This window comes from Caloenas nicobarica, chromosome 3 (assembly GCF_036013445.1).
Source record: "Caloenas nicobarica isolate bCalNic1 chromosome 3, bCalNic1.hap1, whole genome shotgun sequence".
Lineage (NCBI taxonomy): Eukaryota > Metazoa > Chordata > Aves > Columbiformes > Columbidae > Caloenas > Caloenas nicobarica.
The window spans coordinates 76,378,409-76,449,198 of NC_088247.1; the positions used below are offsets into that span (position 1 = coordinate 76,378,409).

The 70,790-nt window shown below is 39.8% G+C and overlaps 4 protein-coding genes across 12 annotated transcripts; 2 read left to right on the forward strand and 2 right to left on the reverse strand.

Moving 5' to 3' along the window:
• Positions 1-1,426: 1,426 nt before the first annotated feature.
• Positions 1,427-6,821, forward strand: C3H6orf120 (chromosome 3 C6orf120 homolog). 2 transcript variants are annotated; one of them, XM_065632083.1, is made up of 2 exons: positions 1,427-1,473; positions 3,575-6,821. In XM_065632083.1, exon 2 carries the CDS (start codon positions 3,620-3,622, stop codon positions 4,175-4,177), a length of 558 nt encoding a protein of 185 aa, XP_065488155.1. In that variant the 5' UTR covers positions 1,427-1,473; positions 3,575-3,619; the 3' UTR covers positions 4,178-6,821. The 2 variants fall into 2 exon arrangements, with proteins under 2 accessions (XP_065488155.1, XP_065488154.1); XM_065632082.1 differs by lacking the exon at positions 1,427-1,473 and adding an exon at positions 1,765-1,852.
• Positions 5,356-24,478, reverse strand: PHF10 (PHD finger protein 10). Of its 4 annotated transcripts, none has more exons than XM_065632081.1 (12): positions 23,858-24,006; positions 21,192-21,298; positions 20,496-20,626; positions 19,602-19,679; positions 18,075-18,208; positions 17,808-17,957; positions 16,507-16,616; positions 14,810-14,963; positions 12,256-12,411; positions 7,464-7,572; positions 6,991-7,179; positions 5,360-5,560 (listed from the first exon to the last, which is right to left on the reverse strand). In XM_065632081.1, exons 1-12 carry the CDS (start codon positions 23,924-23,926, stop codon positions 5,475-5,477), a joined length of 1,473 nt encoding a protein of 490 aa, XP_065488153.1. In that variant the 5' UTR covers positions 23,927-24,006; the 3' UTR covers positions 5,360-5,474. The 4 variants fall into 4 exon arrangements, with proteins under 4 accessions (XP_065488149.1, XP_065488151.1, XP_065488153.1 ...); XM_065632080.1 differs by having other exon boundaries at positions 5,361-5,560; positions 19,602-19,685; XM_065632077.1 differs by lacking the exon at positions 12,256-12,411 and having other exon boundaries at positions 5,356-5,560; positions 19,602-19,685; positions 23,858-24,478.
• Positions 24,479-25,818: 1,340 nt separating this feature from the next.
• DYNLT2 (dynein light chain Tctex-type 2) lies at positions 25,819-31,275 on the reverse strand. Its single transcript, XM_065632756.1, has 4 exons — positions 31,189-31,275; positions 28,067-28,276; positions 27,049-27,207; positions 25,819-25,929 (listed from the first exon to the last, which is right to left on the reverse strand). Exons 1-4 carry the CDS (start codon positions 31,273-31,275, stop codon positions 25,819-25,821), a joined length of 567 nt encoding a protein of 188 aa, XP_065488828.1.
• Positions 31,276-31,307: 32 nt separating this feature from the next.
• ERMARD (ER membrane associated RNA degradation) lies at positions 31,308-49,656 on the forward strand. 5 transcript variants are annotated; one of them, XM_065632484.1, is made up of 18 exons: positions 31,308-31,521; positions 32,806-32,971; positions 34,248-34,387; positions 34,912-35,013; positions 36,778-36,867; positions 37,569-37,666; positions 38,188-38,324; positions 39,815-39,929; positions 40,454-40,595; positions 41,040-41,069; positions 41,583-41,651; positions 42,571-42,741; positions 43,662-43,745; positions 44,545-44,624; positions 45,393-45,521; positions 46,946-47,155; positions 48,036-48,149; positions 48,802-49,655. In XM_065632484.1, exons 2-18 carry the CDS (start codon positions 32,806-32,808, stop codon positions 48,959-48,961), a joined length of 2,037 nt encoding a protein of 678 aa, XP_065488556.1. In that variant the 5' UTR covers positions 31,308-31,521; the 3' UTR covers positions 48,962-49,655. The 5 variants fall into 5 exon arrangements, with proteins under 5 accessions (XP_065488556.1, XP_065488557.1, XP_065488559.1 ...); XM_065632485.1 differs by having other exon boundaries at positions 40,493-40,595; positions 48,802-49,654; XM_065632487.1 differs by having other exon boundaries at positions 48,056-48,149; positions 48,802-48,890.
• Positions 49,657-70,790: the final 21,134 nt, after the last annotated feature.

A 70,790-nucleotide genomic window follows, 5' to 3' on the forward strand; every position in this document is an offset into this window, starting at 1 on the left:
AGCCACCACTGCACCCTTGCAGCAGAGACAGACAGCTGCATCCTGGGCTATATTAGTAAGAGAGCCCAGGAGTGATCCTTCCCCTCCATTTGGCCACATGTAAGACCACATCTGCAGTACCGTGTCCAGCTTTGGGGTTGTTGGTACAAGGATATTGACATGATGGAGTGAGTCCAGTAGAGGGCAACCAAGATGGTCAGGGGGCTGGAGAAGGTGATGCACAGGGAGAAGCTGAGAGAAAAGGGCCTCTTCAGGCTCGAGAAGAGGCAGCTGAGTCTTCATCGCTGTCTATAAGTACATAACCAGAGAACACAGGGAAGATGGAGCTAGACTCTTGTCAGAGGTGCACAGACAACCTGGAATCTGGGAAAATCCAGTTAGATATCAAGATTTTAATATATTTTTTTAAACATCATGAGTGTGGTTGAATACCAAAATAAGTTTCTGAAGAGAGGTTGTGGATCTCTATCTTTGGAGTTGTTGAAGACCCTGAGCCAGTAAAGTCAATCTGATTGAGAACAATTCAGACAGGTGTGGATGAAATTAGATTTCTCTAATTTTAGGATTTCATTGTGAAAAATGCTTAGTGTGTTGTAGAAAAATCTACATATTCCGTCACTCAATGTCTCACCATCCTCCTCAAATGTGTCATCCATAATTCAGAATTTACAACTAAGCAAATCTTTCTTTACTGGACTTACAAGTGTGTGGTGCTTTGAAGTCATTCTCTCCCCCACTGCCCCCCAACACAGCCCCTCTGACAACCCAGCAAAGCTTTAACCTTCCCCGGCCATAGTCCAGGTAGTTCCCGAAGGCCAGGCTGACCACTGCCCCGACAGGACACAGACACGGCCACAGGCCTGGCCTGCTCCCAGGCAAAGCTTCCACCCACGCCGGCAGAACCCAGCCTACAACACTCTCGCTCTTCCCGTGGGGACCCCCACCCCAGCCGTGCCCTGAATCCAGGGAACGACCCCCGGCACTCCCAACTACCTATACAGGCCCCGCCACCGCATGAAACGGCCGCAATCGCTGCCCTCCCGGTACGCCCAGACCGAGCAGAGGCGCCTGCTGACACAGCGCAAGGTCCCCCTGCTTTTGGCCGTTAATAATATACCCCCGAACTGCGCCACAGCCTCCCGGCCCGAGGGGGCACAGCCGCAGCCACCGGAGCGGGGCCCCTTCGACAGCACGGCAAACGACGCCAGCCGGCGGACGCGCAGGCCCGAGGCGCTGTCGGGTGCTGCCGCGGGCAGTCGGAGCCCAGGCAGGGAGGCGCAGCCCGCCCGCGGGCAGTCGGAGCCCAGGCAGGGAGGCGCAGGGCGGCCTGTGCGAGGTGTTCCCCGTTGCCATGACGGCGACCCCGCCCCCGCCGCCCGCTCTCGCGATAGCAGCGGGGAGCGGGGCCGCCACCCGCTGGGAGGGGGACGGGCAAAGGCCGGGCGGCGACAGGAGGGCTCGGCGGCAGCGGCGGTGAGTGGCGTGCGCCGCGCTCGGCTGCGAGGGGCGGCGCGGAGGCGGCGCGGAGGCCTCCCCTCCTCTACCCAGCCCCGCCGCTGGCAGCCGCCTGGCGCCAGCTGCTGGGCCAGTCGCCGCCAGTGCGGCTCCCGGGACGAGCGGGGGAGCGGCGAGGCGGGAGGGACGGCGCTCTGCCCTGCCTACTGGCTTCTCAGGGGCGGCCTCCGCGCCCGCCCGCCTCCTGTCGGCCGCCGGGCCACCCTGGGGCCCGCCTCAGCCCGCCCTGGGGAGGGCTTTGCCCGCGGCACCCCGGCCGCGCCGCGCTGCCGCACGTCCGCGAAGCCTGCTGCTGCGCCTCGCCGTGGCCTCGCCGTCGCCCCGGGGCGGCTCGGAGGTGAGCCGCGCTCTGGCCCTCGCTCGGCGGGGGGACGCCGGAACCGTCCGTGTCCGTCGATGCCGGTCGTCGCGCCGCTTGCTGTGCCGCTGGCGGGGTCCGGGGTTGGCGGGGGCGGGCGGCAGGGTCGGTCCGCGTCCGTCCGAGCCGGCGGCTGCTTCCAGCCGCTGTCCCGCCCGCGGGGAGGGAGGGAGCGGGGGTGGGCAGAGGCGCTCGTGGCTCTGTCCAAGGTCTCCCGAAATCGCCTCTGCTTCCCAGTGCTGTTAGAGCCCCAGGACGCTTCCTGTGTCCCCAGGTAACTTCATTATTTTCTGCTCAGTTGGGGAGCTCTTCCTGTTCTTCCGCTCGGATATTTCATCACCACTTCGATTTAGAAGTGGCAGAGAGTCAGTCCCCTGATACAGGGAGACAAAAGGCAGAAGAGTTTTTTCCTGTTATTATTTGAGGGGGTTTTGTCAGCTTGGCAGGTTCTGCAAATGCTGTGCTTCTTTTATGCTGTCTTTGCAGAATCGTGGCCTTGCAGTATAGAGGCCTCTGGGGCAGAAAACTTGGAACTACAAAAATATTTGTACATTTTTTTCTCCAGATTTGTTTAACTGTAAAACTTCTAAGGTTTAAGTGACATCTCAGTGGAAGTAATGCAGTTTGTTTTGATGCTAGCAGGGTACAAAACAACTTACTGGTAGCCTCTATGTTTAAGATAATTGTAGTGTCGTTATAGAAGGAATGAGAGGATGAAAATCTTCATCTGAAACATGAAAGCATTTATACTTGTGGCTCCTATACTTACCCATGATTTGCATATCAAATTCAGCCAGCTGTATGCTTTGGAAGACTTCAGCAAGGTTGGGAGCTTGCTTCTTTGTACGTGCACACTTAGTGCATCTGTTAAAGGACTGGAGTGCTGCCGGCACGCTCAGGCTGCCTGACAGGGAGTGGGCAACAAGGTGGGAAACGGTACAAGGGTGTTAATCTTGAAGCAGTCCTTTCCATCTCCCCTTTGCTCCTGTAACTTCGTCCTTCTGTTTTGTAAGCAAGTGCTGTAAAGAGCTGAGCATTGGCATGGTAAGAAAATCTTCAGGAAAGTAAATGCATTTTTTCAGGGAAAATATGCCAAGTTTAGTCCTAGAAACAATCCACACAGAAGAATTAATGTGTTATCTCACTAGATAACTTTTTAAGTCTAACTCCATTCCCACTGCAAGTCGGAATGCATATTGCTTCATGCATACATGTGGATTTGCACCTTTACTGTCTTCTGAAGTTGAGGGGATGGGAGAAAAAATAGGATGCTCTAAATACCTGATACAAAGCTAAGCTTCTTCAGGCATGCAAAAGCCTTATTTTTTAACTGTTTTTTTTAAAACTGAGGCTAAAATCATTATTGGGTTTCAGCTCTTCTGCGTATCTGTCAAATTTGGCATGCATGCAAGTAGAATGCAGCTGAAGTCTCTGTGTCAGTTCCAGATGAAAGAACACCTGCTTGATTAATTTCTGTTTAACTTCTTTAAGAAATTCAAGCTATTTTAATCCTATAGAGTTCTGAATCTTAGCAACAGTTGTTACTACTAAAAAAGAAGAAAATGTAATGAAAATTCTTAATTGAATTTGCTTAACTTTGTAGGGACTAGAGGGGATTTCTACAATGTATCAAATTTTGAAAAATCAGTTCATTCCAGGAATGGAATATGCTAAAATCTTAATTATGTTTTGTGTTCACAGGGTAGTGCACAGAACACAAGAAGAATCTGAATATAACTTAAGATCATGGCAGCATGCTGGAGAAGAATCCTGATAATATTCGTGGCAGCTCAAGTACTATTTGTGGTAAATACCTTTGAGGAAGAGGATGTACCTGAAGAATGGATTCTTCTTCACGTTGTTCAAGGTCAGATCGGAGCAGGAAATTACAGCTATTTGAGACTAAATCATGAGGGAAAGATAGTACTTCAGATGCGGAGTTTAAAAGGTGATGCAGATTTGTATGTATCTGACATGACACTTCACCCCAGCTTTGACGAATATGAGTTACAGTCTGTAACTTGCGGCCAAGATGTTGTCCACGTCCCCGCACACTTCCGCCGCCCCGTGGGAATAGGGATTTACGGTCACCCCTCTCACCTGGAGAGCGAGTTTGAAATGAAAGTGTATTATGATCGAACAGTTGTACAGTATCCATTTGGTGAGGCTTCCTACAACCCTGAGGAGATGGAGGCAAACCAGAAGTACTCACAGTCTACAGAAGATGAATCTCAGGATGAGGAGTCTGTTTTCTGGACTATACTTATTGGAATCTTGAAATTAATACTTGAAATTCTTTTTTAAATCGATACACACTGGACTAAATCACACTTCAGCCTGTGAAATTGAACACGAATGACTTGCTGTAATATTTGTTGTTTCCTGAAGAGGTATTCAGGTTACTTTTCCTACACCATAAAGGAAGTGGGGGGAAAAAGCCATATTTAATTTTATATTGTAAATCTCTCCCCTATATGTACAATGAGTATTTGCAGTGTTCTTTGGAGATCAAAGGCTTAAAATGAATGTACAGTTGGGATCTCGTTAAATTAACTTTGAACAGGTGCTTAGGAAAATCACCTCCAGTTCAGTATTTTCTAGCCTTTTTTTATAAAGAAAATAACAAACTGCTGCACTTCAGTGTTGCCTCTCAACTTAGAGCATATTTAAAAAGAAAACCTATTCCTTTTCTGAACAAGTATCTCCAGTAAAACTAATTAGCAATGGCTTTTGTATATATTCAAGTTGAGGAGCCTAATGTAAAGAAAGGAAAAACCAATCAATCACCTAAGGGGATAGATGATCTATATTTTGACTGCTCATGTTCTACATCAAGTCAGCCATCTGTCAAGCAGAGGTCTGTCCAGTCACTCATCACCTCTTCAAATCCATGACCTGAAATCAAGTGCATATTACTTCTTCACTGTACTGCAGGGAGAGTGAGCCTTCAGCTGTTGTTACTTGTCAATATGACATTTTCATTCTTCGTTAAAAGCAACACAGCATATAGTATCTCGAACTTGAGAGGTGCTTTCTTATACCTCCCTTTATAGCTTTTTGTGATTTATTTTTTTTAGTACATCTTTATGAATGTCATTGGCTTGCAAAGAAAATTTTTGCTGAAAGATATTCACAGTACATTGTAAGAAGATCAGGTCATGTCCACTCTTCCTTGAAAGTTAGTTATTCCAGGAGTATTTTTTGCTTTGGTTGAGTCTTTCAAAAGAACCAGTTGCTATGCAAATAGTGTGTATTTAAATTGCTCTGTAATTGTCTTTTCACAGAGCTTACTGATGAGTGCACTGAAATAAGTACGTTACTATAATTTTATAGAGAGGGTGTGTGTACAATTTAGATTTCATTACTGAAAGCCTTCTCTTTTTAAGTGAGAATTTGGCTTGTCTATCTCTACCTAGACAATTTACAGGACATGATTAGTCACTTGTATCACAAAAAAAAAAATCATATAGCCAAAATTAAAAGTTTATTTGGTAAAAAGAAAAGTGGTATTGTTCCTCTTAAGAGTGGTTGGTTAAATAGCACCAAAGTATCACTTTGATTTGTGCAGTTAAGTTTTGAACAGCAAATTGTTTGGGATTTTTTAGCCCTCCTTGCTGTTTTTCCCCCTTCTTCCTCCTCTTCTGGGTACAGGAGGGTCTTTCTGACAACAATCACAAATCCAGCGACCTAAGAAAAGAAAGTTATCAATTATTGGGAAACTACCTTTGTTACTTATCCAGTTATGCACCTTTCACCATTCTAATAGGTGCTTATCTATTTGCAGTACTTCCTTTAATGTAAACAACCAGTGCTTTTCTTTCAAATGTAAGCATATTTTCTAAAAGGTATAGAAAGCAGCCTGTAAAATTCATCCTCCATTACAGACTCACTACATGTTAACAACTGCCTACACTGATCTTTATGGACCTCAAGAAGTGCCAGCACTGCTAAGGAGGTGGTTATTAGGAAAGAACTTGACAACTATTGAGTTTGCAAGTTGTATTTTCATGTGAATGACCAGGGTTTGAGGTTATGGGCAGTTAGACCAGAAGCAAACAGCAGTTGGGGAATGTTTGCTTCTCTGCCACAGGTACAGGGTTCCATTCCCCAAACCAGGGTCAGTTATTTCAGGGCAGCCAGGCAGTATGGATTAAACTGCTAGCAGGGGTTCATCACCAAGCTTGGGCTGAACTTATTTATCAAGGGAACAAATAAAGGGTTGAACAAAGAACAGAAGCATTTAACTGTTTATATTACAACAGCTGGAATCATAAAGGCCACTTTGGTAATTTTATAGTTTTGTAGGCTTATAATCTATTTTGTTTAGACTCTGTCCTTAGGTCAGCCTGAAAGTTAAGCCAGCCACAGAACCACCAGTGCTTCCCAAAATGGGAATGGACAGTGCATTTGAAGTGCTGTAGTTACAGGCAATACTGTCACTGCAGAACTTGCAGCCACTGAATGCTTATTCATGAACTAACTTACCACGGGTTTAGTATTACATGACAAACAACAGTACTACCAGTTTTTTTCTTGACACTGCCTTGAGTTGGCCAGCTGATAAGAGTGGCCAGGTAATTTAAAGGTACAGGCTGCCTGACATCTATGTACTTCACTTCCCGCTTTGATGTTTAAGAAAAAATTAGCAAGGAAGGGATTTAAATAGGTGTTTACAAATATTGAGCATACTTTTAAATTTAGAAACTGAAATAACAGCACAAACACTTTATTAATGTGAAAGCTATATCCAGCAATATGCAGCAATACAGCCTCTTTACAGGTTTCTTTTAAGGGAACAGGTAATTATTATCAGTATTCTGTGGATATGGGAAAAAAAAAACCAACCACCTAGTTCTGAGAGAGTCTGTTCAGATTCTGTTGTAAAAGCCAATTATATTTCCTATACAGGAATTGCCAGGTTAAACTGTGCACAACCAAATATACAGAAATAAAGCTTATGAAAAAGATTGGGTCCTACAGTGTGAATGTTGTTTACTCCTACCCTTCTCACTTGTTTTAAACTATACTTTCAAAAGCAATGCATATATTAATTCTTATAAAGAAAGCCCAGTACTCAGAGAACATAGGAAGGGAACAATTAACTCTTACTGTATTACCTGAAGGGAGAGCATCAAGCCCCACACAAAAAGTGTGATAACCACGGTCACATACATCACAGAACATCATTTCTTCTTCGTGGTGAGGCTGCCCGCATATAATGCATGTTTTACACTCCATACATTGCCAAGGATAAGTCTTAATCATAGCAACAAGCTCCGGGGTCATATCAAGGCAAGAAGGGTGGCCTAGATTAAAACCAATATTATTACTTTTGTGTCTGAAACGAAATGTAAAATTAGTCAGACTGTTTGCTTTTACAGATGCTGAAGTTCAGCTCACCTCCTGGTGAGATCCCACAGTGCACGGCCCGTGTGAGTACATGTAACGTTAGATAGAGGTGGAGTCATAACCAAGGAGAGAAAAGGCAACTGAACTGTTGGCAGACAACTGTAGTACACTACGTATTTCCACAAAAAGATCTGTCAAACAAACTCCCTTCGGAATCCACTTAGTGTATGCAGATACTTACCACTGTTGTCACACTGGGAGCAATGTATAAGAGCTTCAGGTTTTCCTTTCTTGTTGGACTCCTTACCCTTCAGACAAATTCCACATATAGCATTTGGAATGACCTTTGGCTGGAAGGGTAGAAGAGGGCTATAAATTCATTCCAGAAGAATTCACAGATCTAACAGGAAATGTCATATATCTCCTTAACTCTTAAAATTAATGAACTGTTATGATGTGTGAACCTTAAAACATATGACAATAATTGATGAGCAGCAGCATTGAAATACATCATAGATTACCTACATAAAATTCTGCATTTGGCACACATAGCAAATTATATGTAAATCAAATTGAAGAAAAAACATGTACTCGCTTTTTCTTATGAATTCATCAGCTAACATACCCCTCAATGTAAATTAAATGTGACATAGCATTAAAAAAATTCAGTATTTCTTTTTCAATATAGAATACTTCTTCATGAATCTCCATGCAGATTCCCATTTATGGAAGAAATTAAATACTGCTTTCCATTTGCATTACATTTGTCCCCAAACATAGAGAATTAATTACAAAAGCAACAAACTTGGATTTTTGTCTGTTTTCTTTCAAAATACCCAGTTAGCTATGCTGTACACGGCTATATCTGTTTTGCCCTTTTTGTATCCAGTCATAATTGCTGTAAGAAATACACACCCTGGCATTTAACTACAGTTTTACATTAATAATCTTTCTTAAGTGATCATCCGGAGTGTATTTGGGGCCATGAGATCGATTTAAAAGGTAAGAGAGAAATAGCAGGCTGTTACAATGAGTAACATTTATATATGTTTTGTGTGTCCCAACCCAAGAGATGCACCAATGGAGTTGTATCCTGATGAGGACCAAGGAAGAAGTAAGGCATTATGGATTTCAGAAACGTTTCAGTAGTTATAATGTTGAACTTTGACCCCTGCATCATGAAATTAGTGAGAAATGTGGTTTGAAATTAACATAGCACTCACTGATGTTAAATCCACTAGTGCCAGAGTTTTTTAAAAAAATGTTGCTGCAAAGATGCAGCTACTAGAGGTTTTCTAAAGAATTGAATGGCTCGTCAGTAGGAGAGTCCCAGTCAACTACCAACCACATGTGGGGAGAACGAAGTTTCATTGTAAAATATTTTTTTTTAAAGTGAAAACTATATATGAAAAAAAAAATACTGAAAACTTTTGCAATACAACGTATCTTTAAGTGTGTCTATTTCCCCAGCCATTTTTTGGTAGCACCTAGCCAGGTAATTAATATCTTGACTCATGTTTTCTGAAGTTTTCAATCCGCTTTTTAAGTTAAAACATGGCTACAGTCTGCTTCAAATTGTCTGGTCTAAAGAGTTTTATTTAAGAAAGCAAAACACCATACCAGATGTTTATAGGTAACTTCCTTCAAAAGATGACAGAGGCATTCATACATTTTTTTGGCTTATTTATTTTAAAAAAGCAGAGTCAACCTGTTTTATACATAAATATAATAAAACAATAAAAGTAGTCTAACATTCACAAACATCTCTACAAAATAATAAATATAATGGAAGCAAAACCACACAAACTCTTTTACTGTTAACTATTCTATGTGTCCTACATTTATACTTTTATACCCTGCTCCTCCCAACAAAAGTGGCACACGCTTAAACCTTGTCAGTGTGGCAGCATCTACCCTTCTGTTGTTTAGGCTACATTCTAATTTTTTTTTATTGTGTTTTTATCTACTTCTAAGTAAACCAAACCTTTCTAGAATAGCAAGTGCACTTTTCTAATCAGACTTCTAGTTTGTTAAGGATTTGTATTTTACTGCCTTTCATGTACAGCAGCATACCCCTTGTGCTCCAGCAAAACTAAAGTGAGCTACTTTTCAGTCACTGTACCTGCGTTAGAGTATGTGCAGTTAACACACAATTCTAAAGTTAGACACTGATACAGATGCATTTATTAAGAATGCTTCCATATATTCTTACTTCATTCAATTGTGTTCATTAGAAATCGTGCATGTTGGGGGGTGAGAATCACAGCCTATTAATAATAAAGTTCCAACAGTATGGAAGTATTTTTACAAAAATGAAAAGAAAAAAAAGGCAAGACTATTCACATTTCAAACCAGTTCAAGTTCTATCACCATAAATGGCTTTTAGAAATGCTATGAAAAAAGTCTATCAAATCCAAATGGGATGTCATAATACCCCATCTGATTAGAGTAAATTTTGCTTTCTACGTCCTCATCTTACTGGGATGAGGAAGGAAGAGAAAATTAATGGAGGGTCAAAATGATGCCTGCCTGCTCTATAAGTTTTCACTTCCATGCTGCTGTGGTGCAGGTCTCAAAGTAAGCATTCCAACTACACCATTTTTATAAGGTCCTATTCTGAATGCAAAGCGTTCCGTTTTCATATACAGTGACCTGAAAAAGAAGTGTTGCAAAATATAGTTTCTCAATACATTTCAGTTTTATGTGCAAAAAATATCCTGTACTTTTAACAGTACCCTGTGTGTGCAATTGTAATAGCCAGTCCTGCAACAACAAAGACTTGCTACTTGTAACATGACAAAATGTAAAACACATGCTCATTGTTCTTTGTTAAAGAACTGACAATAAAAATGACTCCATATAAAATACATTATTTCTTTTACTCAAAAATAAGTCAGTGGAAATGTGTGAATCCTGTAATACTCATAATGTGTCTATAACTATACATTTGCATGTTGATGCCATAGCAATTATCCTTCAATTTTAACTACATATAACCAAAAGATTACTGTCCTACAAAAATAGTCAAATATTAGAGAACAATACAGATCAAAAGTATTACAAAGATTGAGAATTCACAGGGACAACATTTAAAATCAGTTAAGCCTTCAGCCCTAAGTGCCTTAACATTTAGGCACATATGGTATATCATTATCTGGTGGTTTTATAGACTAACAAACAATGATCTTTCTGTTTTACCAGTTAAAAAGAGCTCATGTAATTGGGTTTACTGAAAGTGTTTAAATGTTCCCACAAACAAGAAAGCAAATCCTCTCACCCTCCCAACACAACATCACCACCTTTTACTTATCAACAGCCTGATGGCCAATATAGGCAGGGCAGGCTGACATTGCAAAGATGTGGCACTGTAAGTTTACAGTAATATGTTGTTACTAACATGATCAGTGATTTTGAACCAAGAAGTAATTGCTATGGGGATCCATTTTCAAAATGCAATGCTGCACACTACCATTATTCTTCAACAATTATAAGTTCAGAACTTTACAAAAAAATTCTGCTCCACCAGTCCTCTCTCTATGCATTTGTAAGGCCATTAAATAGATTGGACTAACCAAACACTCAGGCATCTCACAACTAAGTGAAACTTCCGTAAACCAGTGGCACACAACCTCTAATGTCAAGTTAAACAAAGCTAAAAAAATTTCAAGCTCCATTTTTGGATTTCATGTTCATGAGAATATCGGCATGCATTCTATGTCTACAATAATTTGCAAACTTACATATAAAAAATATATATATGGTACCACAGTCTAAATCTCCATAGTTTGCATATTTCTTAATAAATTCCTGAAAAGAGAAAATGCAACTAGAGCTCACTGTTATGAACTTGTACAGATACTGTATGCAGAGAAAATTTATCAAAGCTGTCCAATTCTTGCTGGAAATTAGCTTCTTAAGGTAAGTTAGTGTTTGTTTACTGTTAAATTGGTAAATACAGATAGTAAATATTTATGAATATAAAATACAAGCCATCAACACCTCACTTTTGCTGAGACAGTTTCTCAGTATGTACGATCTTGTCACTGACAAAGATTTTCCTTTTTCCATGTCTCCTAACATGCATTCCTGATTGCTAAATACTAAAGCCTATCTTAATGTAGTGTCTTCCCTCTTTATGGGTCTATTCAATGGAAAATTCTCATTCCTTTCAGCGGAACAGGACTAGGCAATAATGTGCTTTGAAAGTGTTATATTCAGATCCTCTCTTAGTATGCGGAATAATTACAAATAATGTATGTCAATTCCCATTTCTTCTGAAAAGTATTTTTATCTTAATATTATTTTTTATCTTAACTTCTGAAATTATTATGCAGTAACACTGATGATTTGGGTCTTAGGTTTGGCAACCACTGCTTGACAGCTGAAATGCCTTAATATCCTCCCTCATCGAGTTTTTAGCTTGGATAAAAGCATATTGTCCACAAATGTTTCTACATAGTATGAACTACATAAAAAGCTATTCTCCATATATTGTTGAAGTGGTTACATAGTGTTGCCTATACAGCTGTAGTAAGCTTCTTGCCTTCCATCGTGTACATTGTTACATCTCAGGATGAAAGGCTGTATTTAAGATGAATATCGTAACAATATGTTCAGCCACACAGCTGCACTTTACAGCACTGATCTCTTGGTATGCTGCCATACTGAACAATAGAAAAAAAATAATGGATACTGAATGCTAGTTTTGAACTGGTAAGTAATTCTCACTGCTACGTTAAGGCAAACAGAAAGCTGCAGAGTTCCAATGATAAACCCACAATGGACTTTCTGGTGTTACTGCCTGGGAATCTGTAAGTTAACAGAAACAGAGGCCACTGTATTGCTAGAGTAAAGGAAAGCCCCACATGAAATAAAAGCAAAAAGGAAGTAAAGAAGCAAACAGATGGAGCGCACAACAGGAGAGCAGCTAGTGAAGTACAGCAAGCAGAAGTTCCATATTATTGAAAAAAACCAAATATTTCAGGGAGAGGCTCATCAGGAAAGAAGTTCAGTCAGGGGCTCTTTTCTTCTACCTTGTACCCAGGAACTGATTTGGATAATACAGAACGTTTGGAACCATCTTTTCTCGGAGTAGCACTTTTGTCTCTTGGTTTTTGTCTTCCCTGAAAAGAATCCTCCTGGTTGTCTGTGGCGCAATCACCTTCAGATACATTGCCAGACGAATTGTCCTATAATAAAAATACCATAGCTATTTTTTTTATTTTTTGGGTAGACAGACAAGTCTTTCCTATGCCTTAGAGGCAGCTAAGAAGGATATGTCTTTCCTTCTGCAAAAGCATGGGGTACAACACAATCTAGAATACCTTTGCTCATAACCTTCATTATTTATTTTTTCTCATGCTAAGACACTGGCATCAGCAGGAGCACTCATGTTTTGCAGTTGGTTTTGATACCAGAATGGGGAGCATAACAGTGTAATTCTTTGAACCATTTTCCTTCAAAAGTCAACAAGAAATCCACTATATGCAAGATGTTGTTTACAAAATAAAGGGCTAGCAAAAAGTTTAAAGTGCCCTTGTCATGCTTTTAAAATGTATTACAAGATAGCACTGCCTTGAATTAAACATGTGAAGGGTTTTTTTTCTGCCACCTTCATCTACTATTTTCACCAGGAACAATCTAAATATTTCATTTGGATTGCAGCACAAGAATGCCAAAGGCAAAACACACTTTGGTATTTAATACAGTACTAAACAACATAATTTACGCTGCAGTTAAATCCCCCATTTTGAGGAATGGAGAGACTAGAAAGCAGGGAAGAGGTTCAAAGAGGGTGAGAGATTGATACAAGCATAATTAAGAGCAGCAGCACAAGATTTTTCCCAGAAAAGTGTTAATTAGGGCCTTCAAAAAGCTCCAGAATAAAGCAGTATGATTAAACATATTTATTACAATAAAACCAAAAAGGTCAAATAACAATGCACACTCTGTACAAACATAGTAGCAATCATACTATGCCCCAGAGCCCAAAATCAAGAGAGACAAAACAGACACAGGGCAAAGGAGGAGTATAACACAAAAGTAATGCAAACCATGACAAAAAGAAACTGTGTCTTTCACTGTTATTTTAGGGCCAGGGTTATTTAGGACAAGTCCATTAAAACACTGGAACAGGAAAATTGCTACCTGACTCCAACAATGGGGAGGTCATAAAGGAAAAAACATAAAGCATATTGTAGGACTCACCAGGGAGATCTGACTAATGGTAGGTAGCCCAAAACTGCAGAAAAAAAGGCCTGACAACTCTCCACCTTTGTGCTCAACAGGTATTTTTCCTGAACAATATGCCCCAACGACTAGCAAAGAACCTCTACTCCCATAGTCAAATCCACTTCACAGGAGTCTCATTTTTAATTTTCCCTACACTTTTCCAACACAAGGACAATGTTTTCCATTTTGCATTCTGCCACCAAAAAGACTTCCAAACTTCTGTGGAAAATTAAAGGATAGTCTGCTCGGTCTACTTATTTTACCATTAACGAGAATTGAAGTCAGTGAAAAGTGAACTGGGAAGAAATGGTTAAAGATCAACTGTAAAAAAATGGACCATGATTACACCAAAGACCTGAGTTCACATTTAGTATGCTAAGTTTATACGTTGGCTTTCCGCCCCGCCCCTCAAAAAATGCAAGCAGAAAGGGTGTACAAATAGCTATCTCTCCCTTGTTAGACTACAAGCTGACACCTTCCTTTATTCTTCAGTTATGAGTGTCTTATGACTATCCAAACAAAATCAATGTTTATCTGGCAAAATTTAGCATTATATATACCCAAATTCTAACATGTTTGTCAATTGAACTAGAAACTGTTAAATGCACCTGTGATTTTACATTCCATTTCCCTTAAACTTCTGGAAAGTGGTTGTCACCAACATACTAACTACACCAGTATGCCACTGGTTCACTTTTACTCAGCTCATCTGAAGCTCAAGTGCTCTTGCGCACTTAAAACACTATCAAGGTAGGTATGTGAAAGTTTCCCTTAACTTCCAGTAACACGTAATTTTCCATTTGCATAAACAGACTATAAACATATTTTTAAAGATGTATTGTAAAGCAAAAAAACAGCGGTTTTTACTTTAAATTGTAATAAAGTAACTATTTCTGTATTGAGTACTTTCTGCTTCTTCATCATAAGAAGAGAAAGTTATCAGACTACCTACATCTTTGCTTCAGTGATAAGATTCTGCAGGACTTAAATAGCAAAATATGCTGCGATCTGAGCTACAGTGTTAATTCCCCTCAGAAACGCTAGCAGCTTCGCCTCGGGGAAAAGGGCATAACGAAGAGCTGCAAGGTAACAAAGATTCTTGAAATTTCTTTAAAAAGAAGGAAGGAAGGGCCTGAGGTTTCAAGTATTGGTTTAAATTACTTTAAAAATGGAGCAAAATGGAAAGTCAGACAGCAATGTTATAAAATAAGGAGAAGTACTAAAAAAGGGAATATTTTTAGTTTATGATTCTCCTTCATTTTGCAAATGCTAAAGATTCTACAAAGAAATTACTGAAACTAACAAAAGTGAAGGCAAAGGATTTTTTTGTTGAAGAATACTTTCAGTTTGTCTCACCGAATTGCCTTTGGTTTTCCGTTTTTCATCACCTCGCCCTTCCTCTGCATCATCTGAATCTCCATCACTGTCTAACGCAGGTAGCTCTGGATCCAAAGGAGGTTCATAAAGAGCTGTGTTTAAAGGCAAGTAACGAAGTTCATCTGGAGAGTATCTTAAGTTAAAAAGAAAAAAATTAATCCATGTGTACTTTATGCATAAATATTAAGTAACACAGCATACACGGACTTCAATGACAAAAAGTAAGAAAAGCTCCTTTTTTCCATGAAGCCGCATAAAAACATGCGGCTCTGAAAACATAGGAAACATACTAATTTCTCCTCAAAAATGTAGTACCATCTAGGACTTGTCTTCTTTGTATAGCAGATATTTGTGGAACACAGGAAGAGTATATTTGCAATGTTCCAAACCTACATAATCATAAAAAGCCACTTGAATGCCTCAAGTTTTTAGTCAATCCAGGTTACTATGTCCAGCAGACTATACACTTTGTTTATAGATGTACAGTATCCACCTAGCATGTGCACAATTCTAATCCAGAGCACACAAAAAGCAAGGGTACAAAGCAAAGTAAGTAAAGATTACAGCTGTATGTCTGAGTCACTTGGTCACTGAAGAACAAAAAATGCAAGTAAAAATGTAATTTCAGAAGAACATGAAGATCTAATCACATTGCTTATAGCCAGATACATCTTAACATGTGTAATCCATCTTTTTTTACCTGAAATACTAAGAAAAAAAGTGAAAGTCCTCTACTATCAAGGACAAGAATTTTAAGAGGTAGGATATAATTTTGATGCCTGTTTTGAAAGGTCATGTCCTCCATTAAGAAGGACAAGCAGCTTCCCTTGCAGCCAAGTGTAAAATAAAGAAGATATCTAGTATTTCAATTTATTTAGAAGACATCTAATAATTCAATTAATTTAATAAAATTCAAGTCCTTCAAGAATGCCCTGTAACATGCAAATTTGGGATGGGCTGTACACATACATGCTGGAATGAGCAAGGCATATGCAGATGAAGAGCTTCTTTAAAGAAAACCGCATTTATAGGATGAGCATATCTCTGTTGTATGGATGGTAAGACTTAGGCAAAAAATTTCAAATCAGTATGTATTTGTCAAATGGGAGCATGCCACCAGTAGAGTCCTAAATTTGTGTAGACAGTCAAGTACACATTTGTCATAAAATATAAAGATCCAACTACCGATACCTTTCTCTCTGACTTACAACTGCAACATTAAACTTAACCCACAAGACCAATCCTTTTAAGTTAAAAACTTTCTAAAAATTTTTAAAAGGACAGTAAGAGTGTCACACAGGAAACACCTGATCACAAGCCAGCATAATGACATTCCGATACAGCAACTTTAATCTCAGCAAACAGGCAGAGGTGAGTGATAAGTAAACACGTGCGAGGGGCAGGAGTGAAATCAGTGTCTCCTTCTACCACAGCAAATATCTGAGCAGGTCACATCTCAGGCATTGTAATAAGTCAGTAGAGACAATACTCTTGCAGCCAGTACTGTTTTGTTGACAAAAGCTGTCACGCTATGCATCTATTAGACTAGCAAGTGTCTCAAGCAAAAAATTAACTCAAAACCTTATAGTCAATACACTGAAATATTTTCCATCTGCTAGATGTAGAGAAAAAAGATCAGTGCAACAGGATCTGCAGTTAGGATGCTTATAAAATACCTTTTGTAGTACTCCTGAAACTGGCCGGGTATGAGCGCGACTGGATAAGGACTGACCTTTGTTCTCTCTGTAGGCAAGATTTTGTATTTTCCTTGAGGCACCTGGATAATCTGTATTGTTTAATACAAAACAATGAAGTTTTCATTTCAAACACAAACTTTTGAATCTTCCTTACCCTCTAGCCTGTCCCCCTCCCCCCCAATTTATTTTAACTAGCCAGACCCTGCCTTTTATTGAGTTCTAACAGCTACCTGAGTTCTCCCATGGGGAATCCAGTTCACTAAAATGGTAAGAAATACCACCCACAAAATAGTGTTACAGATTAAGTCCAATCACTAGGTGTCTAGTGAACAAATATTACTTCTAACAGTGTATTATGCAAAATCATTTAAAAATTCACATCTAACAAGTGAAACAGTAAACATTAACTTCTGTGACTAGCATCTTTAGCATGACTTATCATTGCTATGCCATATTGGTAGTGGGTAGCAAGAACATGTCCATCTAATTCTGAAACCACATTGTAGTCTCAAAAAATACCATTAAAATGCACATACATGGAAAGGAGAAGCTTACACAAAAGTCTTCTTTCCCTTAGAAAACAAAAACAACAAAACCCCAACCCTACCCATTATCTTATCTCTAACATGGGGCAAAATCAGAAAAATGTAAACTTTCCTTAATAGACTGTCACATAGTAATCTGCATAGAGAAAATTTTTGCTTTACTGTCTCCACACAAGCAGAATAGTCCTGCTCCAAAATGCCAGCTAATTTTTTTTTTTTAAGTCAGGCAGAGAAGCATGAAATATATCTAATACAAAAACAGTGTTATACCTAACAAACACAAGGGTATAAAATTGACAAGCAGCGCTTTTTTAGAGAATAGCTTACTTTTTAACTTCAGGTATTGTTCAGGCAAAATTTTGGAAGTATTCCAAAACAGACTTAGCCATTTATATGATTAGATACAATAGCAACAGAAGCTTTTTAGTAAGCTAAACATCCTTCTTAGTTTTAATCAGTAGACTAAAGGCAAGACAACAAAATAACACTGAAATTTTTAAAGCTTCCTGGGACAAGTATTTTCAAGTTAAAAGTGTTCACGTTAAATATACTTGAGATTATTATTTTAGCAGTATTATTCATTTAATAGCAAAATTGTTTAAGACCCTACATGACTGAAACAAAAGAAATCAAAAGCCTAGATAATAAAATAGTTAAAATGGTACCAAGACCAACTTTACTAAAACAAGCAAGTAGCTATTTATTGACATTGATAAGAAATTGAAATGTGCCTACATGTGTTTGTAAATCAAAGTAGGCTCTTCTTTCTTCCATCCGCTCTCGGTTTAAATTACTGTTGAATTCTGCAGCTTTCTTGGCAGCTTTTTTAATATACTCTGGAACTTTACTGGCTTCTACTTTCTGCGTGTTCTGCTGCTGCATTTGCTGGAATAAAAATGATTTTACTAGTTCACATAGATTTCACTATGAATTTGAGAACAGCCTTTTCTTATACTCCACATGTTACAGATCTGGTTCACTTAACATATGCCAGTGACTTACAGAGTACTCTTTATAATGATCTGTTATTCGCTGACGTTCTTTCTCTTGCAGTATAACAGAATACTCCGCATGTTTGGCAGGGTATTCTTTAATCATAAGATCAATTACTTCATCGCTACGCAAAGCTGTTAGACCTAAAATAGATAAAAGTAATAATGATGTTACCTGGCAAAACTAACTATAGGTTATTTATATCCCACAACTCCAGATTTTGGGTAGCTAAAGACAATAACCTGCTGTGCACAATGCTCTTCTCTCTCTCAAGTAGGAGTGAACTTGTGCCATGTAGCTTTCAAGGCTGACCAGGAATTTGTTTCTACCCAAGGAGGCAAGGCTCATTTCTTTTCTTGTTACACCTACAGACCCCTCCACAATGACACAGCCACCTACTAAACTCCCCTACGAGACAGAACCTCTGTTCTAAGTGGGACCTGGTGAGCTGTTAGTTTCAGTTTCCAATATTGGTGAAGTGCTAGTTTCATTAACTTGCAGAACCATAACTGAAATTATGAGGATTATACAACCTCTCTATACAAACCAAGGAAGAATCACTATGAGGGCAATTCAGAGCAGCAAACTGCACAGACTCCTGACTCCTAACTGAAGCACTGGAAGTTCAGAAGCTGGAATGCCTCAGTTTGCAGCTAAAAAGCAGAACTCCTTCTTTAAAGGTTCCAACACAACTAATCTCTGACCACTGACAATAGAATGGAGGTTGACTTATGTTGCTAGCATTGATTATAAATACAACCTTAAAAAATTAGGATAGTTAACTCAGCACATATCTCTACCGGATAAATAAGGAAGAATATAGCATTTTGCTCCTATTTATAAAAAGAAGATACTGTTCTCTCCTGCATATTTAAATAAAAAAACCAAACAAGCAAACAAAAAATTAAAGAGAGCTGGAAGGTGGGAAATAAAGGTGGTATATCAAACACTCTCAGTATACAAAATGAAATTATGTTTGTACAGCCCCAAGATATACAGAAAAACACGCAAGAGGCATCATTTAGTCGCTAATATGCTTCAAGTCACATGTATTACCAGAGGAAGAGAAAAATATTTCCAGCTCTCTCAATATAAGTTGCAATGACATCATTCAATTTCAAGTACATTGAAGCACTTTAATACACACTCTTCTAACTTCCAACATATAAGCGGAACCATATGATACGCTACCATTTGCTGAACTCCAATTAACTCAATAGAACAAGAGTGATGTACTTTTTAATTTTAAAAATTATGGTGTTCTCTTTTCTAGAGGGAGAAAACGGTTCTAAAAGTTAATTTACAACATAGAAGGGATTTTGCTAAGTAATTAGAATAGATTCAACTTTTTTAATATAATAAATCTTGAATGATACCTCATGGCAAATTTACACAAATTAATATTAAACCAGTTTTCACTTTGGAATTTACTTTTTAAGTTGAGTGATACAATTCTTCTCTACCAAACTGAATCATATTTTCAGTGTGTCATATTTCTAATATTGTAACAAAGACTTCAACAATTTGTTTTCTTACCTAGTGTGCACTGAGTCTCTGTGATAACATTTAGCTCTCTGAGGTAGAGTTTCTCCTTATGAGACAGATCTCGTCTTTCTAAATCTCCAAAGAAAACAAAAAACAGCAATAAAAATGTGCGCGGTTATTCAAACTCCCCCATAAACAGTGCCAAAGTATTCTGACAATTTTATTTCCAGGCAGTGACAATCTGTACTATACTACTATTCCTACAAACAAAATAATTTTAAACATTAATTTTAAATTTAATAGACACTGTAGGGACATGGTCAACTTTTCTGAGTACTCTGCCTGTAGTTACGATTTACAGAAATACTGCAGAAACCTGACATACGAGCATGGATGCAGAAAACACTATCAAGCACTGAAGGTACATTCCTTTTCTTTTTTCCTTTTAAAATGCCTTTAAAAAATAAATTCCATGACAGAAGAATCAGATTTGACAAGTCTGAATAATGAAGGCTCAAATCCTAGAACATCTCCAATTAATTTTTTAAAAATTCTTCCACAGCGTAGAAATGTTGCCACAGCTCAGGAAAAAGAACCTAGACATATCGCTATATAGTAGGAAGTCACAAACAAAATACTTAAAAATAAAACTGAGGTCAGTTTTCCAAAGTTACTTGCTGATCTAACCCCCATATCAGACTTGTTCACAGATTTTCAGTGGCAATACCAAAAAGTCTTAAACTACTTCAAAAACCACAGGATACATTTTCCATATGCCAGTAACAAAAACACAAAGTACAACATGCATCATTCAGACCTGCTTTTGCCATAGTCTTTTTTTTTTAATCAGTTGGCTCACGCTATAGTCAGAGACACAGATTGCATCCAATATATAAAGACCAAGATTTTTAGAAAAAAAAACCAACCACCTTTAAAAATAAATACCTGGATATTTTCTTTTAAATGATGTCACACCCAAATATTCACTGACTTGCTCCTGAAGCATATAGTACTCTCCTGTTTCATCGGGTGGCCACTTGTATTCTATCAAGTTTTCAGCAGGAAAATAGCTGTATCTAAGACCAATGTTAGAACAAATCAAAGAACCTTTAAAAGGGGTACTTACATTTTGAGAAATTCAATAATTTAATTAATCTATTTAGATCAATGAACATCTATGAAGTTGGACCAGTACTTTAGAATGCATCCTGTTAACCCATTTCAAAGTCACTCTGTTACACCACATTTCACATATATTTCTCGTTCATCAATATGCTGAGGGACAAAACATGAAGAAAGGGATATCCATGATAGCAGACAGGACACGAGGAAAAGCAGGTACTACAGTGCTAAAGTTCATTCAAAAAATCTGTAATGTTATAAAACCACATAAGCTGTGCTTCACATAAGCTGTGCTTCTGACTGTAAATTAGATGCAGCACCTTTTGTGTCGTTATAAAATAAAATGTCTTAAAATACGCTGCAAAAAAGAGACAGCTAGCTACTCATAGGTCATGGCCTCAATTTAGAAAGATATATGAAGAATATACAACCAAAGGAAGAAGAGCTAATATTGAAGCATATTGAACAATACAATTAGACTAGCAATAAAAAAGTGGAAATTGTAAGAAATGGTATTACCCGAGGTCCTGACTAGAAGTTTCACAGCTCCGAGAACTGTCCCCTGAGCCCATACGTCGTCTTTTGGATGGCTGGCTGCCATCATTAGAATTTTCTTCTGTGTCATCCTGAAACAGAAACGCAGAGAAATATTTAAAAAATTAAGAGTATTCAGCAGATAACATAAAGCACTAAAAAATATTGCAAGGCAATCCACAGTTTAAGAATACTTGAACTACTGAGCTATCTAATAACACTCTTTACAAACAACTCAAAGAACAGTTTCCATAGCAAATTATTATTTGCTGTAAACTAGCTGCATGACACATAGTGGCACAGATGGAGAATTCAGTAGTTTCTCACCTGTTGTGTAGGTGGAGCACTGAAAAGACAGAGCTATGGCTCTGACCACCAATTTAATCGTTCTTGATGTAAACTACCTATGGTATCAGCATGGCCAGACAGCTGTAAGGACCCAGCAAACTACCCTCACCAGTGGCAGTCAGGGACAAGACTAATGCACTTACTCAGGCTAGCTCTCAAAAGCAACAGCAACGGCAGTGCAAAAACCACCAAGCCCTTGCTAAAAGCTGATGCTTATAAAATCAAGGGAAATACTTCCTACTACCAAATGCAACATAGGAGTTTCCAGACATACAGTGAAAATAAAAGGAATGGTATACAGCTTACAAAAGATATGATTGCAGCAAGTGGCAAAGACTTTTGTGGGAGGGAAAAAAAAAAAAGAGAAAACTGAAGCTGTATAGCAACAGATACAGAGACAAATTTCACCTTCAGAACAAAGCTATTACAAGGAAACATTAAGAAGTTAACTTACAGGTGTCACTATTCAGATTTCATGAGATCTATATAAAGAAAGGGAATGAAGGGTGGAGAAAAAAATTTTAAAATAGAGTTCTGTAAATTCTAGGAGACCAATGATTCCATTTGCCTTCTTGGGCTTTTCACTGCTTTGTTGTCTAATAATGCTATACAACTTCTACCTAGTGCTCAGTTTCAACAACTCTTAATGTGTTCAGTGATCACTCTTGCACGATTATAACTGAGAAACAGAAGGCAGACGTGTTCAAGTGAATCACCTATTGCGACCATTAGTAAAAGCAAGAACAAGATAATTCTTTAAGTAACCAAGACTCTGAAGCGGAGTAGTATGAAAGAATCATGTTTTATAACTTTTGTGAAAAGTTTAAGAATTAAACTTGTCAGAAATAAATGGGTCAAGCCCACAACTATACTCATGTAGTAAATAACGGTAAGAACAACTATTAAGGTAATGTGGCATTAGCTAATGTTTTTCATTCCAGTATGTTTTATGTGTCACATAACTTTAAATATCCTTTAAAAAGATTCCAGCAAATGAGAACACATTACTTTTGTTATGCGACATTTCACAGTACTATAAACAAGACAGGCCACAGTGAAAAAACATTAGTCTCCTGTATTTTTTATTTCATGTTTTTCATAATTCTTTACATTTTTTCTTTCTTGTGCAGTAGTACCTTTCATACCATGGAACAAAAACTTAAAAGCAAAACTCAATGAAACCATGCTTTCTTAACGTAGCTATACTTAAAGAAGCAGGTAAGTAGCTAGTCTCTACTAGTATTACTAATACTACTATTTCCTAGTATTTCTGAGAATACCCTGTATAAACTTTATTAGACAAACCAAGTAGCAGTCCCAAATAAAACCAGTATTGCACTAGAGTATTTTGTGACGGCTATGTCATAGCTATGTAGTTCATTCCTACTTCCCACATAGAACAATAATGCACTCCAAACCTGTTTAACTACTAGACAAAAACATGAACAGGGCCAAGTCCATCCTTTGCTATACCACAGCTACGAGACTTCAAAACATTTTTAAAAGATAGATCTCAATCTGACAGTTAAGAGAAAGTGCCTTGCATCAGTTTCTCCTTTTGCTTTGAAATTTTTTAATTAAATTCGATATCATTAAAAATATGAGCACCCATACCACAGGAGAGATAAATGTCCTCTTTGCTTTCCTATTTGCTGAAAACTTCAGCAAATTCAACCGCAGGCTTACAGACTAAAACACTCCGGGATAAGGTCATATTACGAATTCCTGGTATGTCTATCAACTAGAAGATCTATGTAACAATCCTTTATTATGCAATCGGAAAGCCTGAATTACCAAGATGTCTTTCAAAAAGTAACTCCCGATCTGCAGCCGAGTGTGGCTGCAGAAAAAACAGCCAAGTACTTGGTGCCACAAGCCCAAGGAGTTCCTGGGAAAAGCGGGTACAATTTAGCAGGCCTACGCAGAACAGCCTGCGACTATACCCAAACTTTGCCGGGTGCAACGTTGAGGCGCTGCCAGCGGTGCCGAACGAGCCCGCGCGCCGCACCCGGGAAGGCGCGTAAGAACTTTTCGGGAGGAGGACGGCCCGGGCACCCCGCGGAGCCTCCTTCCCCCAGCCCCGGACACGCACTCGAACTTCGGCCCAGGGCGGCGGCAGGCGCCCAAGCTCAACAAGAGGCCGCCCGGCCCCCCTGGGAGGTGTGAAGGGAGCCTTGGGGAAGGGGGGGTCACAGCGCCCACGACGGGGGGCCGGGCGAGGCCTCCCGCCGCTGCGGCTGTTGCGTCGCAGCCCCAGGCCGCCGCGCTGGGCCCGCAGTTCCGCGGCCGCCGCCCGCTCTCACCTTCAAGGACTGGGCGCCGGGCGTGGCCGGGTCGCTGTCGCAGAGGCGCGGGGACAGGACGGCCGCCATGACCGCCGCGGGGGCCGCCGCCGGCTGGGCGAGGAGAAGCGCCGCCGCCGCGCGACCCGGCCTCGCGCCGCGCCCGGCTCCGCCCCCCCTTCCCCTGCGGGGGGTGGCAACGGCCCCTACCGGCCAGCTCGCGCACGAGCGCGGCGGCTCGCGCAGCTCCTGCTCCGCCCCCCTCCGGGCAGCCCGCGGCGACCCCGGCCCGCGCCGCCGGACCGGCACCCGGCCCGCCCCGCCGCTGCCAACTGCGCCGCCGCGGGGGCCCAACGCCGGGGTCCCGCCGCCGCTGCCGCCGCCGCGCCCTCCTTCTCCTCCTGCCGCCGCTGCCGCTCGGGCGGCCGCGCGGCCCGGCCGCGAGCGCGGAGCCGAGCCGCCGCGGTAGCGCTTGGGCAGCAGCGCGGGGCGGAGGGGCAGCATCCCCCCGCGGTGGATAGCGCCGAGCGCCGCCGCCGCTGACCAGCGCGGGAGCTGGCACCCAGCAGGGCTGAGCTGCTCCGCCGCCAGGCTCCCGTCTCCGGGAACGTCAGCCGGGGACGAGCTACGTTTGTGAACCATCAGCCCCCGCAGGAGGGGTGTACGGGGGGCGGGGGGCGCACTCGGAGGAGCCGGCACGAGCGCGCTCGCCCCTGCGAGGGGGGCGCTTGAAGCCGGCCCCGCCGCTGCGCGGAAGCGCCGGGACAGCTGCGCGCCGGAGGCGCCGCGCACCGCGTCCCGCTCCCGCCGCTACGGCCGGGCTAAGGCGGAGCGTGGCCCTCCCCGGCACGAGAGACCCTCGTCCCGCCGGCGCCGGGGCGGCGCGCACGCCCGCTCGCACGCGCGCAGCCCGGCTCCATGGCCGCGCACGGCCCCCGCTCCGGCGAACAAAGCGCTGAGCCGCTCCCCGGCGGGAGTCCCGGCCGCCGCCCCTAGGGGCTCGTCTCGCCGCGGGGGTCCGCCCACCCACCCTCGGGACCTCAGGCTGCTCCCCGGCCCTCGCGCTTTGCCCGTACGCGGCTCCAAAGGCGCTCAGACCCGAGCAGGCCAAGGGGCGTGCAGAAGCACCACCGCCCTGTGCCGGCACGCGTTTACTGTCAGCTATTAACAGTACAACTGACGTGGAAAAGGCATCAGCACTCGACTTCCACACACGGCTGTTCCAAAAGCAGATGTGTGTGCACTTCACATATCTGCCAGGGTCTTATTTTTCAAAATATAACAATTTCTATCCTTGCCAATTCTATGGACTAGCCACCAAGAGCCTCATTACCGACCATTTTGTCCTCCCGCCTTTGCTGTCAGCAGCCACTCAAATGAAATGATCAACTCACCCAGTTCGGTACTTAAACACCAGCTTGGACACAGTTGATATTTAATGCGAATTTAAGGCCCAGGGAAGCTAAAGACTGAACTCACACTTCATTTGAGGCAAATGATTGGAAATCCACACAAATTTCTAAGCATGCAAGAGACAGCTTCCCTCCCAGACAGGTTCCTACGTGGACTGGCATTTTATCAAAGATACAACTAGGAAAAACAAAGAAACCCACGGCCTTTTCTTTCAAAGAGTGTGCTTTTAAGAATACCGATACCTAAAATTTATTGTAAACATTAACAACTCTAGGCATGCAACAGACAAGCAACATTAAAAATTTTGCAGTTTGTCCTTAACACCAGCTGCTTCAACTTCCACAGCAGAGCGTTACAACAGATGACGCCCATATGTACTCAACCATACACATTTCAAAAGTGGTGTGGGGTTTTTTTTAGGCAGGAAAAAAATAGCAAAATTATCTCACCTATATGTCAATTTCAATGTACCAACAGCATTAGAACAAAAATTAGTACTAAAGTGTTCGGAAAATTTTCAAATACACCAGGTACCGTGACACACAAAACCAGCTGTGGCTTTTAGAATATTACTCGTAATAACAAGCCATGACCAAAGCCAGTGCAATAAATGTTTCAGTCTCACACTTAGCTGAAACCCAATTGTCTCTCTGAGCATCCCAGACCCATTTGCTGGCAACCTAAAGGAAAGAAAAAAAAAGCTATTTGTGAATCTATATAGAGCACCATTTTTATATTTTTAAAATAACACAAAGCATTATACAAATGCTGATATACTTGCATTATGAGAGTTACGAGTAGTAAAAACAACTTCAAAATTACAGTGAAAATTAACAAGTCCTGTTTGATATTAAAAAACATGTTCTTGCTTCACAGTAAAGCTCTCACCCTGACAGATCCCAAAAAATCTCTGCACAAAAATCTCAGTTCTCTCTCATGTTTGCTTGTTAAGTACATTAGCATACTATAACAGCACCCATTCAAAAGCAACACGAACAGACACTAGTTTTAGGAACATATACAACTGAGAAGTCATACCCTATACCCCCAACTCCTAAACTTCCAAACAGTCTACTTGTGACCATTTACTGGACTCTCAGCTTTTTTGTTTGTTTCACATAAACCCACTAAAACCAGGTATGGTTCATCAGGCTGCAAGAGCTGACAATGAATACTCCGAACTAGAAGTGCTCTCTAACACCAGGCAAGACACCAAAAAGTGTGCCGAATGCCAATGGGAGCTTGCAATACACCTAAGTTCACATACAACACAGGAAAGCCTAGAATACTTTTCGTTTTGGGTGTGCCAAGTTCAGATCACTAATGTTAATTCGTAGTCCCAGGAGCATGTTTCAGGGGCAGCTGAACAGTTGAAACAGTTTCCATCTCCTTCTCACCTGTTCCTTTCCATGTCATCCCATACTACAACTGCACAGGATTTTGCATTTAATGCCACAACCTAACTGGAGATCAAAGTACATTGGAAAAAGAAAATTCACTGCAGTCATGCAATTGTACTGGCACAGCATACAGCAGAAATAACTGGCTGGCAGGGAAGAGCAGCATGGGATCCTTACCACTGTTCCTGAACTCAAAAAGGTAACTTTCACAGGTAGAGAATCACAGCAGTACCTTAAATTATCACCTGGCATACTACTCCCCATAAAGAACCTAAAGGCTTCAAGACCACCTCACACTAGTTAAGCTGCTGAATGCAGATGAACACCTGAGATATAACATACAGTTCTAAGAAATATTTTAAATTTGCAAAAGATATGATGAGTAATTTGTTGGCTCACTTTCATTGCCTGACCTGCCTTTTCCACAATTAGGACTGATACCACATACTTATAACGGTCAAAGTCAAATTCCTTCACAGCCCTTAATATTTCTTCTGAGATTGACGCACACAAGGAGGGGCTAGAAACTCCATCGTATTTGGCTTCTTCAAGTTTATTCTATGAAAAACAATTTTGAAAGATCTTAGTTTTCATCCTGGTAGTCTTTTGCAAAAAAAAAAAAAAAAAAAAAAAAAATATATAGTCATTTCCACATTAGTATCAATGAGTAGAGTAGCCGATATAGATGATGCTCTCAAACAGCAAAAGCCACACTATTTTTACTCTAAAATGTTTTATCTATTTTTTTGAAAGTGACAGAGATGTCGAGCCAATCTCCATTTAACAAACAGAGTGTATTTCTTCTCCATCATTTGGGCTCAGTTCCCTGGAAAACAGTGCTTCAAATATCTGTTTGAAATACCCAAGGGATGTTTTCCAGATAGAAGGATTGATAGAGTTGGTTGTAAGCATCCAAGTTATCACTAAGAGCTACATATTATCTCAACAGATCGTTCTCCTTCATTTTTGCTTAATTTTTTATGTGGCAGTCAGACTGTCAAGTACACCAAGTATATTTTATGCAGATCATGTGATAATTAGTGGAACTTATTGAAGGAACAGAATTCTACAAATTCAAGGTGTAGAATTCCACAAATTCAAAGTCAGGATCTTTGGATAACTGGATATTGTGCAGATTAGGGTACTCTGAACTGTGTCATAGCTCAATTTGATTTAGATACGGATAAGAGTTTAAGAAACTTTAGCTTCATCTTAACAGCACATGCTCAGTGGTGACCCTGCAGAGGACCTTCCACACTTTGTGAACAGCATATTCACATTGTATTTGTTTGCCAAAACTTGAAGTTTGTGAAGATTTATGCATATGTTTAAGTTTATGCAACTTATACTGTTTCATTGACATTGCAAGACAAGCTACTTTTGCAATTAGACAACTAATTTAAAAAAAATACTATACCGTTAATATTGCTTGAGCTTTGCCTCTTACTAAACAATCCCGAAATTCGTTATGTGGCTCCAGCTGGTACGTATTAGCATATCTTATCTTTAAAGCCCTACTAGGTCTCGATGCAATCAGCTTAGTTTTCGTTGAATCACTGTAATGCTCTTCTTCCACTGGAGCCATACCAAAAGGTGGGTATTGGGATTGTCTCCTTTTTGCTTTCATCTGTGCAAAATAATTTAAAAAGTCCACATCACATGTCAATATTTTAGCATTTATCAGTCTCTATATAATACTTTATGGTGTACAATTAAGAGGGGAAAAACACAATTAGTCTAGGAATATGTTACCCATTTTCTAGCTTTTCTTTTTTTGTATCTTCTGGCTATTTTGACACTACCACTTTGACTGAAAAAAAGGAACAGTGGTTAACTTCTGCTCAATTTTCATTTGGATTTCAGCGGAAAATAAATTAATCATAAAATTATTTATGAAAAGTTAGAAAGTACCTTCAAAGGTCACCTAACCCAACCCTCCTGCAAAGATCTTCAACTAGATAAGGTTGCTCAGAGCCCTGTCCAGCCTGGCCTTGAATGTCTCCAGGGATGGGGCATCTGCCACCTCTCTGGGCAACATGTTCCAGTGTTTCACCACCCTCACTGTAAAAAATTTCTTCCCCATGCATGTCTAGCCTAAAGTTTACCCTCTTTTAGTTTAAAACCACTACCCCTTAACCTATTGCAACAGACCCTGAAGTTCACATTTAAACTCAGTCGTGCAGACACACCATATGAGCACTCACTGTCCAAGTAAAAAACCATGTGTCCAAGACTGTTAACCACAACTTCAAGCTTTTCATTCAAACAGCCTACACAAAACCCAAATTATAAGCTTGCTTCACTTACTATGTAATTTGACTTGTTCTCACTCTTTGTGAAGCTACCAAACAAGTGTCTTACATATTAATGACTTAATTTCCACATTAGAAAAAAAGGAATAGACATGCTCCAATTTGCAAGCTTTGTACTTTTGCTTGAAACTTAAGAACAGAGTAGTACTTCTTTTTATTTGTCATCAGAACTCTGAAGATCGAAGTTTTCTCCCCATCCAGCTTGTATAATATCATTCTCTTCAAGACACATAACAAAATTTGGCCCTCTATGAATGCAAGCAGCAAGTCTGATGACGCACACAGATGATGTCCTCCATGGCTGCCTTAGAACTGGAAAATGATAACAAAACAAGACAGAGACAGAAAAGCAAATGGAACGAATGAGATTATAACAAATGCTACGGATAGTGGTCTTCCATACCAGCTACTTCCTAACTAACCACTTTCAAGTTCTGCTGACTCTTCAGTCCCTTGTTCTACTTTCTGACTACATCTAGGACCTAGGTAAGAGAAAATCATCAGTTCCTTCTCAGAAAACCAGAAAAGCGCACAAAGGTGATGTAACACTACTGTGCAAGGCTTACACTAAGAAGCACAGGAAAAAAAATATGCATAATATTAAAGCCTAGTAAGAATTATTTGAAAAGATACAGTATTCAAGGGCTCACAAATCTTTCAGTCAGGGGAATTTGAGAATAAGGGAAGCAACGGAGTTTCTTCTCTATGAAATCACTTAACACATTAGCCCTCTCAATGAGTATTACCTAAATCTCTCCTTTGCTTCCTTACTGTTAGATAATTCTGTTAAAAAATGGTGATGTTGGCAGCCTTAGTGCAAACTGGCTGCAGGTGTTTATTGATACCATGACAACAATGCAAACTCTGAATAGTACTTACACTACACTAAAAACGCAAGGACCAAACACATTTGCACTTAGGCTGTGGAGAATCATTATCTTCCAACTTAAACTCAGATCTGTAACAATGATAGGCCCTAAATGCCTATCATAGGTCCCCTAACAGAATAAAAACCACCTCCAGTCTGCCATCTGAGTTGCTCAAATGACCATGCCAATCCACGTCAGTGGAAATGAAGCTGTGAAAAAGGTCACAATCCAAACAGTAATTCTTTGCTAACATAGTTTGACATGAGTCACAAAACCTTCAGCCTATACCATTACAGATGGAAGAAAATTCACGTCCATAGCACTCAGCTTCTAACAATGCTGTTACCCACAAGTTTAACCGCTAATCATTACCTCATGTGCAAGAAGCCATTTAATATTGAGGTAATCAGAAATCTTATTGATATCTCTACACAAACAGCTAATAAATAAACCCACTTCTGTATTTCACAATACAAATACTGAGATTCCAAGTTTCAGCACAATATTGCAATTGCATTTCTATATAGGATTTGCATCCCTCCTGAAAGAATCTCTCAAAAATTCAAGAACCAACTTTGCATTTGACTATACAAAAACCTATTCTTATGTTACTGGACTCTGTTACGTTGGTTTAAACTTGGACATATGCAAGTAAATAGGCAGAGAGAAAAAAGCTTTTGCTGTTTGAAAGAAATGCTGTTCATTAATAAGCTTGTTTTAACAACCAATAGTTGCTCTAAAGAAACAGTTCTTGTTTATTTCTTAAGAAGAGATCACACCTTCTCCTAACTTAGAGAACTTAAAATAGCACCCCAAGTTGGAAAGATCAAAGGGAGGCCCACCTTAGCCTTCTTTTTACCTTCACACGGCTTTAACAACTTTGCCTCCCAATGCCGAAGGCAGCACACCAGCTGCAAGATGGATGTGAAAACGACATCCAGCCAAGCAGAAAAGGGATGAGCTGTCCCCATCCGGATGTAAAACAGATGGGAACAGTAGAAAAGCATTTCTCATACAGGTTTTCACAAGATTACACTCACCTTTTAAGCACTCACCGAGCCCTGTGTTCTTCCACACACTGCACCGTCCTTTCTAAGGACTCAAGCCCCATCCCTCTCTCCTTCCCTCACCAGCTGAAGCCCTGCGGCCCCGGGGAGGGCCATGTTGTGGCGGGAGGGGCGGCCGGTACCCCCGCCCCACCGGGCCACGTGACGCGCGCGGCACGGCCGTTGTGGCCGTTTCCTCTGCCCTCACACCCATTCCCTTCCCACACAGCGGTGCCGCGGGCACCGGCTTCCAGCAGCTAAACCCCCCTGGGGCTGCCGTGCCGTCCCGTTCCCGCCTAGGCGGCCGCTCACGCTGTCTTTCTCCGACAGGGTCTCACGCTGCTTTCCTCCCTCCAGGGCAGCATTGGAGAACTTCGGCGTCTTAGAGCTCTTCTCCATGGCTGACGGCACGCAGCGGCGCTTTCCCCAGGGCGGGGCAGACGGACGCGGCCCCCTCTCCTCCCACTCGCGGCCCCCTCTCCTCCCACTCGCGGCCCCAGGGGCCGCGGGGACAAGCCGCCTTCGCGCTCCGCGGCGTGGAGCGGCCCCGTGCCAGGGCGAGGCTCTTCCCGCGCGAGCCAGGCGTGACGCCGCGCGCTAGCACAGCGTCATGACGTAGAGCGAGCGGGCCCAGCGGTAGCGGAGGTAAGGGCAGCGGGGCGCCATGGTGGGGTGGGCCGGCCGCCTCCGTGAGCGAGAGCGGGGATCTGGGACTCTGGGCTGGGGGTTGCGGTCGCCCCTGCCTCCGCTGGGCTGCGCGGTTCTCGACGGCCCCTGCCGGCCCTGGGGAAGTGCTGGTGCCGCGGCCGGAGAGCGGCGGCGGGGGGGCAGCCGTTTCCTCTGCGGCGCTGTCACCAGCGGAACCCCGGGACTTGGTCACGTAGTCTCCCTGAAAAAGTCAGCTACCTGCGCCTGGTCTGGTCTGTTTGAGACAACAAAGGGTGGCTGTGGTAGTTCAAATTTTGCTTTGGCCTCCTGTCTCTTGACAGTGAACGGGGAGTGGGGAGTTCTCAAAATAAAGTGAAGGACTGAATTATGTGTTATGAACATTTTAGATTATTTTTTTAGTAGCAGGTAGGATACTCCTGATGGCAGCTAACAGCAGTTCCTTATAACAACTGTCATATTTGTTCTGTGCTGTTTCCCATATAAATACATAATCTCTCCTTGAAGCCATTAATTCAGAAATTATGTACTGTGAGAGTCAATTCTACCACCTAATTAAAGAGGGAAAAAATGGTTTTAATTTATCTTTAGTGCAATCTTTTTCTATTTCTTATACTTCATGTTCAAACAATTTCTTGGCTATCTTTTCTGTTTGATTAGTGAGGAAGTGTAACTTTGTTACTAAATCAGAAGAATTTTCTTCCTTGTTAGCATGAGCAGCTCTATCTTTCAAATTCTTTCATTTAAATATGTGCTTCTGAATCAGTCTGTCTTTCTGTTTAGACTACTGTGCAAATAACATTTATGCTCACAGTGTTCTACCATTACTACCAGTTCACACAGAATTCACGTGTTCCTCCTCTGCACCCAGCGATTTTGCTGGTCATAAGGACTGAAGCTCTTGGCTTTTCTTGAAGCAGCATCAGTTTCCCTGAAAGCTCAGAGATTAGGCAGAACAGTTATATAAACTGGGATCTTTTGCTTCCATCTATCTTGGCATCAGTTCAGTAGATATAACCGTTTGGAAATAGACCATCCTGGCACTATGCAGAGCAATTCGCCCCCTCAGTTTTCCACAGGGTGGTTCTGCTTGGAGAGCTCATTTAATCATATGCGTGTATGAAAGCTGCATTGCAAAACTTACAGCTTGTTTAGAGATGGTGTGTTGCTGTCTGGATCGCTGTGCTTATGGGTATGCTTTAATAATAATTTTCCTTGTTCTTGTGTACTTTCTTAATGTGAGGACTTTTTTGTGTGTCTTAGATGGCGTCAGACTCGGTCACTACTTGTCTTTCTCCACCTGTGCATTATGTGATTTGCAAACTTGGATTTGAGAGGAAGGACATCTATGATATTAATAATATTTTATCTGAAAATGGTGAAGTATTTTGGCAAGCTGTTTCAGAGCATGTGTTTTACCTTGAATCAGGTTGGTGTTTACCTGCTGTTTTAGTGATACATTTAAGACTGATGCAGTATCTCAGTACAGTTCATAGCAATTCTAGCTTAGTTATAATATTTTGTTACAATGCAGCATTAACTTTCCTGCAGATTAGAGTACATACATTTCATATCTGCAAGGAGCTTTACATTTTTCATCTATGCTTGGTATTTGGTTGTTGCTAGCTCCTAATATTCATGTAATCTGTGCTACATCAGTAGCTCCTCCTTTGCTTCCTCATTCATCTTGGTTTCCAGCTTCATGCACCTGTATATAAGGGGTTCAGTTCTGCTTCTCCCCTCATGCAGAATTAATTGCTTGCTTTTGTGTTTTTTATATCTTTTTTGCACTAAATTTAAAACACTCTGGGGCCATCAGTATTCCTGCTCTTGCTTCTGGTTTTGTGTCCCCAAATTTAGCCTGTACAGAAGTACTGTTTGGTTTCCCTCCTATGTGTAGAACAGGATAATTGTTTTTTAACCAAAACAAAGTATTCGTACCCTGATGAACTCAGTGAATTTTAATTTTCCAAATTGCATCATTAAAGCTCTGTTATAAATTTCCAGAAATGGTAAAAATTATACATGTTTCTGTCTCAAGCAATATCTCTAAGTAAATCAGAAGAATTTATTTTCCTATTAAAGTGTCCCGCTGAAGAGGAGCAGTGATACCACTCTGTACCACATCCATCTGTGTTCTTTAAAGGGTGTAAGTAACTTGACTGGTCCCTCTGAGCCTGCACTAGCTTACAGCTTGATTATGTGGATTTAATAATATGTTCTCTAGTAGGTTTTTCTAATTTCAACAAAACCAGAAAATAACAATTTATCTTTAGTGCACATCCATCTGTGTTCTTTAAAGGGTGTAAGTAACTTGGCTGGTCCCTCTGAGCCTGCACTAGCTTACAGCTTGATTATGTGGATTTAATAATATGTTCTCTAGTAGGTTTTTCTAATTTCAACAAAACCAGAAAATAACAATACTCTTTTCTTTCGTATTTTCTTGCATTATTTTTTTTAAATTATTATTTGGGGAAGGTTCTTAGTCTTATCTGGTTTCACACTGCACTTTTACTTTTCTATATCTTATCTGTATGGTCTTTTGGACAGTAAATTGTGTGTGAGTTGTGCTAAAATAGTCTGGATAAAATTCTCTGTGCCAAAAATGTACACAAGATGTAGTGGGATTTACTCCTAGTGAGTTTTAAAATACTGGACCTTCAGGAAGCTGGGTACTCTAATTACCTTCTGTTTTTCAATTTAAGATCAAAGTGTGGATTATATCAAAAGCATACGATCATTAGGACCTGTATGTGAATCTGTTAATTTGCACTTCAAATCTCTGACCAAGGAGCAATTTGTAGTTCAGTACGCATTATGGTTCAACTGGACAAACTGCACAGAGGTATGGAAATGTCTGTTGACAACTTGTATTTTGGCATATGAACCTTTTGTGGAAGTTTAATGTAAGGCCACATGAGAGATATCAATGAACCAAAATGCTTAGAATTTGTAACTACTTGTCCTTCTTGATATGTAGTTGCTTCAGATTTTCCTGACTTTGTACTTAGATTTTGTATAAGTTATCACAAAGAGAACATGAGGTGCTTTGGGCTTATTCTAGCCTAAGATGGTAGGACTTTGTTTTTCTAATAATCTATACTTGATATCAAGTTTTACTGTTTAAAGTTACTGTTGATAATTTTCACAGATGTAAGGCACTAGATACATTGCAACTAAAAATACAAGATCTACTCTAGGGTAGTTTATTTCCTGGCATCTACAGTTTTATCTCCTTGGCATGATTTTATTTCTATGTTTGCATAGTGACTGTCACGGAGGAGTATGTAGGTTTTTCTGTGATTTTGACAATTTGGTTTTTCCTTCTGAAGATTTAACACAGTGTTCTCCCTCTCCCCCATCATACAGTTATTTCTTGAAGTATTTGATGTTCTACAAGATACACAAACTACAGGAATTGCTCTTGGCTTAATGAAACTAACATCATGCTTGGAGCGAGCCTTGGGTGATGTAAGTGCCAGCATGAGGAGTCTATTGCAGATTTGGTTTTATAAGATGGGAATGAGCTCTTGGATTTAATTGCACGTTGAAAAAGTGAGAATACCCTGTACTGTAGTAGTATACTGATAGCCCAGCTATATTTCAAGTTGGACAGATGTTCTTTTCTGGATCCAGTTGTGGTAATGGAAGCATCTTCTGGGGCTCCTTCAGCTATGTATGTAGAGTTGCTTGTGTGAGTGCTGTTACAAAACAACTTCATTAAAAAAGAACAAAGTTTGCTTAATCAGTGTACATACAGTAGGTCTTTGTTACTCTGATTTATTTAACCGAAACAGGAAGCAGCATACCTTCCACAGAAGATCTGATGATGTAGTAACTTCTGTGAGGAATGGCAGGAGCATGTAGCTGGAAATGGGCTCTTTCCTCAGAGCTCTGTTCGCAGAGTGTACATCTGTTTAAGTGCTTCAACACAAGTCTTGTGCTGCAAAAACATGTAGAAGCCAGCTAACAACTTAAGTTCTTGACCTAACTGATCAGCTGGATAGATCTGGAATCCATCTTGAAGTCCTGAACATTTGTCATGTTAACACATTCTCTTCCTTTACCCTGTGATAGTTAGCAAAGATATGCACTCTTTTTAAGTTTAGAAAGTAATACTGCAGGAGTTCCATGACCAGCATGAGGCAAGGAGTGCGTACATGATATGACTTAGACTTAGGAATTCTGACTGGTATTAAGAAACTTGTATTGTGAATCCTTTTTGATGGAACATGAATTACGGTATGGTTTAACATTTAGTGATAGTACTACTTAAGTTTATTCAATCAGTCTTCACAGCCATCTGCCTTGTTTACTGGTATTCTATATGTTATATGAGTGCAAATATTCGAAGGCCCATTAGCAAGCTAGATTGATGAACTGATCTAGGTACCTTTCCACCTTTTTCCCCTACCCTCATTTTTGGTTTTCAGCTGGATCAGTTCCTTGGTCTGCTTCGCTGTATGACCACACAAATTGATGCCGCCACTACTTATGGGCATGCAAATTAGGGAGAAGGGAGCAACAGCCGTTTTAAGTGACTTTGCTGCTATGGTATATTGCCCACAGATAAAATAGCTGGTTGTTAAATCTCTGTGAGGAGCTCTGGAGAAGGAAATACCAGTGAAAGAACAATGGGCTAATTCACACGTAGACAAACCAATTTGCCTAAGTATGAGGGGTGGTAAATTTTGAAGTAATGAAAAATTACCAAAGATTGGAAAAAAACATCAGGGAGAATACAAAGAGCAGTTGAAACTAGAGATACAGAGATTGCTCAAATATGACAAAATCTAAGGAACACCCAGAATTAGAAGACAAACCACAAGTCTTCTTACTGTAACAATGGGAGACTATGGCTTTTTAGACCAAGAACGAAGTATGGTGTCCTGGGCAGAGTTTATTCCCTTAATTACATGTTCTTGTTGTGCTTTACTCTTTTTTTTTTTTTTTTTTTAAACGCAAGAGAAGAGCAGTACCTGTACTACACTGTGAAAAGCCTAACTGTGGAAACATTAAGTAGGATATCCGCTCCTTCCTGATATGTTCTGTAAATTTTACTTTGTCATGAAATTACAGAATTTAAAGCCTTTTAAAGGATTTGTTGGGTTTTGTTTGATTTGTGTTTTTACAATAGTGAAAATGGTTACTGGGTGGAATAGTCAAGTTGTATGTTTGAAATACAAAGAAGTATACTGAATTATTTATGTTATGTGTTTTTTTTTTTTTAAATAGGTATATTTACTGATTGGTAAAGATTGCCCTTTCCTTCTAAGAGACTTGCTTACTTCTGAGCAGCTTGCAGTTGTCTTTGGACAAGCTGCAGTAAGTGTATAGTTTTGAAATAAGTATAAGTACCGAGCTGGTTTTCTTCTTGCCAAATGGCAGGTTTCCAAGTATAGCTTTTGCTTGCACTGAAGAAGAGTTTGAAAATTCTGTAATATATTGGAAAAACTTTCATGTCATACATGTTACAGTACGCGGGATATATGGCAAAAATAGTGAATATTGTAAATGGAAATATTTTTTTAAGGCAAGCTCATAAGTTCTTGTTTGCTTTTCTATATGAAAAGCATGATTATTTCTTGAATTTAGATGGCATGTGGAATAAAAACAAAACCAAAGTTTTCCTTTTTGTTAGACAGTGATTTGGGGAATATAGCTTTGAATGCAAATTCTGTATTTTATGTTAATTTGTATTAAATTATTTTGGATTTATCCTATGAGAAGCAAGAGCTAAACTTGATCTCATTTATTTGCCTGTCCTAACTGTTTAAAACGTCTAATAGTTTTGTTCTTCCCGTATTATATTCTGTAGCATGTACAAGTAATCTGAAATATTTCCTTTCAGAGAACACTGGGAATTGCAAACAATGAGTTGCTGTTACTGTGACAAGTTGTGGCCAGTCATTTTGATAGTAGAAATTGCAGTTTCTCAATAACTTCTAAACTTTTCTGTCAGGGAAGGGTACAGGGTAATAAATAATAGATTTATTCATGCAGTAATCACTTTTTTTATTAATTAGATGGATGTACTGAGGGTGTTCATTGGATCTCCATATGGTCTGAATCTTCGTAATGTTTTGTGGCATGGGTTTGCATCCCCACAAGAAATTCCTGTGAAGTAAGTTACCAAAAAGAATCTCATTTTCTTAACCAGTCAGACTTGAGAGTGTTTGAAAAGCCATTAGTAAAACAATATCCTGACTGTCTTCCACTGCTGCTGCTGCTGCTTTTGGAAAAGGGATTTCTGCTTCAGTCCTTATAAAGCTGGTCAGTTCTAGAACCAGTGTGTTTTTATGAGCAGGAGCAGCAGAAAGCTTAAGGTCTTTTTCTGCAAGCCGGTTCCTTGTCTGTCAGGGTAGTCAGGAATAACTCAGAACAAAAGGCAGAGGAATGGGGTGGGAGCAGGAGCAACAGCAGCCAATGTAGAATACAGTAACGATTTTTCCTAATTCTACAGTGTGTTTTTCATGCTTGTGAATGCAATTAATTATTAAGTGCCCTTAGTCAAAAGAGATGGGGAGCTTAGGTTTTCTTCTTTGAAAAAGCAAAAAACCCCTTTGCTCTGCCCCACAAATGTTGTTTCGTTGCAAAAGTTTTAGTTGTCTAAGCTTTTCTAATCTATTATGGTATTCTCCCTAGATATTGTGCTATGCTGCTTTTTTTAACTGCAGGATTGGGTCAGTTGCTACAGACGTATCTTCTGCAAACTAAATGCATTTTAGTACATCGACCTTATGTGTTCTTCGTTAGTTTAGAGGAGCTTGATATATTTCCAGGCAAGTATTTAACCATTAGCAAGTTTTTATTATGCTATATTTTCTACTGTTTAATTGGCCAAAAGTGCTGTTGAAAATAATGCATTTTACACTGTTCTAAGATAGAATCTCAACTAAGATGCCTGTATACCCTGTCATTAGATTAATAAATCATGCTTGTAAAACAAATCTTTGATATGGAGGCACTTCCACGGACTATTGAACCAAAAAATACTGCTTTCTAAAATAATTATAACACGTTGAAACATGTAATGTTACTGCTTCTAAAATACTTTAACTGCGTGTTCCAGGGTTTTTTTTTAATTTTATTATTATTATGACAGTTCATTTCGTGTAACAGACATATAGTTTGCCTTTACAAAATCTGAATCTTTCCAGAATTACGTGTTTCCAGCTGCAAGGGTCCCAGCAGGAGTGCTCAGTATCTTGCAGGGAAGGTAGTACTGAAACAGGGTAAAGGATGGTGACATGTCTTCAGTACGCCGATGCTTTTCTCAGGAAAGGACCTGAAGTGTCAGATTAAAATCTTCTCATCTCCTTGGCTATAGACCTTATTTAGTTTATTTCTACTATTGCTGCAACAACAGCATATGGGGAGTGTTGGTGTTCATGGTGGTCATGGTCAGTTTGTGCTACGTAATCAATTTGCTTGTGGAACATCTGCTCATGGAACTGAAACAGGGCTTTTGGGAACCAGCTCAGGCTGATAACATTCCAATCAAAATGTAGTATAAATCCTATAGCATTTGATTTTCTTCAAAAAAACACCTACTGCAGTCAAGTTGCACTTGCCATTTTATGCTTTCTCTTTGATAAAATATTTATAATGTGAATTCATCAGTGTGAGTTTCAGCATTGTAGTATGAAGCGTTAATTTATTATGCTAAATGTCAGCACAGAAAATTGATGAAGTAGGAACAATGTGCTCATGTTCAAATGTTCATACTACTTACTGAATTAAAATGATAAATATATATTACAATCTTTTAAAAGTATTTGAAGTAGGTATAAAGCAACTCAACAGAAGCTGAGTCCAGTTGCTGTGTAGTCCTTTAGTCTCAGTAAAAAGCAGCTGGTTTTACTCTGTAATTTTGTTATCACTAAAAATGCAATCTTACAAACTCAGCTTCTGATCTGAAATATGACTGCCATTGTACTTGCATAGTTAAAACAGATTGGATAGCTTTTTAGTCTCCCTTTACCAATGCTGCAATAATCTTATATTTTTAGTGAAATACAGGGTGTTTCAAAAAGATGGACTCAGTTTGAAATCACTATATCTCTGCATGGGTCCATCTTCTTTTTTTGTTACCAACCTGTCGAGTCATACCAGAAGCAACTTCTTCCCTGGCACATTTAAAAGGTCACCTCCACATTCAGGAGACCCATGCAGAGACATAGTGATTTCAAACTGAGTCCATCTTTTTGAAATACCTTGTATTAAGAGTGAATTGTATGTTGTTTATCAATATTGTTTTGCTAACTTGCAGATCTCAGTCACGAAACACTTTCCATAGCTGAAGAGCTAGTAAAACTGTCCAGTTTTGTATTAAAAATGATGTTACCATTTTGGATGGCTGCTTTAACAGCTTTCAAGCAAAGCAGGTAACAGTCAAATTTATTTATTTATTTTTAGTAAAATATAAAAATAATATATTCTATATTTGTAGAATAATAGCAGCATTTGTAGATTTCAAAGCTTTTTGCTAAATCTGTTGCTTAACAACATGTAGTTAGGTATTGTTATGGTAATATCTCAGTCTGTGAACTGACTATTTTGTGCCAACTAGGATTATAAACTATGTTTTGAAACCTAAAAAATATTGCCGATGCAGCCAAAAAGGAGACCTTTACAAATCAAGTGGAAACAAATTTTCAGATATTGACATGTTGATTTAAAAGAAAGAAAAAAGAAGTGTATTGTTTTGTTTTCCTCTTTCATGATCCATTTTGTAAGTTAGTATCATTTCTGAGCTGGTTTGAATTCAGTGGTCAGCTTCTGTTGGGCACAGGTAGTCATTTACTGTTTGTTTATAAAGTGCATTACAAATGAATTTTGGTCTGGATCATTTGGCCTGACACTGTAACTCTGAGATGGCTCTAATTTCCATTTGGATTATATTTATAAGGGGGGGAAACCCCTTTGGGTATCTCTGTTATTTTTTCAGGTATGCTGATAGTGTGATTCTCCTACTTCCTCAGCTGGAAGCTGGACTTAGGTTGCTCTTCACTACAACTAATAACTGTCCAAATCGATTGCTAACAGCAGAGGTAAAATTTCTGTCTAAAGTAAATTATGATTTAGTGCTAACGATTTTTGCAAAATAGTTATTCTAGAAGCATAGTGTCTAATCATTTACAGATTTTACCCCCAAAAAATTTCAATCAATTGTAGAACTTTATTTACAAATTTCCAGTAGAGTTTCATGGATGCCTCTTATTTTTTTGTAAAGATGTCTGCCAGTAAAAGAGGTCTGAAAAAGTACTTGAAGGTTAGTGTTCAGAAACAGTTTAGGGTGGAAAGGAGATCATGTTGTATCTATTTAGAAAAAAAATGCACAAAATCCAACAGTCCCTTTTTTCATTTATAAGGGGGTTTTTTTTGCTATTAATGCACCTCTGGTATCTCCTGAAAATGAAAAAATATAAGCTTGGTATACATGTCTAGTTAATTGTTTCTGTTTGAAAATCAAATAATGTTGTCTTTTGTTCTAGGCTTCTGCTCTCTACACCACTTTCGAGGAGGTACTTGTGACTCTTTTTTTTAAATATATATCAATGTCAGAATTTAAGCACATGCATGTTTTCTGTTACTAGAGACTGGAAAGCTCCTTCTTGTGTTGGATAAGACTTTAGTTCTAATTTTTTTCCAAATAGAAGATGATGGACAGTAAATATTTTATATTTGTAATCTCCTAGAAAACACCAAAATTAATACAAATTTTGATGAACAGACTTTAATTTATTCTAATTATTTTTATCTTGAAATATATAATCTCACAGAAACAAACATTCTGTCATTTTTCCTAGATTCAGTTATTCAAAATAAAACCAAATACACATTGCAAGCAGAAATACTCAATTTTGCAACTCTTTTGAATTATCTCAAATTGCTTGTGAGTAATAATTAGACACCTTGATTCTTGAGTGGCAGAAGTAATTGCTTAGAATTAGGGAAACTAATTACATCAGTTGATGTGTTGTCTTTGATTGTTTGGCTTTCAATAGTAAGTTTCTATTCAAAGTACTTTTTTCTAGATGCTAGCAAAGCACTTGGATAATGAAGAACTCAACCAGCTTCCTGCAGTTCTTGAGGAACCTGCTATGGCAAGTATTTTGAAAGGTTGTTTGTGTTTTTTGTTTTTTGGGGGTTTTTTTGTTGTTGTTGTTCTTTGGTTTTGGGGGTCTTTTGGGTTTTTTGGGGAGGGGCTTCTTTGTGGATTTGTTGGGTGGTTGGGGTTTTTTGTTGTTTGTTTTTCCTTGTCATTGTTTTATTTGTGTTTAAATTTAGTAATATATTTACAATTATGCCTAATACTCATTTATTTCACATAGCTTATCTCTAGCAGTTTAGAAAAAGAAGGTTGTTAACATTTCTAATTGTGAAAGATAGAAAGTAATATCTGAAAAGCTATATGGAGTTAGGATATAAGACCATCTTTCTGTCTGAAATACGGAAGTCATGGAGATATTTATCTTTAGACTTCTGAAGATCAGCTGAATGAAGCAGAAAAAAAACTGTTGCCTTGTACAGGGAAAATAAAAACTTACTTCTGATTGCTTCTGAGACACATCTTACACTACCTGGGCAGATGGCACAAAAACATAGCTGCAAACTTAGCAGAGCACATCCTGCATCTTGCCACCCAAACAGTGAACATGAAAGCTAGGGGTGTTGAATTTGGCAGCTTTTTGAGACTGTATGGGAGACCTGAGCTTACTGTCCTGTTGCCAGAGGCAGTTCAGCTATGGAGGACTTGGGACACAAAGCTGGACAAGATCTGCTGTTATCTCTCATGTAACAGCATGTGTATTAGTTTTTAATTTCCTCAGAAGCTAACAAGATGGATGAATGGATGAGTTGCCTTTTTTTTTTCTGTGAGCATAGTTTGTATTGATTTTCTGACCATCTAAATGCCCTTTTCCTATAGACATGATCACAGAGGTATCCTGGACACTGAATATATTCTGTTCTATGTGAATACACATAAAATAAATTCTATACACTTGGTGTATGTTTCCACAGGAATTTCTTTGGGATTTCTTGAACCACCAGGAGGGTCCACGTATAAGAGATCGTTTAAGCCATGGAGAGATCAATCTAAAAGCATTTCCCAGAGAAGTAGCTAATCAGATAGTTGCATTTGCAATTTCTCTTGCCTGCAGATTCTCAGATGAGGACATGTTTGCTTTTAAGGTAGGGATCAGTAGTACGCTCTCAGAAGATTTTTTTTTTTTTTTTCTCAGTTGTTTTGGATGCCAGATCTGATTTTAGGGAGTCTTATGTGACTGAATCTTTCTTGACAGCAGCTTTTTGTGGAAATTAAGTATTCCTCCAAGTAAAAAATTGTGAAGGTATTTTTCTTCTAGTTTGGTAGTGAAATAAATGCAGGAAGGTTTCCAAAAGATTACCCTTTCATACTTTACCTTAATTTGTTTGTTTAACCACTCCTTATTTACATGGTTGATCCAGAAATTACAGTGATTCCACTTAATTTTATTTGTCAAATTGTATTGATACCTAGCATGTTTATCTGCTGAATTATCAGAAACGTATGTAGAACAGCTGTAGCTCAGCCACTGAGATATGTAATATTTGAGGGTTTCTTTTTTTTCTGAGGCCCTGTAAATTGTGGTGCCTTGCTGATGGAGGTGTAATTTGTATCCACACTCCATACTGTGAATTTGTGAACGCTTTTTGCCTAACAATACATGTTTCTCAACATTAGCAATTATTATATTTGCTACCCCCAATTTCCTGTTAATATTTGGAATTACTTCTTTCAAAATCATGCAGGAACCTGTGAGAGAAATCTTCTGTTTCTTAGTTGCAACTCTTTAGTTTCTCAAGATATATTCCATAGTGCTGCATTAAGAGAATACTTGGTTGCTTTTCTCTCAGCTGCTGTCAGGTTTCATAGTTAAAATGTGTCAAAAAAGTTAAGCTTTAAACACTCACTGTGCTGATTACTGCTTTCAGCCCTCAGACAACTGGAAGTCTTTATTGACTTTAGTATTACAGGTGGCTTGCGTAAAATTAAACATAAGTCTATGTCTGTATGTGATTAGGACAGTTTAAAAAACCTGTTGTGTGTTGTCTATGATTTTGTAAATCAGGAACACATGGTCATAAAAGCACTGATGAACTGTGCAAGTTGCTACCATTCTCGATTTCATCCTATTTCCCGACTCAAGAAACGGGTAGGTACTTCCAACTGTGAAAGCACTTTTATCCTTAAAGTAGGTCTAATTGTTGTCTTCATGCTTTGATTGTCCTAAAAAGTTAAAACCCTACATAATTTTAATGAGCTTTTTAGTTTTATCTTTTGGAATTTACAGTTGCTAAAATGAGATGTAGTTAAGCACAAGCCTTCTCTTGATGCAGTTTGTGTTTATGCTCTAGATCATTGAATAGCTTTATTCTTACCTCAGTGTTTGCTGTTCAGTACTTTTCTTATCTCCTTGTGCTTTCTTTTGTCAGGCGCATTCTGGTCATGTCTCTAGGAATCTTAGATTAGGCTATAACTCAGATTTTTATTGCATAAAAGCCAGCTGAATAAGATTCTGTTATTGTAGCAAAATCTACTTTCGAGTGTTGTGGTAATTCTCTGCTGATCAGTTTGTGAATTATTGAACTGCTTTAAGATGTTCCTCTGATTCAAAATAGCAGTAGATGCACTTAGTACTTCTCATTTTCGACAGCATTCAGACCATGTTACAAAAGTCATGTTAGTTAATTATTTATATAAAATAAATGGAAGAAATAATAGTAAATTAGTTTGTTCAGATGATGTTTTAGCATGGAAGTGTACATCAAGACTTCTTGCCCTAACATAAACCTCAACACTTGATGTTGGCTTACACAATTGTGACTACTGAACAAGTAACTTACTACCAGTTGCCGTTTTTTTTTTTAAATAGCCACTAAGAAAAGTAAAATATGTTGTCTTGTCTGTCAAAGGCTGCGCATTACATAACATTTTTCATGATACTTTTTGAGGTGCTGGAATGTATGAAGAGCATTCACTTATGGCCTGAATTGCCAACGGTGCCTGAGGAACACATTCAAACAATTAAGGAGTATGTATATGCTATTAAAAAGAAACAGTTCTCAAAATAATTAGGAAAAATGGGATTTGAGGTGGTGGAATGTCTTGTCAAATACTCTACTGGGAAGATGATGGACACCAGACAAGTTGTGAGAAGATTCCTTTGTTCTTTTTGGCTTAATCTGTGCTATACACATCAGTACAGACAGCATAAAATCTATAAACAGTGTGCTAACTTGAAGGGAAGAAGAAGAGATGCTGAAGGGGCTGTTAGGAAGGTAAATTATAGCTTGAGTACATCACAATAAAAACAAAAAGATGGCTCACCAGACGTAGAACAGAAATTAATTGCTTACTCTGAAAAATGGCTTGGTAACCTAATCAGTGGAAGACTACTTGAGTTGTTACTTAGAAAAAAAATGTAGCATTCTCATGGTATTGGAAAAGGAGGAAGTCATTGATAATATAACTGGAGGAAATTGTTGTTCTTCAGAGCTGAGAGGTGAAAATTCAGTGCATCTGGCATGTACTGAATACACTGCAGGATTTTCATGAAAGAATAGAGGATTAAGAGGGGTTTAGAAGTCTGCTGAGACTGAGAAAAGGTTGGTTTTTATTGGAGAAATAAAATCATAAGGATAAAATGGAGGGAAAAGAACCATAATATCAGAGCATGAGAGTGAACATTGGATACACTGCTATAAAAAAAATCTGCATTTTAATTTATGCCACTTGAGAAATAATAAGTACTACATAGTTTTATCATCTCAAGTCTTCTTATTTTTCTTTTGTTTTTAAGGTTGGAAGGAAATGCTGAAGTTAATACTTTCATTTTTATGATATCTGAAATTATATCTCAGTTGCAGCAATATATGCCCCAGAATTGCTATAGTTCCGATGATCCAGTCAGTAGTGTCCTAACAGAGAGGTGAGTTTGATGTCCTCCTGGTTCTTGCTATCAGCTCCTGCATGCAGCCCAACATAAGAACTCTCAAACCTAAGTTACTAATTTCTCTGTTTTTGGAACAATACTTGAAATGTTTCATACACTTTTCTGACATTGCTGCTGATCTAATCTAAAAATCTTAAGAATGCAACTGAACATCATCTTCAAAATGAAGATGAGACATAGATTCGGGACGTTATTACAGCAGAGATTTAACTTGGAAATTAGCACAAAAAAATAACCATTTTTCTTTCAGATTGGGGAAGCAAAACGTTTTAACTATTTAGGTACTGACTAGATGAAGTTGGTTTTAATCTGTTTTGTGTGCTGAAACTGCATGAGAAATTTGTTTTAATGTGCTTTGTGTCACAGCTGTGTGTGGCATTTAAAATAGTAATATGCTGCTGCATAATTCTATTCTTACGTGCTTTAGTATCAAGATTCCGAAATAGAAGATAGCTTGTTATACTTGTTGTCAGACTTGGAGGTATGTTCTAAATATATCTGACTTGGAATAATGATCAAAACAATTTGACTTTTAATTGGCATTCTTGTAGCAGTCTTAAGAGTCCCATGGCTGAATATGTTGGAACAAAACTCTCCTAATCAAATGCATTAGGTGTGGGCAGGATAGTGCAAATAGGATTTTACCTGTAGCATATGTGCCTTCCATTTCCTCCCCATCAGTCTGCACTTTTCCAATTTATGAAAAAGAAGCCTAATGACTAAAGCGTTTTTAGAGTTTTCTGATTTTATCACTTTTAGTCATTAATGTTGTGCTGTCTCAGAGACAATTTGAGCATGAGAGAGATTAAGAAACACTACTATATTAACAGAGTGTTTAAAGTGATGTATGGTACATTAGGTTAGCAGATTAGACTATGACAACATATTTGGGTGCATTAACAAAGCATAATCTCGTGTGGTGTTGATCAAAACAATGACCTCACCACCTGCATTTTGTGAAACGTTAAGTCTGCTTCTTGTTCTGCTCAGGAGAAAGACCATACACTAATGGTAGTACTAATTAATACCAGTTGTTTGAGTGAGTTTTATTATGGTGGATGTTAATCCATTGTGAATTGGACTGTGGTTGGAGGCTTCAACTACAAGCCTGCTGTGATTTGATGTGTTCAGTGTATCATTTCAGCCAGGCAGTTTTGTTTATTGTGATTATATTTTCTTGATCTGAAATGGGAAACATTCGTCACCAGTAATTTTGCATTTATATTCAGTAAAGTGATAGAGAACACAATCACTACCCCTTCTACGTAGATCCTTGCTTTTTATTGTCATGAGGTAAGTCATCTATTTCCAGGTTTTCTAAGTTAATCATTATGAATCAAACCACACCGAATATGAAGTATATCTCATGTTAAATTAACAATTCCTTCTTGTTTTTGGAGGCTGTTGATTGAACTTTGTGATACACATATTTGCACGCTTTATTCTCCACGACCTGTTCTGGAAGTATTGGTGGTTCTCCGTAAAATAAGCACACAGTGCCATCAAGTGTCTGAACAGGTTATTGCCAGCGCTGAGCTGAGATACAAACAGTGGATGAACAAGACTCTACGTTCTCGCCAGAGGCACAACTATCTACGAATGCTAAACAGGTTGGCTGCTGGTTTTTCTTTACTTTGTGGTTGGGTTTATGAGAGAGTGTTGCTGGCTTTCAGTGGTTTGTCTTGAAAGTTTAAAGTCAATAGTGTTTGTGTGTTCTTAATTGTTTCAAAGTGGCAACTTGAATTTCTATTACGTAGTAATATTGAAATAACAAGAAAATCTCAAATTGGAGAATAATTTAATGGGTACTTTTAGCATTGCTAGATTAGTTCACTGTCAATTGTAAGCTTTCAGATAAAAGTACCATTTAAATGTTAGATTGCGTTCTTTAGCTGCAAGCTTTTCCTATTTAAGTATGTAAGTGCTTTATCTGAATGCAATGAGTTAAACTGATTTCAAGACTGTACCTACTTTAGTTCTGTTGCTTTTAATCATTATACCTGGGTCAGCATCTTTATAGATACAAGAGAGATTGTTTAATATTACGTTAATTTTGTTCCTATTCAGAAGTGTTTTTCAGGGATTTATGAATCTACTTTAAAAACTGGGAAAGCTGTAAATATTACAATTTTGGTCAGGTTATGTTCCTAAAAATATTAACCATATTATTTAAGAAACATAGCTGAAACTGACAGCTGACAATACATATTTACAATTCAGTTGAACTCTATTATCCATCGAGTAATGGGTGCTGGTGAGGTTTGCTTTGGAGTCCTAAGTATATGTATTTCTCTTTTTTTTGCCTCTTTTTGAGGTTTCATTCTTTATAGTCTTTGTTTATCATTTTGATATTTGCTCTGCTCTTTGCTGAAGGACTTTTCATAGTATTTCCCCTCTCCCCCTACTATGCAGTCTGAATAATTTTTTTATATTAATGATTCCTGTTTAATTTGGGTTTGTTTATTTTTAAAAAATTGTGCTTATTTCTAGCATTAAGTTTTTATCTCCAGTGTTACGGCTCATCTTAGTGTTGATTACTCTGGAACTAGTCAATGTGCATTTGGTTTGCAAGAAGAATCTTTTTGATTATCAGCAGTATCTAAAGTGAGTATATAAGATGTAATAGGAAGTTGTACACATTCCTTTTGATCCATAATATAAATCCTGTAGAGAAAAAAATAATGAGGAATGGTATGAGTCTTAGTAAATTGTCATCGTTCTTTCTATCATTACAGTCATCATATCTCAGACAACGTTCACTCAAGAACTAAAATAACTTAGTTAAAAATATATGGTCCAGTTATTCAGATTTTTTTATTAGACTCCTCCTTAGTATAGTGACAGAACGATCACACACTCAAAAATATTAATACATAAAAGCTGTATTTAATATTTGGTAATTTTACTCCTTGTGTGTCAATTAACAGCTGGTTGGACTCATAGGCATTGTGAAACATTTGACTGAGAAAGGAAAGGAAGCCATTTGGGGAAAATTGTATCACACATTTTATCACCACATTCTTTCTATGACAGTGTTAATTGCGTTTCTGAAAATCATCACTTCTTACTGTGAGAATGGGGGAGTGGTGGTCTTCCACAAGTAGAAGAAACCTTAATGTATTGATCATTGTGAGGGAGATTTGGAAATTTGGAGACCGTAGCAGCTTTAAACCAGGCACTGAGATATTTTTCTTTATTTCTTCTTCCTTTTTAAATGCTTCAACGAATTTTTCATCTTTGGTTTTATTTCTCGTAGGTTTTTGAAGTCAGTCTTGCAGTATACTGAGAACTTGGTGACATACACAAACCCCGAGAAAAACAAGTGGGATGAAACCGTGGCACTTACAAACAAGGCTTTGATAAAAATAAGGAAAATCAGTGACAGAAAGTTAATGTTAATGCAAGTAGCTACATAAATTCAATGGATTTAAGATTATTTGGACATTGTTATATATATCTTAATAGCTCTGAAGTCCTCAAATTTGACAAGTCTGATTTAAAGGCAAACTTCATCAGTCATTGTAAAATTTTGGATGCAAAATTTAGTATTTCAATGAGAAGATGGCTGTTGAGACTGGAGTCGAATGATGAAGCTTCTGAAGAATGGACTGTTTGCCAAATCCAGTGAAAAAGATTTACTGTGAGCTTAATCAGGGTAATGCAAGTTCTATTTTAAGGACATTATGTATTTTGTAGCTTGACTTTTTTTTTTTTTGGTAGTTTTCTATTATACTGAAAATATCTTAAGAGTGTTAATAAAAGCTCTGGAGAATTTTACATCCAAAAAGTAATTTTTTACTTTGAAATATACCAGAAATAATCTCAGACAGTGTGATCAACAGGTTAAGAAATGATGAACATTTAGCATGAAGCAGTGCTCATTGGCAGTTGTGGTTGTTGTTATTAATTCAAAATAGAGTCAGATCTTGCACTGATGTAGAGTCGGTAACACAGTAACCATTTGTTTATATACCAGGATTTTAAAGAGGCAGAGTGGAATAACTTCAGCACAATATGTGTTTCTTTTGTTTAATTTCATCTGCTTATTCCCAATACATACCTAGTTAGTGAGTTAATTTCATGTAGATTAAGTATGAACACTCACATGCACATGCTTACAGACACGTATTCATTGTGGTTCAAAAAGTTATGCTCTTGATGCACACAAGATTCTTTTTAATTTTTTTTTTTTAAATAAATTCTCCTCCTTTATCATCCCCAAAGAATTTCAAAGGAACGTATCACTTGAGGAATGGATTCGCGGAAGACCATCAATCTCTATCCATTTGCTTTCTCCTATGGAGAGTAAAAACCAGAGGGTAATGTCTAGAGAGTGTTTGGCTTTACAAAGTGTTAGAGATTCAAGTTACATTTTAATGAGATTATTTGCAATGTTTCTTGACTGGAAATTACAATGAGACAATTACCAGTCCAGTTTATTTGGTGTAGGGGATGGATATAAACTAAGATCATATTGCTTCCTTTGTGCTACTCTTGCAATATATTGTGCATGTTTGACATGTAACCCTGTCACTTTCCAAGGTTTTTTGTGACTATGGAACTAAATAGCGTGAAGAATTGTGAACTGGATAAAAAAAGATTAAAACCTAGGTAGAGATACTAATGAATCAAATGCTGTGTATGAGCCACAGTCTGAAATTTCAGCTTTTTTAAACTTCTGAGTTGGCAAATCCTAATTATATTTTTGAAGGCTTATTTTGTACCCATTGCCTTTGCTCAGAAGTATTAACTAAGTGTAGCTTGTTAGTGACATGTATGATGACACTTGCTTTGATGGTGCTAAGTATTGTAAGGGGATGGTGATAAGTATTGCAAGGCAAAAAAAATAAGGAAGCTTTTCATATTTATTGTAGGAAAGAAATCAAGAAATCAAAATACAGAGTCATGGTACATAAACAGCTGACACGCTTTCTCCTTTTGAAAGTATGTTCATGTACTGAAAAGTACCTTATAGGCCATGGATGTATATTTTCAACAACATAAGTTCTCCTTTTGCTCTTATATTTAAACTTTGCTAAAATGATCTTGCATGCTATTCTCTTCATGTGCTTTTACCTAAGATGGAGCACATTGACAGTTTCTCCTTTACAAATTAGTGCCATATATGTGATTCACTGCTGTAAGTCTGCAGTAAGAAACATGATGGACTTCTGGCAGTTTTGTCAAAGATGCATTTCCAGTTTGTTTTTCCTACCTCTGAAGCTCTCTGATGGGAACATTGCTACCATAAGTTGTTAGACAAATCTGGAACAGACTGGGACAATCAAATTTATTCTGACTTAATGCTGTCGTTTGCCATTAAAGCTTCATGTGGGGCTTACGGTTTCTTCCTGCTGTTAAAAGACTTGCAGAATAGAACTGCAGAGTAAGTGTATATTCTACAATGCACATTGAAGAATGAATGGCAAGAGACATGGTAAAGATCATCGGTTTTGTCCTTTATCAGTTATTTGAAATGACTTCTCCAATTCAGGTATTCACCTTTGCCATCTGTTTGGATTCATTTAATGTTTTAAGATATTAGAAATAATTTCTGAGAGCAATGAAATAACCAGATACATCTAGCAGGTGCATGCATGAGTAATGCTGACAAAACACATCATGTTTACATGCAAGTGTTCTGATTTTTGTTGCCCTAAAGGGAATTCATTCTGGAGCTGAGCTGTCCAAAACTGCAGTAACCCATTAGGCATTCACATAGTTGTTCAGTCTTTTTTCAAAATTCTTTCATTCTTGAAATTTCAAATATTTAGAATTGTACCAAATAATGTTTTCTTGCAAGTGTAGTTATTTCATCCAAGTATTATTTCTGTCTGTTTTAATTGTTGGCCTTGCTCCCTAAGCTCTGCATTTTCCTGGAGCTAGTATTCACTCAGTGAATCTATACAGACATAGATGTGGAATCTGTAGCATCCTCTGAGGAAGGTGGTTCAAATAATGTGTTTACCTGGATAATGCTGATGAGGGAGTGATGATTCTTCAGTCAGTTCTTCCAAGTTCAGTTAATCAGTTTACATGTGTGTGTACATTATTTAAAAGTAGCTGAGAATTTGTTTCTAATACTTCCTGATCTTACAAGCTGATGTTAGGCATCCCAACTCAAAGAATTTATTACAGAAGTTGTGAAAACTTTGACGAAAAACAGGTATCCATCTTTTTGGCTAAGTCATTGGAATTCCTTTGCTGCTTCTTGACTATCCTATCCAAACGAGAAGAGTAGCATCTCTGATCATTTTAGCTTTTCAGTAGTGAGATGCAGTTTGTCTGCCTGCCTTCCACCTCAAGGGGAGTTGTATTAAATAATGAGAAATTGAATTATCTTAATTCAAATTTGAATGAATATAGTTTTCAAGTGACAGTAGAGATCCTTTGCTGCTTACATTAGAACTAGTGAAAATGTTGCAGGAAGTCCTGTCTCCATCGTTATATGGATGTTTTTGTTCATATACGTAAACATTTGAAGAAAAATATGTCTGAAATAATTATGTCGTAATTGTGTGAACATTTGTGGGTTTTGGTACCTTCTAGGGACCATCAACATGAGCTAGAAGTTTACTGAGGTGGGCACTGCACAAACACAATGGAGCATTAATTTTGGCAGGTATCTGTGTGTGGAAACAAAACTTGTCCATTATTTCCTCTGTGTCATTCTCTAGTGCCTTCCACAATGATGACAGGAGGGGTTAGAAACAGAGCTATGTGTTCCCATACAAATGTCACACAAGTGGCTAAAAACATATAAAACCTTTTGGGGATTGTCATCACTATTGCATTATACACAAACATTTTACATGAGAGAGAGAGAGCAACAAATTTGATTTACTTTATTTTTAATACTTACGCAGCTGTTTTCAAGCAGCCTGATGGTCTTTGAAGTGAACACATGGTGGCAGTGTTTGGTAATTCAAAATAGAATTGCATCCTAACATTTACTTTACCTCTTAGAATGCGTATAAAGAAGACAAGTTTTCTTTTGGTTTCATCAGCTTTGTTATATGTCTTCATTTGTAGACATTGCTTTTGGTTAAACTTTTTTCTCTCCTCATTTGTTTCAGATCATTTCTGGAGAAATTGAACACCTCTGAAAAACTGGTTTGCAAACAACATTTTAATAATTACGTAGAAGTTCATTACATTCACCACATTACTTGCTGAAGACTTCAAATTTGCCAGAAGCTCATTAGCTCCCCCTCTCCTCAGGCAGTTTGGGAGTAGGAGTTCTTAGAATTTAATAAATAGTTTATATTAATAAATTATTGCTTATTGCAGAACATAAGAAGGTATTGACATTGCTAAAAATCCAGATTGTCCTTTGCTAATTACTGTGATATCACCAAAAAAATCTTCTCTCAAAAGCAAAATATATCTTTTAAACAAAAATAATAGTTGTCAAGGAATGTGTTTATCAAGAAAATTGCTCTGAGGTCTCAGCCTTATTGCTGTGGTAATGATTTTTCAGTCTGTTAGAACTGAAATGTGCTATTCATATGCCACCCTGTGAAGAAGATATAGCTGAGCATGGCTTGTTGGGTGGCCTTTGAAAACCTTGTCCACAGTAGCACTTTCAAACCATGCAGAGAGGTTGCAGTTAAAAAAGATTTTTATTCACATGAAATAATTTTTGTATGCTGTGAAATCTCGTGTAGAAATGTTGGAACATCCCCAGCAGAGCTTGTTTTTGCCTTATACTACATTAGTGCATCTGGTCCATGTATGTTGTATCACCTTTTTTTCATAACTTGGTCTGCAGATGCGGAGCAGATTGCTGGCTGACGTAAATGGGTCCCATCTACTTCAGTGCAGATCCTTTACTCCACTAAAGATCTGCCCCTTGCTGTTTGGGTTTCCATTGAAGTGGGTTGGTTCATATCTGTGCTGCCTTCTCAGGCTTGTGTATATTCAGAGGACTTGGAAGAAAGATCTATGTATTTCAGATAAAATTGCTGTATAGCAAAGCCTAATGAATTTAGTGGCTTCACAGAAAAGTGGGGATCATTTGTGGGACTTCACAGCTTTATAGCAAATTCTTAATTCTTTAATGCTTTTGTGTTTCAGAAAGAACGTAACCTAAAATAGAAATCAGTTTTCTATTTGAGGCTTTTTCAGGGACAATGCTGTAGGTTAGATCACCTGATTTTTGCTTTTCAAAAATTTTAAAGGATAAATGCAGATGTGTTATTTAAGAAGTCTTTTAAGCCACATAGATTTTCAGATAGAAATTGACTGAAAGGAAAATGCTTATTGTTTGCCTTCCCTGGGCCCCAGGCAATGGGATGTAAATATGGATAGTAGATACTGTGTGAGATCAAACTGGCATTTTTTCCGAAGGTGAGAATCCAAGACAATATATACAATTAAAGCCAACAGCCTTGCCTACCAAAAGGAGTCCATGCCTTCTGGCATTCTCCACTGAATACCTCCTCTGTTCCTCTCCCATGTATATGCATCTCACAGTTCCCCTACACACACACCCCCCCACCAAAAAAAAAAAAAGCACAGTAGGACCAGCCAGCACCAGTTTGTTTTCCATGTTTTCTTTTCTCTGTAAGGGATTAGTTGTAGTAACAGATTTCATGTGCCAGAAAGTGGGTGAACATTAACTATTTTGTCATGGACTGATCCTTCTCACAGCACTGCAGAATTTGAAATGCAGGAATGGTTATTCATTAACATTTCTTTGTGTCTACAGGAAGTACATTTACTATGTAAACATGTTTTATATAGAACATACAGCTGTTTTGAACGAGCACGTAAGAGTACAGTGCCTACACTGCCACTTGTTTTGGAAGAGCGAACACAAAAAGACTTCGCCTGGAAAAACCCATGGTGGAAGTTTCTTCTAAAAAAGCCTCTTTAATTTGTTTGATTGCCTAGACACTGAACTATTGATATGCCGTCTATATGTAGAAGTGGGATGGATTGGGATGTGTTTCTGAAGTTTCTCATGTTGATTTTTGTAGAGATCCCATTAGAGAAGGAAAATTCAAGCACCATCAGGTAATCCATTTTTAATAGACTGTAGAGTATATTGCCACTAGAAAAAAATCTTACAGTGTAGAGAAAATGCCTTCTTTAGAAGAGCTGGAAGACCTGCAGGCCTCATTTGCTGAGAATGTCAGTCTCAAATTTGGGCGGAGCTTTTCTAGTAATGCTGCTTCCTTGTATAACAGGTGGAACTGTGTCTGATGCACGTCTCCACAAGCAGCTCCACCAACTAAACTCCACCTTAAGTGCATCTTGTGGAGTGGGATCTTTTCTGAAAAGATGAGGAATGTTTCTGCTTCTTGGGAATAGCAGTCAGAGTGTTTTGGTTGAGCTGTTACCTCCAGGTGAGCGAAGCTGTTTTGCCCCTTCAGAGCTGCAGGATGCGGCATTTCCCAAGGTACTTCTCAAACAGGCTGTATGCTATAGGCTCTCCCATGTAAATTTACCATTCTTAGGTCCCACAGGACTGAGTAGCATAGGTGTGCTATGGTGAGAGGTCATGTGCAGTGTACCAAGCCCTTGAACATCCCCTCCACTGCACAAGAGAATAGAAATTGTGGTACCAAGTTAGGCAGCACTTGGACCATGGGCTGGTATGCTGTGGTTTGGGGTTTGACCTTTGGCTGAGACTTCCTCAACAAAGCCCAAGATGGGAGGAGGTCTTGGTTGTCTAAGCAATCCTACGTGCATCTTCTAGGTGTGACTTTTATTAAATGTTAAGGAAGGAGAGGGTTTCTAATTGTTTTAATGGGAAAATAATAATACTCTTAAACCAGCAGGATATTGCAATGATAGGAGGTGACAATTAGATGAGCTCATCAATTTTGGACCAATGGCATCTGTGCAAAAGTGGAAGATTAATTCTACGCAGTTGGTAAAGAAAAAGTAACCAGAAAAAAAAAAAAAGCTACAGTTGACCCTTCAGGATATAATGCACTTGTGTCAACATGGACTCTGCCCAAACATTGTTCTGCTGTGGAAGCAGCTGGATGCCCTGCCCTCTGGTTTATATAGTGCCAGAGGGAGGGGGTATGGGGAGATGAGATGAGGGAGGGGAAAAAGAGGCAGGAGGGAAGGTAGAGCAAACCCAGCTCACCTCTTCAACACTGTGCTCTGAACTGAAAACATCCTGCGGCTTGCCCTCTCGGCTCTTATTTCTTGATATCTAGGGACCTGCATCAGCAGAGAAAGAGGGTCTACGTCACAATCACAGACATTGTTACAAGGAAGCCATTTTTCTGCTTCCTTTACAAATATTTTTCTTCGGGAGGGTAGGCAGAGATGTGGAAAGTGGGGCAGTGGAGAGAGTAATAGCTATTTCTGTCTGGCCTTTATATTCGAGGTCTAATTTATAGTATTCTATGTAGCATGATAGTGTCATTTTAATGGTGTATTAACACTGAAGTCTGGAATATTTATTTGGTTGAAAAATGCATCTGATACTAAATACGTCTCTGGGGAGATGGCTGTGGGATGATTACAGAACTGATGGCCATCAAATTGATAGCATTTCTCTGTCCTCCTGAGTCTTCTGCTGTAAAAGTGGGACAGGGTGTTTTCTGGGTAAGAATAATGGTCTCTGTGCTATCTTCAGGGGCAGATGTGGCCCAGCACCTGCGCTCTGGATCCAGGAGAGACAGAGCTGCTACACAATTATCTTCCAGTTTGCTGTTAATTTCTATTCAGATTAATCAGTAGTTGCTTGACATGAGGAATCACATTGTGAGCTTTAAAGCTTTACTACACACCATTTCTGTTTCTTTACGATCTGTTATTCCTGCTAGAAATACTGGCCAATTTAACCTGATTTGTAATTTTTTGGGGGGGAGGGGGACATAAGTCTCCCATGTGATTTGCATATGTAAAAAGCTGGGGGATTATTGGCATTTTTTTTTGCTGACTGTCTTTACCAGGTAATACGAGATAGTGCCGAACATAGATTTTTAGTATCCCTTACTTTAAACCAGATTAACATGCTGCAGAAAGAAAGACATTACTGATCTCAAGTGAGGGACTTGAGCATTACAACTGCATTTTGTTTATTATTTGCACTGTGGCTATGACTGGATTTTCAAAGTGAGATTATAAATCGACTGACCTGGATTTCTCAGTTTCATTGTGTGATGATGCTATGTACAAATCAGGAGTGAGTAAACACATCTGCAAATACACGTACTTAATTCACAGAGATTAATTTAACGGACTGTGTAAAAGCTATGCTATGGATATTTTGATAGTTTATTTTCATTGACATTCAAGCAAGGTGCAGTCCTGTCTGTGGGAAAGGCAGGATGTATGATGGATGGAGCCTTCCATCCCTGTATCTGCAGCATGATGATCTATAGATGTGTCTTCTGCAGGCTCACAGGGAACGGTGGGTGTGAATTAGTTGTATATGTCGGTGGGTCTGTGATGATGGGATTCACTTGCCAACACCCTTGCTGCATGGCAGGGATGGCAGCTGTTAGCAATCGAGAGGAAGCTATCATTTCCTTTTGACTTTTACAGACTGGCCTAATGCAAGTTCTATTTGTTCAGGTGTTTATATCCAAATTTTCCAAAGATCCTGAGTTTGACCTTTGTATTTGTAGTTTCCTCTCTAATTAGTGAAAAGCATTTAGAAACGTCAAGGATGGGGCTAGAAGGGGCCTCCTAGGTACTATATACTGCTATTACAGCCAACCAGATTGCACACTTTTCAGCTGCATCAAACACCAGAAATAATTTGTCTCTCCTGCTTTTCTGTTTGCTGTGCTGCTGTATCAGAACCTCGCTCAGGTTGTTTAGAAATGCTCTTCTAGTAACCAATTTTTTTCATGGCCCATTCATACTCATTCGTTCCTGTGCCAGCATTGTCCCCTTGTTGGGTAGCTCTTCTCTCGATCTCATGTTTACACATCACTTTGATGTATTTATAAAGAACCATATCCTTACTCAGTCTTCATGTTGTAGGCTAAACAAGCTCAGCCTCATAAAATAGGTTCATTAGGTCCTGGATATACACAGTATCCTTTCCCTGCACCTGTTCTGGTTTCAGTTCCTCATCCATGGGACCAGTCTTGCAGAGAAGGTTGCACCACCACCTGGCATAACGGCAGAAGTATCTGCCTGCCTGCACTGGCTTTACTTCACGTACTACACACTAGGAACGCATCTGTCTTTGCAACATCTCCTGTTGATGGGTTCTGGTCATTCTATGATCATCTGATAAGTAAAGGCCTTTTTCCTCTTGGTCTTCCTTAAGTAGGCATGCAGGGTTTGGATTTTTACTCTGGATCAATGCTATGCACTTACTTAGATCTCCTTTGCCCCTTTGCCACTTGAGATATTTTTCAAAATATTGCCACTGACTCTGCAGCTTCCCATGATGCGTTTTTTTGTTTGTTTGTTTGTTTTCAGGCTTCTACTTCATCTCTTTCTTAGTTTACAGCTTTTCAGGATGCAGTGGCTTCCATCTCCACAGCCCCCTTCCCATTAGCCATGCTGCCTTTTCTTCCACCTTTTACATCACCCTTCCTCACAAGGCATGATGGTGAAGCCTTCATCTAGATTTCGGACCATACAAGAACATCTGTGATGACTATAATTTCAGAAGAGCCTCATTTTCTGTGGTTTCCATTACATTTAATGGCTGGGGTTTTTTACTTTGTTTTGTTGAGTAAGGTTGAGGTCAGATCAACTGGAATAATTTCAACTTTGGTGGCACACTTTCTCATCCCTAATATGACTTCTTCAGAGGCCAGTTCCAATTTCCAGTATTTATGTGATCTTTGCTTAATCCAGTTATTATCATTCATTCACATGGGTTTGATACCATCCTCAGAGAGTTCTCCCTTTGGCCAGAGGTTTGGCATTTCACATGAATTTTGTCTTAACAAAAATAAATTCCAGGTTTCTTCTGAAATCCTGGTCAATGAAATTTTCAACCCAGTTATCTACATTAACACTTCCAATTAAATTCTCAAATTTAATTACATTCTCAGATTTAATTCCCATCACTTTATCCCATAGGACAGAAACTCAAATGAGAAGTTTGTGTTGCTTCTCTAAAAGCCTCTGAAGTGTGTTTGGTTTTAGCTCAGCACCCTTCTCATGGGTAAGGTGAATGGGTCATGGAGTGTGTCTGCCGCTGCCACGTACAGGTGCCCTGAGCCAGGGCAGGTGTTCCCCAGCCAGTGAGGATGTGCAGATGTAGGGCTGGGTGCTTGCTCAAAGAGGGATGGACAGACACCCACCTTCAGCTCCATCCCACTCCTACAGCGGCATGTTTGAACAAGAAACAATAACACACTTGGTAATGGCACGAGTAAAGTTTTACAAGGAGAGCAGGTGTGCCTGCTTGATAGATAAACTCTTCCCCCATGCAACGATAAGATAAATGATCCAAATCTTGTGATTTAGTTAATGTTTCTGTCTTTAGCCTGCTGTGTACACAGCACCCCGCTGGATAAGCTGCCCAGAACTGTGTGCCTCTGTATGCACAGAGATATAATAGTCAGCAATATCATTCTCTCACCTGGTGTCCTTAACTAAACAGCCTTTAATCATTATACATCACTAATATGTGTTCCTTACTGTACTGTGCAGCAGCTACCTTGCATTAAAAAAGGTATCATTGGCCGTGACTGGAGGATCTTGTTTCACTGCTGTTTCAGGCTGTCACATTTCTCTGGAGCAGTATTTAAATTATGTCTGAATTTAGGCAAATGTTTTTTGTTCAGTTGCCTTGAGAATTAAAGTTAATCCATCTTTCTCACCAAGGGAAAATTCCTCCAGAGGCGTCTTGCTCTTGTTTCACTGCTTATTGCTTATCACTCCCAGTTTGCACGTTACTGGCTTCAGTGTTCCAGCTGCATTTGAATGAGCAAAAGAAAAGCCAGCTGGTGCACTGTTGTTCTGATTTTTATATCAGGATTTTGGTTTCAAAGACATTTATCTAATCTTATTAACTGGCTTTACCAAGAGGATTTCCTCACAGACTTAACTGAGAGAAAACAAATAGGCAGGGAGGAGGGAGTGGTGGAGGATGTCTTCTGTTACTCTGTACAGAAGCACATTCTTACCTACTGGGAGAAAAAAATAAATCAGGTTTGCCATTGAATCAAATGCTGGCATGTCCCGACTAAGGCAAAGCTCTTGAATTTCCCTTATGTGAATGGCCTGTAAGAAGGCAATACGATGGGCATTTTACTTCCACACAGGTGCAGAGAGAAGGCCAGAAGGCACAACCTGCTGCGGAGGGAAAGGCAGGCAGAGGGCACATGCCCACACTCAGGGAAACATGGGCTGGGGGCTGTGGCCGTGTCCCTGGCCCGTCCCCACGCTCCTTTTCTAATGAGAGCTCACTTGTTATGTGTGGGGCTTTTGCAGCTCAGAGTCACATGTACACTCAAAATGCAAAAATGGAGCAGATTTGGGGAAATTAGTTCAAATGGTGGCTATGCATTTGAGATCTCTGAGGTTGCGGGTAACAAGCATGCAGCCTAAGGTCCAAATTCCCGATGAGACACATGCACAGGCCACAGTGTTCATAAATCCAGAGTCTTGACATAAAATACAATAACATGAATGTACAAGCATGTGGTTTTCTTGTTATAATGTTCCTTAAAAATAGTTGCTGGTAAAACAGGATTTCTACTACAAACAGAGAATTATATCTTTAGTCAGTCCTTTGTTAATTTAGCAACTCTCAACTTCACAACACAGGATATTATGTCAAGGAATTCCTCTGACAAAGGGCACCCCAGAATCTGGAAGATTATCCAGTTATGACTTAAATTTACAGCAAGGATGACTGACTAAAGAGAGAAGTCTCTGCGAGCATTAAGAGAGAGAGCGAGCATGTGAGTGAGAGAGTGCTTCCCTTTCTCATGAGTAAAGTGAGGAGAATTATACTTGTTCTTGTGTTTTGTGATGAGTGTAGTCAAGGTCCCTGGTGTTGGGTATGGACTTACTTTCCCTCTCCCCTTTCCCTTCCTCTCCCCTTTCCCTCCCTCTCCCCTTTCCTTCCCTTTTGCTATATACAGACCCCATACTTACAAACTACTTAGCAGAATACAAAATATAAAGATCTGAAGAAATAATCAGCACATTTATATGTCTGTCTTCTATTTCTTATGCTTCTGAGGAGTTGGAAAAGGGTGAAATGCTCCAAATTATTCAACTCCTTTTTCCAGTTGGTAGTTTCTCCTCAGGAATCATGTCTAGGTAGACTTGTCCTTAGAAGGTTCCCTGATTCAACTAAAATTCCTGCAAGAAATGTGCCTGCATTTCCTCTTTTTCATCTGAAGCTTATTATTTAGTCACTACTTAAGCAGTTTTTCTTCCTTCTCCCTACTGACAGCAGGCTTCTTTGCTGCTATTAATTTGCCTGTGTATAGCTGAACAATGTTGAACTATTTCCTTGCCTAAGCAACCTCTAAATATTCCCACTCTTGGATCAGTGTACAGTTAGTAAGTGACTGAATCCCAAGTAGAGAAATGCTTTGGTTTCCACAGTAGAAGTGGAATTTCAGTGCACTGCAATGTTTTATGGCTTAGCAGAGCTATCTGAATGGCCCGACTTCTACTATAATTCTTAAATTGCATATAGATAAATAGAAGAGTGTTGTCTTGTGTCACCTGCAATGTTCAAGCCCATTTTTCCCCACTGATAAAAATATATATAAATATACATTATATGTATAAAAGTTACACTCACGGGAGATTGACTCCTATGACAAAGATTTCCCATTTCAAATTGCACTTGGAGAACTATCAGTTAATTTTTAATAAATTTAATATAAAAGCTTTTATATGGTACCAGCTGAGATGTGTTGTGGAAGAACGCTAAATCCTGGGTCATTATTTTGCCCTTATTCATCAAATGTGTGGTTCAACAGCTGCTGAGCATCCTGTGTATGATACTTTTTATACATTTCATCGTGGCAAAGTACCCTCCTTCAGGCTTGAAATAACTACAGAAGTCAGAGTTTAAGAGTCTTCTAGTTTTGTACACAAGACCTATTTCTGTTCTGATTTTTTTATGTGTGTTTAATCAATTTTGTGCAAGCATCCAGCCACGGTGAGTGTAAGCCATAATCTCTGTTCTGTGTAGAGAATTGATTCAAAGTTTGCTGGTCTCCTGGGAAACAACCACAAGATGACTCCATTAGGCAAGGATCTATCTGCATAATAGTTTGGAAGAAGCACAGGTTCCTGACTCTTTCTTTTTTTTTTTTCCTCTGAAATACTGTACAAAATGATGACTTCATGCAGATGAATGCTTATACACACCACAGCTGCATGTGAGTGGCTGATTTAATGAATTATTTTAATTAGTTCAGGTTCTGTGGACTTGACTGTATATCTAGGCCACATGTTTCATCTCACCTAGCAAAGAAGTAAATGCCAGAATTCAGGTCCAACTTCCCTTTTATAGAAATTTGCCTTCAGTTCCAACTTAAATACCAAGTCTCGACTCCCTGCTGAAGTTGGCTACTTCTATGAATTTTGCTCTAGGCTGTGGATATTCACCACGCCTTTCCTTTTCTTGAATACCTGTGGCTTAGCGAGACTCAAAGCCACCCTAGTTTTCCAGGTGTATATTCCCTCCTTTTTTCTTCCCCTTGCTCCCCATTCCCAATCCTTCCGCCAACCAGCTACACCAGGAGCATGGGTTGTGGTCTCCAGCGGAGGGAGCCAGGAGATGAGCTGGCTCCCACCCCACAGCAGAATTGTCCTTGCTCTGGGGCTGGGCTGCTGAAACAAGCCCTTCATGCATCAACCATGCTTCTTTTGAAAGTTTGGTTATTGCACTTGTGGGGAAGAGAGAACCTGAAAACCATCCCTGGCCAAAGAACATATGTTGTTGTGTCAAATATTGATGAATAAGGACAGTAAGTCTTCCCAGAATTTTTCTGGGCTGTATCTCCCACTGCTTCTCTTCTCTGTGTCTCCACAGAGATTCGATTCATCATTTAACCTATTTTTTGATGCCATGTAAGTCATTGTCCTGTCTTCTTCAGTTACTCCTTTGAAGTGCCATCATGTTGTGAGAGTCTGAGGATGACCATTTGCCATAGGGTGAGATGAGAGCCCTAACGTACAGATGGGTCAAGAGGAACTTATTTGGTACCTGCCCTTGAGACAGTACCATTCTTATTTCTCAGGTTATAAAATCTTTCAGCTGTAAAGCAGAAGCTGCAGCTTTAAGGTATTTGTTGCAGCTAGTTTATCCAGCTGCCCACAGGTGATTCTTTTATACTCAAAGGGAAGTGCCTGTTGACTATTATTTCCCTATGCAACTCTTGTCCATCATCACTATGATATCTGAGCATGGCTACTCCCCTGCATGAGGACTGAGAAATTTGAGCCTATTTTAGTGAAGTATTTTCCTCTTGCTCTGTATTTCTCAGCCAGTTGAAAACTACAGATCCAGCTTTCCTGGAGAAAACATGCAACAACAAGTGGCAGAGTTTTGCATACTAAGGGTGCATAATTTCTGCAAATGAGCGGTCACCTGAACTTGGTTTTACAGGTCACTAAATAATGATACAAGGTTTATTTGTGAGGACCCACCTGAAATATAAGTGCATTGTGAATGCTTCTGGTTTTTTTAACTTTGGGTGTGGTGGTGGATTTGTGTCCTTCTCTTGTGTAAAAAAAAAAAAAAAAAAAAAAAAAAAGAAACTGCATTAGTTTACATGTGTGCACTCATAATTTGTAAGAAACCCAGATGTTGGAACACTTGCCTATCCCTGCATAAATAAATAGCAAATAAGGACAAGGTTTCTGAATTTAGGATGCCTTTTTAGTGCATATTCTCAAAGGATTTTTCTTTTCTGAGTATAAAGTGCAGTTTCTTTTGAAAAAAGAAAGTCAACATGCACCATAAATGACAACTTGTTATGGATGTAAATATTAATTATACATTGAAATTCTGGAACTGTTTTTCTAGAAGCTTGTTAGCTTGTTAATTATCATAATTATCATACAAGGGGAAAGAGAAGAGAGAGAGGGAGACTGATTAGTGTTGGTAATTTGCCTCATCCTTTCTGTGCTGTTGCCTTTTTTTTTTTCATTTTGGGAAAATTAATTCTGTGAAATTATCACTAGGGTGCTGTGTGCTCCAGGACACATCTGTACGATGCAGCATTGTTCTGGCAGAATGCAGACTTAATTCATGCTTGGCATCTTTCCTGTCTCTCTCCTCCTCGCCGTGTTTGAGTCTGACACTCTTGGGCGACACCATATCGTGCACTGTTCTTCTTCAAAATAAAGCAGAAGTAAAGATAGGGACAGACACACAGCATTCCTGAAACTTCAGGCAAATATGGGTTGACAGAGGAATAAAGGAAAATGGTGGTGTTTTAATTACAATAGAATAGAGGGGAATTACCCCTAGGAGGCGTAGGGCTGTTAGTAGATACCACCAAGAACCACAGCTATCCTTAGTGTGTTGCAGTGGTCTTAGGGAAAAATTCTTCCTTTCGCTAATGGACTCTTGCTTTCTCTGCTTGCACCTATGAGGATGGGACAGCCCTGGGTTCTGAGAGAAAGGGGAAAGGAAAAAAAAGTCTCATATAACATTTATTTGTAGAAGAGTTTTAATTAACTCTGAGACAGGAACCAAAATGTGGATTGTTTCAAATGTGGATGTTTCATCATGGCAAAAAGTTGCCTTTTGGGTTATTGAGGTTCTTACTGCCTCTTGGGTTGCCCAGGATATTCAGGACAGATCTGGAAAAAGATGTCTGTGAATCCACCAAATCTGCAAAGAATACAGAATTAGTCAAATTCTGAAAAGGCTGTGAGAAACTTCAGAGGCACCTAATCCAACTAGATGAATGGGTGACATGGTGTCAGACAAAGTTCAGCTCTGTTCAGACAAAGTATTGCACACTGAAGGGGAGAAAAAAATGGATGTGCTCATGTGCCTTACAGGGCTCTCAATTACCTGCAGTGGCTTGGGAAAGGCAGCTGAGTGTCACTGTGGACGGCCCAGTGATCATTTGGATGCAGAGCACAGCTCTAATTTATTGGTCAGGCAAGATGTTAGACTGCAAAAGAAACAGGATAAAGAATAATGTGTAAAATACAAGCAATTAATAATGTAAGTTGATGCATTCACATTTGGAATAACATATGCAGGACTGGTCACCCAATACTCCCAAGTTCACAAGAAGCCTGCACCAAAGCAAGACAGAGTTCAGAGAAAGGTGACAGGAATGGAAAAGGACGTGTGAAATTTCCCATGTGAGAAGAGACTGAAAAGGCTGGACAATTTAGCTTTTAAAAAAGGTGAAAAAGAGGTGATATGATATAAGTATCGTAAAGGTAAGTTGGGATATACACCTAGCAAATAGAAACCTATTTGGCCCGTGTTGCAACTCAGAAGCAAGAGAGAAGCGAATGAATTGGAAAAAGTATCAATTTCAGAGATGATGAAGAACAGAGAATGTTTTGTACCTGTATCACTGGCCTCAATGTCACCAGACATCAGTTGCTCAACCTGTAGCAGCAAGTGGTTTGGCATGGCAGGAGTGGGCTTGTGGAGGGAATGCTTAACATGCATTTATTTAGCTGAATTTCTAGGATGTTTTTTGTGCTGCTGTTTCTTTATTACTCTTGTCCACAATGCAGACCCTGGAGTAGCCTTTGAAGTGAAAACAGTAATATCTTACACCAAATCCAATAGATTCAATATTTTTAAAATTATTTTGCTGTTTTCAGGTTGTCAGAGAGATTCACATCTTTCACAGAACAAATAGAGCCAAGCTGAGGAGACCTTACAGAATGAGCTGCAGGGTGGGGAGTAGGACAGTGGAGTGGGCTACATGAACACATGGGGTTTGAGATTATCTCTGCCACTGGATCTAGTCCGTCAAGATACACTCATTAGGATTGCTCTTGCAAATATCACTAGAGTGGAAGCAAAGTCATGTGTTGAATACCCACAGCACAATGGGCACCTCGGTATCTGCACCATAGGTGGCTCTCTAACACATTCGTAGACAGGTTGGTGTTTTGAGAACTAGTTGCATTTCACAAGCTTGTGCAGTGACAGCTCTCCCAACCCTAGACTTATTTAACTGGAGATAGTCATTGTTATTATTAATATAAATACTATCTATTTGTTCCTTATTTAGGTTTTGCCTAAATAATACTCTGAAACTATCTACCAGCTATCAGCTCTCAACCAGTAAATGGGACCAGGAGAGATAAGAAGTGTCTCAGCTCTGATAGGCAAGCCAGTGCAATAATTCAGGTGACAAAAAGTCTTGTTAGGGGCTTCAGACCCATGTTAGGACTCTGCCAGAAAACGAAAGGTTTCCTGAAGAGGGCCTGGGACCGACCTCCTGCGCTGGGCTCAGCTTGGCAGTGCTGGGGGGCAGGCGACAGAGGTGGGACGTGTCTGTGCTCAAGCCGCTGGGCAGTAGCCAGTCTGTCAGTGTTTGTGTGGCAGCAGCGGGGGACACATTTTCCTCCATGCATCTGCCCCCAAACAAGCACTGAATGTGGCCATAGGGGTGTGTGTCTCTGTTACGAGTATCAATAACAGAAAGTGAGCCAGCCCAGTCAGCTGTAAGGTCAGGGAGAGCAAGTGAAGACCACTGGACTGTTCGGTCTCTGATGGGTCTCAGCGGTTCCCTCGCAGCCCCTTCCTGCAGCTGGCTCATCCCAACAAAAGGTCTTGGGAAATTGCCTTGTGGAGACCATGGTGAGACATCTGGAAGATGCACCTATCTCTGGAGGAGAGTGGCTCTGCTATAATTATTCATGTCTGATAATTAACCAGGATGTAATTAGATATAATCGCCCTGACAACAGTGTGCACCTTTTTCAACAGACAAGGAGGAGTCCTTGTTGTCCACCTGTGTCTGATCAAAAGGGATAATAGAGGAGCAAGCCATTAGTGTGCACATGGTAAGAGAGCTGGGCCAGTGCTCCCATTGAAGGCCTGATAAGTGATACAGCTGAGCATGGGAGAAAATAATTAATTCATGATATGTTTTTAAACTGTCTTTGCTATCATGATCTCAGTTGTCAGTAGCCAACCTGTTTGAATAATGCTGCATTAAAAAAAAAAAAAAAAAAGACAGGGCAGCTAAAAGAGAAGAGGAGCATTTTCTACACTATCAGCAGGGTTCAGTGAAATTATTGCATTCCTTTGTTGCAGCAAACAACAAGAGAACAGCTGAAATGTTTTATGTCCATCCGTGCACGTCACCTCCCCAAAACCTGCTCAACACAAATGTGCCGAGGCCCACAACAAGGGCCCTGTCCTCTGATCATCCAAAAAGACCAGGATTGTGCATGGAAATCCCCAGTCCATGGAAGGAAGGCTTAAAAATGTGAGCCTGGTGCCTACCTGAGCGCTGTTCAGAGGGGCAGCAGAGGCTTTGCTTTAGCCCCGGGGCAGCTGCATGCAGAACAGAGCAGCAGTGGAGTAGTGGAGCTGTGTCAGGGATGCCTCAACACCCCAGGCAGCTTTAATTGAATGTCCAAGAGCAGACGCTTCCTCATGTGATGCTGCCAGCAGCCCTCTGCCCTTGGCCATTGCCACAGCTGTGCCACCTTCCCCAGGGCAGAGACATGTAGCTTGTCCCCTTCCCCATGAATGGTGTCCACCAGGCTCTACTGGAGGGCAAAATGGGACATCTGTGGTCACATAAAAGGGGGTGCCCTGACACCAAAAAGAGATGACTGACAGGGTTTCTCTCAGGAGAGGCTGCTCACAACTGCCCTTGCCAGCCTGTTCACTGAGGCTGACGTTGTCCATCCAGAGGGACCTTCAAGATAAAGCGTTTCCCAAAGGAAGACATGCATGCAACTTTGCTGTAGTGGACCACGTGCAAACAATCATATCAGAACTGAAACTTCCTTTTGCAGGAGGAGAAAAACCAGGTGCAACCCCCAAGTGTCTCTGAAGTAAGATGAAGTTCACGCTTGGTTTTCAGACCTAAAGACTGAAGTGAACCCTGCTCTTGTACTAGGTAAAACCAGCATGTTTGACTTTCTGCTTTAGATCATACATTTTCCTCCTGAGCACTTTGCATAGCACAAGGTTATCCCTGAGCAGCTTTGAATGATCTTCCAGGATGCCAAAATGTCACTAGTTTGTACCTGAACTGCAGCCCAAGACTTTCTAAACAACAAGGTCTCCTAAAGCAGAAACATTTTCTTACACTTTACATTAGAAATAATTCAAAATTACTACAATGCAGTACAAAGTAAGTGGCTTTGTGATAGATTCTGTGCCATGTGCTCATAGACCACCACAAAAAAGCCAGGCTGGGGTCAAACCCTGTGTTTGAAGCCAATGAAATGTAGCCAGAAGTAGACTCTTTCTAAAACACTCAGGCACTGCACTATAATTTTTTTGCTGCTCCCAGGGTTGAACACACGTGTCTTAGTCAGGCTCAGCGATGATACCCGCACCTGCCCATGCTTGATTCACCCTGTACAGGACGAGTTCTGGGTAACCACCAGCTTCCTCTGTCTGGGCAGGGTGGCATCAAGATAAACTGACTACAGTCAGGCATCTGGCTTTCAATCAACTGGCTCCAATTCTTCCCTCATTCCTCCTTTGAAACAATTAAAAAAAAAAAAAAAAATTATTTTTCCCCTGGATTATGCTGCTTTTTCCTCCAAGGCAGATGTGAGCAGATCGCGTTTTTATAAGACCAAAGACAGATGTGTATTCCTGTTGCTGAAATCTTGAAAACTTTTGATGATACTATAAGCTAGGTTTTATCACTTCCAACCAAAGATCCCTGTGGTTTCTCATATCCAGCTATTTCCATGTCTCCCCCCTGCCATTGCTTTCTGATTGTGGGATCCTGACATGTACCATTGTGAAAATGCTGCTGACAAACTACCCATTGGAAAGACTCCTTATCACATTATGCAGAAATGTCTCTACTGGCACAATCTAAGTATAAAAGTTCAACTTTTCTAGATATTTCCCAGCATTTACTGTGTTTTGGCAATCACTGCTGCATTCATGGAGAGCAGGTACCAGAGCAGCATGGATGCAGTTGAAGCCTGGTTGCTTTAAAATACCATGAACAATTATTCTGGCAGGTTTTTTCTGAGTTTTTTACACTAATATTTAGGAGCTTGGTTTAAATCTTTCTAACACTGCTGGGAAGGCAGTCTTGTACAGTGGGAGGAAGGTGGAGACTCCCTTGAGTTGGTCTTCTTGGAGCAGCAGGTCTGCAGTCAAAGACTCTCCTCCTTGGACTGGCCATCTAAGGAACATTGCCTGGGGACTGAGACACCTTGCCGACCTGGTAAGCGATCAGGGTACCCTTGAGAGTCCTTACTTTGTAACAGAGTAGGAAGATGTGCATTTTGAATCATCATTTTAGAGTTTTGAGATCTGATCCCCTTGAGTTTGAGTCAGTCGTGCAGTGATTGCACTCCTAACCAGTATCCAAACTTGTGTTTTAATTAACTCCAATTAACGTTGTTGGAGTGCTGAATAATTTTGGATAAACCCTGTTTGTAGTTGGTTTTCTGCTAAACAACTCTGGTTAGAACAAAGTCTGTTTGGAGCTTGTTGCCTGCCTAAATTGACTTTTGGGATGCCTCTGTGACAACGCCCATGACATTTTACATTTGTAAGGCATCCTTGCCTCCTCAAAACACATAACCCAGCTATCGCTGCTTTGCAGGGCTTTGGTCAGAGCACTGGAGAGGAGAATCATTTCCACTCCTACCTCAGACATTATGCAGATGCCTGATGAACCGCAGAAGAAAGCACAGCTAACGGGGGCCAGCCCAATTAGTGCAGCACCCTGGGCAGGGTGTTTCAGCTGGGCCCTCTGTACCGCCTGCTGGGTGCAGATGTGCAAGCGGTGAGTGACAGGCAGAGGAGCTGGGACCTGACTACGTTCAAAATCCTTCCCTGAGATTTTCCTGCTTCCTTTTTCTCTTTCTCCCCTTTCACCACATGAAACGCGCGGTGGGCTGTATATGCAAACACTGACAGATGGTGACACTCGGCTCCAGCTCAGGCAGATTAGAAAGGGAACTCAGTGTTCAAGGGACCAATTACCACTCTGTCCCCTCAGGGAAGAGCATATCAGATGTTTACTGGGGGTTAATAATAAATGAATTGAAAAAAAAATTGCTCTTCGAACACCATATTCTGTGTATTCATGTCAGCAGGTTGTAATTAGCTAATTAAATGCTTGGACTGACAGAATGGCCCCAGTGGGGGTTGCAACATTGCAGACCGCTCCTGAAATATGAACAGGAAACATCTTGGAATATGTAGGCAGGGGAGCAGTTAACACCTCACATTTAATGGGACACTTCTTCCTGCAGAGGTTACTAGGAGAGCTGGGAGGAGAACTTGGACAAATCCTCTGTCTGCAGAGCGTTCTGCCAAAAAAGCCGGGGACAGCATGCGAGTGATAGGGGCATGCAAGATAAGGAAGCAAGCAATCACAGGCTCTCGGCAGCAAGTACCCATGGAGAAAAAAGGATGAAGCTTTTGAAACGGGTACACAATTCAAAATGAGTACCAACTAGTTGATAACTCCCAGCTCCTCCTTAAAAGGGTAGAGAGCTCTGTGGTGGCGAGAGAGTTACCAGGAGACACAATCTAATATAAATATGGGTGTCCAACCATGTATGATTAGTTTGAATCATCAAAACCAAAGCTACACTTAAGGGACATGAAAGGCCCACCTTTAACCTCCTGAAGCAGAGGAAATGAGAAGGCGCGTTCCACCTCTTGGCTGCCATTCGGGTATTAGCTCATGCCGTACGCCCCTGCCCTCGCTGCTGGCCTTCAGAGATGAGAGCGTTTTGTGCCACTGGCATGTCACCACTGCTTGTTTGCTTTCTTGGCCCCTTAGTAGCAGTGGGGTTGGGTTCATGAGCAGCAAGGCACCTGGCACACTATACAAATAGGGGAGCAAAATCCATGCCAAATTACAACACAAATAATGCATCCATCTGGAACATATCAAAGGAGGCGTTTGCAGCACTGGCAGTGAAAATGATAGTGTGTCAGGCTTTTTCAAGTCCTAGGTTTCTTCGGTCTCACTTTCTAGACACACTGCTTTAGATGTGGGAAAAAAAAAACCCACAGCAAATACAAAAAAAAACCAGAAAAAAACCACACAAGGAAGCAGCCTGAAAGTGTGCAAGCTGTCCCAGTAGTAATCCGAGCTGACCCTCGTCAGCCACTTTTTGATTGTGCAAAATGGCACATAGCATCGTGTGCTTGGACCTGCAGCCACC

Coding starts and splice junctions, on each gene's coding strand:
- C3H6orf120 (XM_065632083.1), top strand. CDS start 3,620: ATGGCAGCATGCTGGAGAAGAATCCTGATAATATTCGTGGCAGCTCAA.
- DYNLT2 (XM_065632756.1), bottom strand. CDS start 31,275: ATGGAGAAGAGCTCTAAGACGCCGAAGTTCTCCAATGCTGCCCTGGAG. Junction 27,208..28,066: donor AAGCTCAAGCAATATTAACG/GTATAGTATTTT, acceptor TGTTTTTCATAG/AATAAACTTGAAGAAGCCAA. Junction 25,930..27,048: donor AGGCAGGTCAGGCAATGAAA/GTGAGCCAACAA, acceptor TCTTTCCTTTAG/GTTGCCAGCAAATGGGTCTG.
- PHF10 (XM_065632077.1), bottom strand. CDS start 24,478: ATGGTTCACAAACGTAGCTCGTCCCCGGCTGACGTTCCCGGAGACGGG. Junction 16,617..17,807: donor ACTTTGATTTACAAACACAT/GTAGGCACATTT, acceptor TAAACAATACAG/ATTATCCAGGTGCCTCAAGG. Junction 7,180..7,463: donor CTCCCAGTGTGACAACAGTG/GTAAGTATCTGC, acceptor GTTTTAATCTAG/GCCACCCTTCTTGCCTTGAT.
- ERMARD (XM_065632484.1), top strand. CDS start 32,806: ATGGCGTCAGACTCGGTCACTACTTGTCTTTCTCCACCTGTGCATTAT. Junction 42,742..43,661: donor AGGACATGTTTGCTTTTAAG/GTAGGGATCAGT, acceptor TTTGTAAATCAG/GAACACATGGTCATAAAAGC. Junction 43,746..44,544: donor TTTCCCGACTCAAGAAACGG/GTAGGTACTTCC, acceptor ATACTTTTTGAG/GTGCTGGAATGTATGAAGAG.